Source organism: Gossypium arboreum, chromosome 7 (assembly GCF_025698485.1).
Source record: "Gossypium arboreum isolate Shixiya-1 chromosome 7, ASM2569848v2, whole genome shotgun sequence".
Classification (NCBI taxonomy): Eukaryota; Viridiplantae; Streptophyta; class Magnoliopsida; order Malvales; family Malvaceae; genus Gossypium; species Gossypium arboreum.
In genome coordinates this window covers 101,969,262-102,041,350 of record NC_069076.1, presented here as the reverse complement: position 1 = coordinate 102,041,350, position 72,089 = coordinate 101,969,262, and the positions used below count along the sequence as shown (strand labels likewise).

The 72,089-nt window shown below is 30.4% G+C and overlaps 7 protein-coding genes across 8 annotated transcripts in view; 4 read left to right on the top strand and 3 right to left on the bottom strand.

The window, feature by feature from the left end:
* The window catches only part of LOC108457115 (CBL-interacting serine/threonine-protein kinase 5-like), a 2,053-nt gene extending 67 nt beyond the window's left edge, over positions 1–1,986 (top strand). Inside the window, exon 1 of the mRNA XM_017755977.2 lies at positions 1–1,986. This exon is cut by the window's left edge and continues 67 nt beyond it. Coding sequence (XP_017611466.1) covers positions 457–1,797 — 1,341 coding nt within the window. The 5' untranslated portion in view covers positions 1–456 and the 3' untranslated portion in view covers positions 1,798–1,986.
* A 20,904-nt stretch (positions 1,987–22,890) lies between these two features.
* Positions 22,891–24,641, top strand: LOC108484720 (WRKY transcription factor 18-like). Of its 2 annotated transcripts, XM_053031259.1 has the most exons (6): positions 22,891–23,060; positions 23,166–23,255; positions 23,349–23,408; positions 23,503–23,826; positions 23,917–24,033; positions 24,112–24,641. In XM_053031259.1, exons 2-6 carry the CDS (start codon positions 23,181–23,183, stop codon positions 24,448–24,450), a joined length of 915 nt encoding a protein of 304 aa, XP_052887219.1. In that variant the 5' UTR covers positions 22,891–23,060; positions 23,166–23,180; the 3' UTR covers positions 24,451–24,641. The 2 variants fall into 2 exon arrangements, with proteins under 2 accessions (XP_052887219.1, XP_017644113.1); XM_017788624.2 differs by having other exon boundaries at positions 22,893–23,255.
* Positions 24,642–46,974: 22,333 nt separating this feature from the next.
* On the top strand, positions 46,975–48,762 carry LOC108487262 (WRKY transcription factor 18-like). The gene is made up of 4 exons (XM_017791563.2): positions 46,975–47,119; positions 47,263–47,535; positions 47,902–48,018; positions 48,244–48,762. Exons 1-4 carry the CDS (start codon positions 47,090–47,092, stop codon positions 48,607–48,609), a joined length of 786 nt encoding a protein of 261 aa, XP_017647052.1. The 5' UTR covers positions 46,975–47,089; the 3' UTR covers positions 48,610–48,762.
* A 2,963-nt stretch (positions 48,763–51,725) lies between these two features.
* On the top strand, positions 51,726–57,781 carry LOC108454175 (DNA-directed RNA polymerase D subunit 2b-like). Its single transcript, XM_017752536.2, has 8 exons — positions 51,726–52,041; positions 52,270–52,766; positions 52,974–53,186; positions 53,311–54,194; positions 54,652–54,955; positions 55,398–56,351; positions 56,442–56,713; positions 57,120–57,781. The coding sequence occupies exons 2-8, from the start codon at positions 52,281–52,283 to the stop codon at positions 57,619–57,621; spliced, it is 3,615 nt and encodes a 1,204-aa protein (XP_017608025.1). The 5' UTR covers positions 51,726–52,041; positions 52,270–52,280; the 3' UTR covers positions 57,622–57,781.
* Positions 57,782–59,036: 1,255 nt separating this feature from the next.
* Positions 59,037–63,340, bottom strand: LOC108468910 (3-hydroxyisobutyryl-CoA hydrolase-like protein 2, mitochondrial). The gene is made up of 14 exons (XM_017769779.2): positions 62,946–63,340; positions 62,644–62,724; positions 62,471–62,539; positions 62,204–62,267; positions 61,808–61,887; positions 61,621–61,704; positions 60,979–61,063; positions 60,779–60,864; positions 60,568–60,689; positions 60,417–60,477; positions 59,912–60,010; positions 59,730–59,831; positions 59,611–59,652; positions 59,037–59,459 (listed from the first exon to the last, which is right to left on the bottom strand). The coding sequence occupies exons 1-14, from the start codon at positions 63,066–63,068 to the stop codon at positions 59,340–59,342; spliced, it is 1,218 nt and encodes a 405-aa protein (XP_017625268.1). The 5' UTR covers positions 63,069–63,340; the 3' UTR covers positions 59,037–59,339.
* A 2,334-nt stretch (positions 63,341–65,674) lies between these two features.
* LOC108469332 (uncharacterized) lies at positions 65,675–68,766 on the bottom strand. Its single transcript, XM_017770223.2, has 7 exons — positions 67,994–68,766; positions 67,710–67,914; positions 67,250–67,451; positions 66,989–67,182; positions 66,726–66,879; positions 66,372–66,536; positions 65,675–66,284 (listed from the first exon to the last, which is right to left on the bottom strand). Exons 1-7 carry the CDS (start codon positions 68,157–68,159, stop codon positions 65,826–65,828), a joined length of 1,545 nt encoding a protein of 514 aa, XP_017625712.1. The 5' UTR covers positions 68,160–68,766; the 3' UTR covers positions 65,675–65,825.
* Positions 68,767–70,411: 1,645 nt separating this feature from the next.
* The window catches only part of LOC108488506 (BTB/POZ domain-containing protein NPY1-like), a 4,860-nt gene continuing 3,182 nt past the window's right edge, over positions 70,412–72,089 (bottom strand). The window contains exons 3-4 of the mRNA XM_017792818.2: positions 71,717–72,089; positions 70,412–71,223 (exon numbers count right to left, since the gene is read on the bottom strand). The exon at positions 71,717–72,089 is cut by the window's right edge and continues 791 nt beyond it. Of these exons, the coding sequence (XP_017648307.1) occupies positions 70,675–71,223; positions 71,717–72,089 (922 nt within the window). The 3' untranslated portion in view covers positions 70,412–70,674. The remainder of the gene's footprint in view (positions 71,224–71,716) is intronic.

Here is a 72,089-nt window from a genome sequence, read left to right as displayed (position 1 = left end):
ATCCTTTTAACACCAAATGCTAGCCACCATACAAAAACAGAGCATGCAATCCTCCTCCCAAAAAAGGAAATGAATTTACTTGATTAATAAAAAAGAAGAGAAAATTGATTAGACCAATGAAAGGTTTGTTGTAACCTCTCCGCAACATTAACGCCACTCCCTATTTAATCTCACAAAAATATTTTGGTCTATAGTCTTCATTCTGTGTGCCGCTCTGAGCAGTCCCAACTTCCTAAAATTCAATACCAGGTGCCCCTTCCAATATCTTGTTATACTGAATTCAACTCCTCTAATGGAGTCCTTCCAAATCACCATATACTCTGTTCTTTCTTGGATTCCCTTAAATTACCCTTCTTTCAAAACCTACACTAGCACCCTAGATTCCATTAGATTCCATTAAGCCACCAACACAACAACGTTACCAGAAAGTAGTATATAGGGGAAAGGAAAACAGCGATGGAGGAGAGGCATGTTTTGTTTGGGAAATATGAGATGGGGAGGCTGTTAGGGAAAGGGACTTTCGCCAAAGTCTACTACGGGAAAGAATTAGCCACCGGTGAAAGCGTGGCGGTGAAAGTCATCAGCAAAGATCAGGTGAAGAAGAAAGGGATGATGGAGCAAATCAAGAGAGAAATCTCAGTGATGCGCCTTGTTCGACATCCCAACATAGTGGAGCTCAAAGAAGTAATGGCGACCAAGAAAAAGATCTTCTTTGTCATGGAACATGTCCGTGGGGGTGAGCTCTTTGCCAAAGTTTACAAAGGCAAGCTCAAAGAACACGTCGCTCGTAAGTACTTTCAACAGCTGATCAGCGCCGTTGATTTCTGCCACAGCAGAGGTGTTTCCCACCGTGATTTGAAGCCTGAGAATCTCCTGTTGGACGAAAAAGAAGATCTGAAGATCTCTGATTTTGGGTTGTCGGCTTTGCCTGAGCAGCTTCTCAATGATGGTCTCCTTCACACTCAGTGTGGGACACCGGCTTACGTTGCTCCCGAGGTTTTGAGGAAAAAAGGGTACGATGGATCCAGAGCTGATATTTGGTCTTGTGGGGTTGTTTTATATGTTCTTCTCGCAGGTTTCTTGCCTTTTCAAGATGAGAATATGATGAAGATGTATAGGAAAGTTTTCAAAGCCGAATTCGAGTTCCCCACCTGGTTTTCAACAGAATCGAAGCGTTTGATCTCGAAACTACTTGTGGCAGATCCTGAAAAAAGGATCACAATCCCAGCTATAATGCGTGATCCTTGGTTCAGAAAAGAATTCACACGTCCCCTTGCGTTTTCGATCCAAGAACCGATAGACGATGATGAATCCGCACCCTCTAAGAGTACTAAACTATCGTCTCCCAAATTCTTCAACGCGTTCGAGTTCATTTCCTCTATGTCGTCGGGGTTCGATCTGTCGGGCTTGTTCGAGGACAAGAGAAAATCGGGGACGATGTTTACGTCAAGATGTTCAGCCAGTGCTATAATGTCTAAAGTCGAAGCTGTTGCGAAGGGGTTGAACTTCAGGGTGGGGAAAGCCAAAGACTTCAAGATGAGATTACAAGGGTCATCGGAAGGGAGGAAAGGGCGGTTGTTTGTGACCGCTGAGGTGTTCGAGGTGGCACCGGAGGTAGCGGTTGTCGAATTCTCCAAGTCAGCAGGGGATACCTTGGAGTATGCTAAGTTTTGCGAGGAAGATGTTAGGCCTGCATTGAAAGACATTGTTTGGACATGGCAAGGTGACAGTTTCAATGAGGCAGAAGAACATGAAAAACAAGTACAACAAGACACAGCCGAGCCTAACACATTGTAGAAAATAGGGAAAATTTTCTGTGTTTACCCTTTTTTTTTTTTTTTTTCTTGTGTGTGTTCTGTTTTGGTGGAGGATGAGAATCTGTAAATACGTATTCTGTGATTGGTACAATAATGCATAATATGGGTTTGGATATTGCGTACACATAATAAGCAAGTATATGGTGGCAATGGAGTTTTTGATGAGAAATTAATTCTTTTAACTTTTTGCCTTTTTTCTGTTGCTTTCTTGGTTTGGGAAAAGAAAACGAAAACAAAAAAGACAAAAGTGATGGATGGATGGCATGTTTGTGGAAGGCAAGCTACAGCCATTGTTTTGTTTTTAAACCAATCACTGTCTTGAGACGAGAAAGAAAAGGACTGTTGCAGCAGCATTCATGGAAATTAGTGTTAATTCAAACATTCTTTTCCGCTGCAAATCCAAATCATGGAGAGCAGTTTTGAAAGTTGGTTTTATATGCATAGCATAATGATAGCTACTCCACAAGCAGAACCGGTGACACTCTTGCAATTTTTATTGAGTTTAGTACCATTTCTTTCCTATAGCACATTGGACTCTTTTCTTTCTCTATAAAAATTTAACTCAAAAATTTGCTTAAAATGTATTGAATTATCCATTTTTGATGTAGTGCCAAGAAGCATTGCATTCTTGAGAGAATGTAAATTCAAACATTAAAAACAACATTGTTAGAAGAAGTAACCACAAAGTTTGGACATAAACTATAGAATGGATATGAAGAACCTTGAAAACAATTTCCCAAGTTCAATCCATATTTATATTTATATTTTTTTACAACTCACGTATCACCAATAAGAATAAGCTACTATTAGAAATCTTATCACACGCGTCCGTGAATTTAGAATACAAATGTGTGTTTAAAAATGACATAGAATAAATAATGAAATGTATGGTTTGAAATAAATTAATTATAATAACACATGAAATATGTACGATATTAAAATAAAATAAGATTAATTTATGAGTAAAATAGTATTTAAACATATAAATATATTTGATTAATAATACTAAATGCAGTACAATTGTGTATCATGGTTTTGTCATCAATCGATGGTTAGTGTCGAATTAACTTATGACACTAACTCTATTAATAACATTATTAATACATACAAACGATGGAGATAATAAATTATGTATATTAAAATATAAATGTATAACACATATTAGAATGAAACTTTTGTTAAGCAACAAATTTAAAGTTTTATTAATTTAATTGGTGTGGGTTCAAATCTTATTTTATACAACTTTTATTGGTTTTTATTAAAATAAAAGACTAAAATACCCTTATTTTAATTACGAAAAAATATTTTCATAATTTTTATCGAATTAGTGTCCGATTCTTATTTTTATATTTTTAAATATAACCTAATTACATATGCCATTTTTTCAATTTAGACTCCTGTGGTGCACTCAAATCAGTGATAGAATGGAATGAATAATTAAATTGTATTATATTAAACAAGTCTTAATCTAAGATTAAGACAAATGTCGCAGGTAAAGTAGTAGTAACAAATGAGAATGAGGCACCGAGTATAAAGCAAGAAGACTAAAATGAAACATGGAGAAATCAGGTTGTGACACATTAAAAAAAATAATTTAGTGGAAGGTCCTCCGAATTAGCTTTCATATGATATGAATTTGTAGTCTTCTTACATGGGATTTAAGTAGTACAAGTAGCTGAATTAAAAAGGTTCATGGGGATACGTCATTGCCTGCCTTGTCTTCCTTCCATTGCGGAAATCTTGACAGGTGTTTCAGTTTCTGCTCATCATCACATCATCTAAAAACCAAGTTACTTCAGCCTTTCAACTTAATCACCACCCTATTCAATTGAAATGATCAAAGACAAAGGTCTCCTCTAGGGATGTAATGCTTTGAAAATTCAAGTATCTTAGTTTAACTTCGTTTATACTTAAATTCAATAATATATATTAAGAAAATTAATATAATTTAATAATAAAAATATTTAAAATATATAAAGCTATTTAAGTTAAGTAGTATTAAACTTGAATTTAACTTAACCAATAGCTCGAGTTACTTAAGTTTACGATTTAATAATTATCGAATTGAACTTGAATTTTTTCAATCAAACTTGAAAAATTTATGAGTACCGGTCCAATAATTTTGATGAGTGGTATTTATTGTAAGTTTATAACTCAGTATTTGATATGTTGAATCTCATTCATTTCAGGAAGAAAACAAAAAGGAGGGGGGAGAGGAAGAAGGTATTTCCAGTCTGATCTGATTATATGATCAAATGATGATGATGATGATGATAAAAGATAAAGAAAAGCTGGTTAAAATAAAGTCTTCATCAAGTTTTAGATAATGTTAGAAATTTCAAAACATAATTTTCATATACTACTTTCATTAAATGTTGGATATAGAGTTAGATAATGTAATTAGATTTTGACTCTTAGAGTTTTGATTATCTAATTGGATAATTGTAATACTTAAATATTAAATAAAAATTTAAGTAAATTATAAAATTAATTACTTAATTATAAGCGATGTATTCTGTTTTGATCATTTAGGTTTACAATTTTTATTTTAATCATTAACATTATTGAAATTTAATATTTTCGTCACTCTTGTTAAATCACTAACGGTAATCCTTTTTCTATCGGCATAATAAAAATTTAGCTATATAATATTTACATATTTTGTTAATTTAATCTTAATTCTAAAAAATTAGCCTTCAACTTTACACATTTTGTCAATTTAATTTTACTTCTTAAAATTCAAAAATAAAATGTAAAAACATTAAAAATAAAAAAATATAAATAAATGAATACTCATTTTTCTTTCTTTTTATGACATGAAATTTATTAGGTCTAAATATCCTCAAATCCTTGTCAATTTTGAAATTGAAAAATTAATCCCTTTTAAAATGAGAAAAAGAGTTTCTATCAATTTTGAAATTAAATAAACAACAAAAACTAATAACAATGTTAATTATTTCTGTCTAATTAATCTAAGAATGCAATAAGAAAAAAATCAAAATCGAAATTAAATAAAAAACACATTTTTATCCGCATGTTGTAAGATTTTCAAAAAAATTCCCTTAGATAAAAAATAAACCCTTTAAATTATTTGATTATAAATTGTAAAATTTCGCAACGAGATGAGAAATATATTTTTGGACCGTATTTTATTGCAGTTTCTTTATAAAATATACGAAATTTTAAATTAAACTTGAATTTATTTTGACATAATCAATTATATGAACAACTTTAATTTGATAACTAAAGAAACTAAACAAATATCAGTTTAGGATTCTTGATGTCGTAATTCTTTTTAGCATTAATTCATTATAAATTCTTATAATATTTCTTCTTTTTATACAATATAAAACTATTTATAGTCACTTTTCAATTTTTAAATAAAATATAATACGATTTAGCATATTTAAATTCATATCCTCCTATACTGACAATAATGCTTACGTCAGTAAAAGAAATGTTGAATGTGTATGCAATTGTAATTAGCATCAAAATCATAGATTACCCTAAAACCCAATTTGTTGACAAATACGAGACTAGGAAGTAAATGGTATTGTTTTTCCATAAATTGTAGTTGGGAACTTAGTTTTGAGACCCAAACATTTAGCATATTCACCACTGGAAAGTTGAAACATTTTCAGAGACACAAATGACCCAATTAGCCCCATTATTCAAGTTGGGCTTGATTGGGCTAGAATTTCATATCCCCAAAGTAACCCCAATTCCAGCTTATGGTCCTTCTACTTTAAATATATAATTTTTAGACATGGCAGCAAGTGAGGTATTTATAAAATATATCTTAGATTCCGATTATATATATATTTTTTATATAATACTTAAAATTACTCATAGTCCTTTCTAAACTCGTAATGTGTTTCAGCATATTCGAATCCACATCCTCATTTATTAATAACAATGTTTATATCAATTGAGATAACTAAATTAACAACCATTAAGAATTAATAATTAATAGAACTATTGTAGTGGTTACAAATAATTTTTCTTTTGTTGTTAAGTATTTGTATAATATATAACATATATATATAAAGCTCTTAATATGAGTAAATATGGTCATTTTAGGTATTTAAAATTTAAATTATTTTCTTTTCTTTTTATTTCTCTTTAGTATACCGAATAACTCATTTACCTAATAAACCCCATTACAAAATGTATTTTAGAAATGTTAATTACTTAATTAAATTATTACGATACATTTATTTCTAATTAATTATATTTTACTTTCTTAATTTTTGCATTTAAGAATAATTTTGAGGTTGCAATTTATCTTTGTACATAGATACCAAGTCTTAGAATTTCTTATAATAGCTTCATTTTAATATTTTATAAATTAAAAAATATTCTTTTCTATATTGTTATCCTCTAAAATTAATTTGGGTTGGTAACTAAATATGGGTACTGTAATTATCTTTTTTTAAAAAAAAGCTTTGTTGTTTTTAATGAGATATCAATTTGTATGTTTATTAGATATTTCTCCATTTTATTTTATTACATATTTTTATTATTTATTTACCTTTTATATTTAAAATTTATTATTTATATTTCTTTTTATTTGTGCATTTTTTCCATTATTATTATTATTATTATTATTATTATTATTATTATTATTATTTATCTTTCTTTTATTATTCAATTGGTATTAGAGTAGTAACTATGACATAATTATTGCCACTGCTACTATGAATTGGTGCTCTATTATTATTATAGTTATATCCATGGGTGAAGCCAGAAATATTTTTTAGGGAGGGTTGGATGAAATTTTAATTTTTTATAGTTTATATTTTTATAATTTGTAAATGATTAAATCGAATTTTTATAATTTTTGGGGGGCCAAAGTGCAATTTTACATTTACTAAGTTAAAATTTTTAAAAAATTTGAAGGGCCTAAAATATAATTTTATATTTTAGGGGGGTCAGGGCCCATGCCAGCCCCCTGGCTACGCCCCTAGTTATATCATTATCATTTACTAACATGACTTTTTATTCTTTTCTAATATCATCGTCATTTTTTACACACTTCCATTTTATTTTACTTTACTACAACCATGCCACGAATCATGTTTAAATTTATTTATCCATTTTTATACTATGCCCAAATAAATCAAATGTACATTGCATTAGATGTTATATTAGTTTTACCCGATACGTAAAAAGATTTAAAAAAAAAAGAAACTAGCGCAATGTTCTGTTTTTGGAGATTCGAGAAGTTGTGCCCTAACTTACGGGGTTCGACTTTCTCTTTAAACCTGGATATTAAAACTAAGAACACATGAGATTTAAATAGTAATTAAATAATGATCGATCTTATTTTCGAGGATTCAAAATGTTGTGTCCTAACTTACGGGACATGACCTTTTCGTTTTGGTTACTTCGAGATAAGAAGGCCTTTCACATATATTTTAATTTATTTAAGTGATTTTAATTAAAAATAACATTACGCAAAAAGGGATCGTGTTTTAAATTCTCTTCTAATTTTCAATTCTCGAGTCTAAGACATCAACTAAATACTAATTTTGGACATTACGAGGGTGTTAATCCTTACTCGTGCGTAATCGACTCCCGAACCCATTTCTTGGATTTTGTAGACCAAAAATCATTGTTTTAGTAAGTCTAAACTTTTATCGAAATGATCAAATTACGAGGTGATCCGACCACACCTAATAAAAAGAATTGGTGGCGACTCCATTTTCGTTTTTAAATAAAAGTCGATTTCTAAAAAAGTTTCGACAATAACAACAGATCATGGGATGAGAATTATTTTACTCATTCAAGTGCTGGGATCAAAGAACTGAAGCATAATATGTTGGAACTAAACAAACTACTTGATTCTGCTGTAATATTAGAGGTTTAAAGAGAGGAAAATTTCATCAGATATATATAATAAAGGTAATTACATGTTATTATTTACTATCATGATAGGTTAGCTCAAATTAAAAGTGATCTAATTTGGTTAAGAATTTTTTTGGGGTTTAATTACTAAATAAAGTATGGGTCAAATATGTGTAGATACTCTAGTAATTGAATTCTAATTAATGATGGGCTAATTAAAATTTGATTAGAACTAATATGCTAAGGTTATAAATATTAGGGTTATAGTCCCAAATTATATACAAAATATCGTTTCTAATATCCCATCATTAAGAGAGAGAGAGAGATAGCAGATATTCTCTGAATTTATTGTGTGCTAAATTAAAAGATCAAATCCCCAAGATCTGGTAAAACTTTAAGAAATTCATGAAATCAGATACGCTTCCACATCTAGTTTTATTCTTAATTTATTCTTGATGACTTGACATGATAGATTCTAATTTACGATTCTAAATTTTATATTATATATTATTTAAAATTCTAACATTTTACTCATTCAAGTGTTCAAGTGCTGGGATCAAAGAGAATTATGTTGGAACTAAACAAACTACTTGATTCTGCTGTAATATTAGAGGTTTAAAGAGAGGAAAATGCCATCAGAGTTGTATATGGTTCTAAGAGAGTGCTGCTACTGCTTTTCTTAATGTTTGCTTCCATCACCTTTTGCATTTATGTATTTTTATTTATTGAGGTAACCTTATTAGAACAAAAAAATTAATGAGAAAATTATGGTTTTATTGGAATCATATGAAGATTTCCCAATGGTTGTCTCTGATTATGCTCAAAGCTTTGTTATCTCGTTAAAAAATTTATATTATTACCATGGCAATTTTTTTTAGCCATTTATTAACATAGAAAGTTGCAGGAATTGAAGAAATAAATTTGCTTGATTCCATCTAGTAGGCTACTTAGAATTTCAATGAGGGTTTGTCCATCACATATTATCAAGCTAACTTAGAATTTCTTTATTTAATTGCAATGTTCAATTGCATGGAAGAGGAACTAGGAAGACCAATTTAGATATTTCTTTTAATGTCATTAGAGATCAATAACACTTATATGGATTATTAAGATCTGTTGTAGATAAGCAACATTGGTCATGTTAGAGTTGTGTGACTTGAATCACGTCACTTGTTAAAGAAATAAAATGGAGAAGCAAAATAAAAATTGAATCCATATAGAACTATACTTTTTCCTATTTAACATTGATTATAACATGGTTGTTTAACCCTTAAATAGATATAGTCGAACTCCTATTGTATTGTGTGTTTTCAACATAGTGAATTTCTCCTCCCTTACCTGTGGTTTTTCCCTATAAAAGTTTTCTACCTAAAATCTGTATGTTCTTATTTTTTTTTCTTATTGTTTTGCAATCATTTATACTACTATTATCGACGTTGATTATAACAGGCCACGCAAATAAATAATATAAACCTTAAATATTTGTGTTATGTTAGTTATGTTGAGATCTAGTGCCTTTAGTATAGCAATTTTGTTTATATGTACTTGAATTTTTCGAGCAAATCGGTTTAATAAATTATTTATCGTAATCATTAATATCTTTGTATATTTGTCATCAACAATTTTGCACGCAAAAAAAAAAAAAAAAAAAACAAATATTAACGTTACTGATTATCTAACATTTAACTAATACTAAACAAAATTACGTAATCAGATCGTAATAGGAAAAGATAATTTATATTAATAAATTATCCAAATACCTCCTTAGTTTAATTGAAATTGATGAGTTATGCTTTGGGACTTAATTGGTTATTTGCCTTTATTATGATCTTAAGCTGATGTGGGCTAAATTGATATAAATTGACTGTGTCTAACATCCTTTTTAGTGGATTAGGTTTGTGCAATATCTACTATTCTTTGTAATGCATTGGCAAAGTAATCACTTTATATTTAAAAACAGGAAATGAAGTTTCCATAAAATGGGATTAAATTAAATTACTTTTTAAGCTGTTGCAGAAAAGTTAAATGATGGACTAAAAGACTTTCCTTTTGTTTTTGTCCTTTCAAATTCTAAGCACTACCCAACTTTCTTTTGTTTATTCTCTTCCTTTTTCCTTTTGTTTACTTTTCGTCATAATTGTTTAAAATTGACTTAAAATCTACACTTTAGTCTATAAATCATATCTTCTTCTTTTTTACTTTAATTTTTAAAATTTTTCTGACTCATTTCTAATCCTTAACGTTATCAAATATTCTCAATTCAGTCTCTAATGTTATTAAACAATTCAGATTCAATCCTTGAATGTTAAAAAAACTGAGTGGAATATTTAATTAATCATAAATTACCACATGGCACATGCTAACATCATAATGACATCATCACTAAAAAACCCTAAAAACTTTAAAAATATTAAAAGATTATATATTTTAAAATATATATAAATTATAAATATATAATTGTCTAAAAATTAAAAATATGTTAGAATTTTTAAACATTGTAAAAGAAATTACTAAAACTATAAAAATAATAAAAAATTGAAAAAATATAAAAATATTAGAAATCATAAAAGATTGTAAAAATTATAAAGAATTTATACAATAATAAAAATTATTATATCTTGGAATAAAGTATACATTCACTAATCACATTTAAAATAATAAAAGATTGATATAAAATTGTATATCATAATACAATCAATTTTTATAAAAAAAATTGTATTTTGAAAATATTTAAATTTTAATACTTTACCAAGGTTACTGTAGCATGTTTATTGGACTTAGCTCAGCAAGTTTCCTTCAACCATCATCGTGCACATGCTCTTTTTATTTTTATTAAAATTATTTAATATGGTTAAACACTCGACAATTATTCTTAAAATATTGATTTAGAGATAAATAATTTATCTTAAAATAGTAAAAAGTATTTGGAATAATTAAAAATATTATTTAATTAAAATAACATTCTTTTTATTATTTAAATAATTTGAAAAATATATCCAATTTTATCACCTAAAATATCTACCCATTATAAATTCTAATTGATTAAATTATAAAAAATTATCGTAGCGGTATTTTTCTAAGAGGCAATATCAATGTTCAAGCTTTTGTAAATGTGATTTATAAAGTTTTAAAATTATTGAAATTTCTAATTTCTTTTAAACTTCTAATAAATTTTAGTAATTTTATATTGTTTTTTTGTAATTTTATAGTTTTTAATTTTTTTATTTTTAATAAATTTGTCATTTTATAATTTTTTATTTTTAAAAATTCTATAAATTTTTTTGGATGATGGTGTCGTTATGATCCATTGTATGACTCATGGTAGCATATAATTGATTGAATATAACAGTTATTAATTTTTAACATCCAAATGACTAAACTGAAAATATTATAATATTAAGGATTGAATTGAGCTAAAACAACCTTTAAAAATCAACGTGAAGAAAGCGATATACTTCAAAAAATTAAAGTGTACATTATGCCTTGAACTTTTTCCTTGTTTATTTCAAAATTAAATTTATAATATAAAACTAATTTATTCTTCAACCTTTAATACAGGGATATAATTTAACCCCCAAAAGCATGAAACACATTGTGCAAGAAAAGGAGAGATACTAGGAAGGAAGTTCATTTATCATTCATATATTTTTATAGATTATTAATGTATAATTTTAACTTCTATCAATAAAAACAAGATTATTTTTTTTATTAATCTTTCTACTTCGTGAAAATTGTGGATTTAATTCATATATTTTTATTTGATCTAATTTAACTCTTCTACTTTTTGAAATTTAAAATTTCAGTCCTACACTAAATAGTAGCAATTAAATCCTTTTGGTTACACGTAATTATTAGTCTTGTACTATTCATACAATTGTAGATTTATTTTATATTCTCTAATTGAATCATTCTAAATCTCTATCCTTTTGAATTTTGAAATTTTAGTATTAACATAAAATGACTTTTGTTAATCCATTAACTGGATTTTAGTGAGTAATATATTGAAAAAAAATCTAACATGACATTACACATATAATAAAATGTTTGACGATTAGATTTTGGAAATAGTAAAACTTTGCTTAACGGTTTTAACAATTTATTATTTGACGAAGATTGGAAGTTAAAAATAAAAAAAACTAAAATTACCCATTACTAGTCTTGTACTATTCACGCAGTTGTAGATTTATTCCATATTCTTTATTTGAATCATTCTAAATCTTTATACTTTTCAATTTTAAAATTTTAGTCTTAACGTATAATAACTTTTGTTAATCCATTAACTGAATTTTAATAAAATATGAAAAAAATTAATCTAACATGACATTACATATATAATAAAATATATGATGCATTAAAATTTTAAAATAATAAAACTTTACTTACCGGTTTTAAAATTTATTATTTGGGGAGAATTAAAATTTTAAATTTTAAAAATTCAAAAGCTAAAATTCACCAAATAAATATACAGGAGTTAAATTCAGAGCTTTTGTTAAGTACAGTAGATTGATAACACATCTTCATGTAAGTTATTAATAATGCATATGACTATATCCTATGTCTTCACCAACTCCATAGATTAAATAATTTCATGGGTAATGATGTTTACGTAAGAGATGAGGCCATCAGCCTACGCATGTCATGTTGCTGATATCATGATGAGCAAGTTTAGGTTATGGAAAACGAACAATAATACGAAAAGCTTATTTTGGATTGACTTTTTGACTTTAAATTTCGTGGATATGAATTATTTGAGAACATTCATATTGATTTTGACATGGTTTGAAAAAGTTGGTGTCGTCAGGTATCTGTACCACTACTTGTTGAATCAAATTTTAGATGCACCAGAAAAGTAAAAATGAAAATGAAACATTTAAAATGTTTTGTCCTAAACCAACTGGATTTCCACTCCATGTTTTGGTTTATTAGAAATCATAAAAGATTGTAAAAATTATAAAGAATTTATATAATAGTAAAAATTATTATATCTTGGAATAAAGTATACATTCACTAATCACATTTAAAATAATAAAAGATTGATATAAAAATTGTATATCATAATACAATCAATTTTTATAAAAAAAATTGTATTTTGAAAATATTTAAATTTTAATACTTTACCAAGGTTACTGTAGCATGTTTATTGGACTTAGCTCAGCAAGTTTCCTTCAACCATCATCGTGCACGTGCTCTTTTCATTTTTATTAAAATTATTTAATATGGTTAAACACTCGACAATTATTCTTAAAATATTGATTTAGAGATAAATAATTTATCTTAAAATAGTAAAAAGTATTTGGAATAATTAAAATATTATTTAATTGAAATAACATTCTTTTTATTATTTAAATAATTTGAAAAATATATCCAATTTTATCACCTAAAATATCTACCCATTATAAATTCTAATTGATTAAATTATAAAAAATTATCGTAGCGGTATTTTTCTAAGAGGCAATATCAATGTTCAAGCTTTTGTAAATGTGATTTATAAAGTTTTAAAATTATTGAAATTTCTAATTTCTTTTAAACTTCTAATAAATTTTAGTAATTTTTATATTGTTTTTTTGTAATTTTATAGTTTTTTAATTTTTTATTTTTAATAAATTTGTCATTTTATAATTTTTTATTTTTAAAAATTTTATAAATTTTTTTGGATGATGGTGTAACAACTTAATTTTCAAGTGGTGTCGAACAGTGATTTGAGATCACTAAATCCGACAAATGAGTAGGAAATATTATTAATTTAGTGAGTATAAGTTAAATGTGAAGTTAGGAAAAAAATTTAAATAGTGAATAGCGTACTAAAATAAATATTAAAATAATTAAAATCGAAAAACAAGGTATTAAGACCTCGGGAATTTTAAATCGAGCCATAAATATTTTTATAAATATTTACGGAGCGTTAATAAGTTATATTAAAGTTTCGTCAAGAAATTTTAAAGTTCTGATAGTTAATTGAACAAAAAGGACTAAATTGTATCTAATGCAAAATTGAGAGAAATGATTAAATAGCTTAAATGATAAAAGAAAGAGGGTTTAAAAGGCAAATAGACCCAAGGTCTCTTTGGGCTGGACGGAAAGGCATGAAATCAGCAAGAAAATAAGGAGAATTAAGAGCAAAATTGGAAAATTGCAAAATTCACTTAATAAAGCTAGGACTAAAGTGGAATTATCTAGATTTCTCTTTATTTTTCTGCATGCTCATCAGAAAAAACACCATGGAAGAGTTCCTTCAAGCTGGTTTTTCATATTTTTACTTCAAGTAAGTTCAATTCTTGATTATTTCTTGAAATTTTTGTGTTTTTGTGACTTTTACAATTAGGTCCACTTGTTGAATTCATTAGTTTTTAATTCTATGAAAGAAATTGAAAGTTGCTATGAATTTGTGCTGGAACTATATGATGAGTTGGCATGGAATTAGAGCTGTAAATTGTTTATATGCTGATTTTATTGAAAGAATTGAATAGAAAGTGAATGTTTAGGACCTAATTGTAAAAGAGTTTGAAGTTAAAGTTTCATGTGGAAATTCTGAATTTCAATAGTTATGAAATAACTTCTAATGTCTAGGAAAAGTATTAATTGAGAAAATTATCTTAATTGAGGGGTTAATTGAGTAAGGACTGAATTGTATGAATTGTGAAATTTGGGGGAAAATGGAAATCAACACTTTGCACTAAAACTGTTTTGGACAGCAGCAGTAGTCTAACTTTGAAAAATCACCAAAAATTGTAGAAATGGAATTAGAGGATGAATAAAATATGAAATTAAAGCTTATTGAGTCTAGTTTCTTATAGAAGAAATTATGTAAGCAATGGAATTGTAAATCATGAGATATGATAAATTTTGTGAGACAAGGTCAGAATGATTTCGGGTTCCCCTGTTCTGAATTTGAAAAATCATCAAAAATTGGATAAAAACAATTAGGGGCTTAAATTTATATGTTTAGAATCCTGAATGAGTCTATTTTCAAGAGAAACAAACGAGGACATCATTCGAATTCTGTACGAGAAGATAATTAATTTTTAGTGAAGAAGGGTCGGAACTGTCAGACAGCAGAACAGGGGAGACTTCAATGAATAAACTGTATTAATTGGCCCAACCAAAAATTATGAAATTTTTATGGAAAGAAAACATATGAGTCTATTTTCTGGGAAAATTTATGGATCTTAATTTTAAGTTCTGTAGCTCAAGATAAAAATGGTTTAGTGACTATGACACGGATGGACAGTTTGAATATTCACATAAGTAAATAGTGAAAATTATGCATGATGTTACTTACAAGTATATTATTTATACTAAGGATGTGGATGGAGAGGAGGAGGAGGAAAAGTAAATATATATATATATATATGAATGACTTGATCACATGCCCGATTATAATCGATAAATGTTGAATTAGAAATGATATAATGTTTTATTTGGAATATTTATTATGAAATTATGAATATCGTTATAATACAAAATCGTACTTGTGAGTTTGTATAACTAAATTTTAGTGACCATTTGTTACTTTTATGAATTTCATGATGTGTTATTTTATATGTATTGATGATAAAATCGCGAATAATGTAAAAACATGAAAATTGAATAAATGATCAAATTGAGCATTACAATTCAGTGACAAGATAAATTGAAGGAAAAGACCATGGTTGGACCATGGCAACAAGTGATAAGTGATAGCTTCGGCTACACTTATCTGATCAATGACAAGTGAAAGTGATAAGTGATAGCTTCGGCTACACTTATCTGATCAAGGACAAATGAAAGTGATAAGTGATAGCTTCGGCTACACTTATCTGATCAAGGACAAATGAAAGTGATAAGTGATAGCTTCGGCTACACTTATTTGATTAAGGATAAGTGAAAGTGATAAGTGATAGCTTCTGCTACACTTATCTGATCAAGGACAAATGAAAGTGATAAGTGATGGCTTCACTACACTTATCGATCAAGACAAATGGCAAGTAAAAGTGGTAGCCCACTACGATCAATGAAAAGTGGTAGCTTGGCTGCACGATCATCGGCTACTTGATTAGTGAAAATGGTAGCTCGGCCACCGATCGATGAATAGTGATAGCTTCGACTACAAGTGACAAGTGATTTCTGTGTAAGACCATATCTGAGATAAGACATCGGTGTGATATGTGTATAAAATGTAAGACCATAGCTGAGCTATGGCATTCTAGTGAAAAGACTATAGCTATGCTATGGCATCAGTGATTGTCAGTGAAATTCAGTGCATACCGGTGCAGACCAATTCCGTAAGATGTTCACTAATTTAAAAAAAAGTTTGGTAAGTATTACATGGAATTATGTGACATAAGGAAATACGAGTTGATGAGACATGAGCATAAAACCCGATTGATGAATAAGTTCATTTGTGATTATATATTTCTACGCCTTGAGTGTATTATCCGTATGAATTGGTATTCCAAATGAGTTAATGAGAAAACTTCTAGTATGAAATAATCTGAGTTCGAAATGAAATATCATGAAAACGTACCTGAAATACATTGGTATGTCTTGTATATGCTATTTGAATTCATGAATGTGGAAAGTAAATGTATGTGGAAATAAGAGATGATGATATCTGTACATGGAATTTATTGATGAATACGTACATCCAAATTTATATGATAGATTTTAGTGTACATTGAAATTGGGCTCAATAAGTGATTTGGCAATTTAAATCGTGATTGGCAGGAAGAGTTAGTGAATTGCATATTTATGAATTGTTACACGTATTTGTGCGAAATACGAGGAAGTGATGGTAATTGATACATGTAAATTTGAGACTATGATATATATATAAAACATGGAATATGTTTGATAAATGTGTTCATTTATAACTACGGAATTATGTACCTCATGTGTGTTATTTGCATAAAGATGATATTTCAAAGACTTTAGTGAATAAAGCTTAAATACGAAATAGTATGAAATCGAGACAAGTTGTTATGAAAATGTATTTAAATTATCTATAAGTGTTTCGTGCTTCTCGATAATGCCTCGTACTCTATTCCAGCGACAGATACGGGTAGGGGTTGTTACAGATGGTGTCATTATGATCCATTGTATGATTCATGGTAACATATAATTGATTGAATATAACAGTTATTAATTTTTTAACATCCAAATGACTAAACTGAAAATATTATAATATTAGGGATTGAATTGAGCTAAAACAACCTTTAAAAATCAACGTGAAGAAAGCGATATACTTCAAAAAATTAAAGTGTACATTATGCCTTGAACTTTTTCCTTGTTTATTTCAAAATTAAATTTATAATATAAAACTAATTTATTCTTCAACCTTTAATACAGGGATATAATTTAACCCCCAAAAAGCATGAAACACATTGTGCAAGAAAAGGAGAGATACTAGGGAAGGAAGTTCATTTATCATTCATATATTTTTATAGATTATTAATGTATAATTTTAAATTCTATCAATAAAAACAAGATTAATTTTTTTATTAATCTTTCCACTTCGTGAAAATTGTGGATTTAGTTCATATATTTTTATTTGATCTAATTTAACTCTTCTACTTTTTGAAATTTAAAATTTCAGTCCTACACTAAATAGTAGCAATTAAATCCTTTTGGTTACACGCAATTACTAGTCTTGTACTATTTATACAATTGTAGATTTATTTTATATTCTCTAATTGGATCATTCTAAATCTCTATACTTTTTGAATTTTGAAATTTTAGTATTGACATAAAATGACTTTTGTTAATCCATTAACTGGATTTTAGTGAGTAATATATTGAAAAAAATCTAATATGACATTACACATATAATAAAATGTTTGACGATTAGATTTTGAAAATAGTAAAATTTTGCTTAACGGTTTTAACAATTTATTATTTGACGAAGATTGGAAGTTAAAAATAAAAAAAAACTAAAATTACCCATTACTAGTCTTGTACTATTCACGCAGTTATAGATTTATTCCATATTCTTTATTTGAATCATTCTAAATCTTTATACTTTTCGAATTTTAAAATTTTAGTCTTAACGTATAATAACTTTTGTTAATCCATTAACTGAATTTTAATAAAATATGAGAAAAATTAATCTAACATGACATTACATATATAATAAAATATATGATGCATTAAAATTTTAAAATAATAAAACTTTACTTACCGGTTTTAAAATTTATTATTTGGGAGAATTAAAATTTTAAATTTTAAAAATTCAAAAGCTAAAATTCACCAAATAAATATACAGGAGTTAAATTCAGAGCTTTTGTTAAGTACAGTAGATTGATAACACATCTTCATGTAAGTTATTAATAATGCATATGACTATATCCTATGTCTTCACCAACTCCATAGATTAAATAATTTCATGGGTAATGATGTTTACGTAAGAGATGAGGCCATCAGCCTACGCATGTCATGTTGCTGATATCATGATGAGCAAGTTTAGGTTATGGAAAACGAACAATAATACGAAAAGCTTATTTTGGATTGACTTTTTGACTTTAAGTTTCGTGGATATGAATTATTTGAGAACATTCATATTGATTTTGACATGGTTTGAAAAAGTTGGTGTCGTCAGGTATCTGAATCAAATTTTAGATGCACCAGAAAAGTAAAAATGAAAATGAAACATTTAAAATGTTTTGTCCTAAACCAACTGGATTTCCACTCCATGTTTTGGTTTATTGAAATGGTCAAATTATTTGGGATCTACTAGCTTCCTTTTTTTTTTTTTTAGGTATGTTATATAATATAAGTTGTGACAGTTCGCTTGACACGTAAGTTTATTTGTTACTAATTTGGAGAGTTATTAGTTATAAGTTTCCACCGCTTGCTTAGTTTCATCCTACTCGTCCATAATTTTTTTTTAAGAGTATTTAAGAAATATGTAACTCTTAAGGGAATAACGTGTCACCACGTATGGCGCCTAATTACTTCTAGCACGTCATATCAACGGACCGTGCCTTATATATATATATGTGTGTGTGTGTGTGCGTGTGTGTGTGAATGAACCATTATGAGGGGCACAATAGAACAATTACTCAACAAAGTAAAAATATATAATATTACTAAAAAGCATATTTAGAATGAATCTGGATAATGTTGTCTAGGCTCATTTAAATTGGGACATTCACTTTTATAGGTTTGTCTAGATTAATTCGGAATGAAATAATCTTTTACAATTTTTAAAAATACTTTTTAGATTTTATATATTATGGATATTTATTTCAAAATAATAATATAAAAATATTATATTTTATAAAAATTTAAAAATATATAAAATTATCAAAAGAAGGATGCTTTGGATAAACTTGGACAAATAGATGTTTAGGTTCATTTGAATTTGGACATCTATTTGCTCATATTCATTCTGGATGTAAAATAATTTTTATAGTTTTTTATAATTTTTTATATTTTAAAAGATCTTTTAGAATTTATATATTTCATATTTTTTAATTTTAAAAATAATATAAAATATAAAATATTTTACAAAAATAAAACTAATAAAAAAGCGCATTTGGAATGAATCTAGACAAATAGACATCTAGATTTATCTAAATTTGGACATTTATCTATATAGGTTTTTTGGATTTGAAATAGTATTTATAATGTTTTCTTTTATAAAATTATATATTTTTAGAGGTTTTTTAATTAATGCTTCACGCATGTCATAATGTGAGGCTATCATGTATTATCATATTATTTATTGTCAATGTTACATCATCACATTCTAACGACATAACAAAAATGTAAGAAATTTAAGTTTAAGTGCCAATTAAGCCCTCAAAAAATTGTAAATATCAACTGAATACAAGTCATCAAATTCAAGACACAAAATATATGTTAATTCTTAATCAAATAAAGACATTTTTATATATAATTAATTTTAAAAAATACTTGCAAGGCCTTCTTATTTTGTAATTATACAATATCTATTTGTTTCATTTTTGTATAACCACAGTGTCCTCAATAGTTTTACAATGAGAGTTTAGTTATGTTTTGGGTTAAGGTGATATAAGTTCACTCTCACTTCTTCCAACGGTATATAATATTTATATATTGATATGTACTTAATGTTTTAAATCTTGAATCCGTTTGTTAGACGATTCAACTAGAAATCGAAAAATATGATAATTAAATTATAACAATAAAATCAGTAAACAAACAAATTGGGGGTTGAATGTGGAGACATGGGAAATGAATAAAAACATCCTAATGTGAAAGTGCAATTAATGCTAGGAGGGTTTGATATTGTTTCTACTTTTCCTCATCAAATTTACTACTTTCCAGTCTCAAAAAGTTGAAAGGTTCAGTTCATACACATGGGTCGTGTTTAACATGTTCAATAGCGGCCAGAGATTGACTGGTTAGAAAAAAAAATTATAAATTGTATTCTTATTAAAGATTTAAAATTATAAAATGTATTTTTATTAGGGATTTGTTAATGCAATTCTATTCAACGACCTATTTTTCGGAAAGTTATGCTTAAAGAAAGAGATTATTATATAAATTTTTACAGTACAAACTTTGCTAACCAGCTCAATCTATCTAAAGCCACAAAGGATAATTGTAGCTCATCGACTTGCTAGCTGACGAGGGTTTTAAGTTGGAGGATTTAACTTACTGGATGGAAGAAGTGTCGGATACAGTGGCTAATGTGGTGGAAAGGGATCAGCAAAGGTGCAGTGTTGGGTGAGCTTCAACGTTGGTGCCAGTAACGATGTTTGGAGTTTGTAGACTAGGTTTTGGCCTTGGGTTCACTATTATTTTTTCTTAAGGGTTTCTCCTCTTCAGACACTTCTTGTTCTTCAATGTCGACTTTCATTTACAAGGATTGAAACCTAAGAGGTCTCGGTTGATCCTTTTGCTAGTTGGAGAAAAAGGAGAACACTGACATGTGTTTTTCTCAAGGTAGTCAGTATGGTACCGGTAGACATACTATTTTTCTATTAGTATTGATATGTATCAGTATTATTTTAGTGTATTGTTTCGGAGTTATCGCTATTTTTGAAAAACATTTAATATAAGTATATTAAAATTATTTACAAATATCAAATAATGAGATTAAATAAATCTCAAATATAAAATACTATTAAAAATAAAACTTTAGTTGAGACAGTAAAAAAGATTTTAAAATGCTAGTAGCATGGGTTTCAAACCTGACCATAAGTAAATTTTAAAATATCAAAAAATATATTCATCAATTATATAAAACATTCTTTACTAAACTTCACAAATACAATCTACCATTAAACAAACTAAAAGAAGAAACAAGCAAAAAAAAAAAAAACCATGAATTAAACAACAGATTATCTTATACTATGCATAACAACTCATAACAAGGTAGTTAGTACTGCACTAATAGATGCATCATTTTTCTATTGGTACTAATACATATTGGTATCGGTCTATTTCAGTGTACCGTTTTGGAGTTGTCGTTACTTTTTAAAAACATTTGATATATGTATATAAAAGTATTTATAAATATCAAATATTGAGATTAAATAAATCTCAAATATAAAATAATCATAAGAAAAATAAAACTTTGATTGAGGTTGTAATTTAAAAAGAAATTGGTGGCATGGGTTTCAAAGCTGACCATATGTAAATTTAAAGATACAAAAATAAACTCATCAATTATATAAAATATTATTTAATAAGATTCACAAATACAATCCATCGTTAAATAAATTTAAAATAACTAATAAAAATTAAAATTAAAATATATTTTAAAATTATTTTATTGTACAAATTAATTATAAAAATAAACTTAAATTTAAAATATATTATTTTTTGTACAAATAAAAATAAAAATTAAATTTAAAATATATTTAAAATTGATTTTTTGGGTACCAGCCGATACACCATACTCTGGTTGATATGGCGAAATCATCTGGTACGTACCAATACAAGCGATACCAATAGAAATTTGCACCAGAATGGAACCTAAAGTTTGTGTTTTGATTTGCTACTAAAACAACGCGTTCCGACTGAGATGGGCGATTCTGGGACAGTATCTACTACCATGATTCATAATTCAACAAATTCAAAATAAAAATAAAAATAAAAAATTTAAATTTATAATATATTTAAAATTATTTTTTGTACAAATAAATTATAAAAATAAAAATAAATTTAAAATATATTAATTTTTATTACAAATAAATAATAAAAAATTAAAATACATTTTAAAATTAAAATTTTAAGTACTGACCGATAGACCATATTTTAATAGGTACAAATGAAATCAACCGATACGCATTGATACAAGTAATACCGGTCAAAATTTATACTGAAACATAACTTAAAATTTACGATTTATTGCTAGAACGAAGCGTATCATTGTACCAAAAGGGTACCAACTACCATGGTTTTTTCAGTTTCCCTTTTGATGTTTTGATTTTTTTTCTTGCTTTTATTGTATAAAACGTTTTGTTTGAACAACTAGTTTCCAATCGCTGCATTTGCCTTGTAGTCCCAATGTTCTCTTTTTAATAAAGGCTAGCAAGCATTTATTCTAAAAAATATTGACTATCTGCCATATATATTTTTACTTTTTATCATTAAAATGGAAATTGAATCCCCATAATTATTATTATTATTATTATTTTATTACATACTTCATTATTTTACTTATAAATTATTGTTTAACATTTATTAATTACACATAAATTATGAGAAATAAATAATACAACTTATAATTTTATTTTACGATTTATTTTATGGTTATTTCTTTTAATAATATTTAAATACATTTTCTATTTGAGAATGCGATGTAGTTTACCATTAATTCCAACCTGATTAGTAAAAGAAAGTAAACTTTTAATATTATCATTTACATTTTTTTCACATGTAAAATTATTAGACTAGTATACAAACATTTGAGAGAATGATAAAATAAATTCGACTTAGAAAAAGATAAAAAGGAGAAAACCACGTGTGTTGTGATCTGAAGAAACGTGGAAAGAGGGGCATGCCAGAAAGTGCGCTGATAGAGAAAAAATTAAGGTCAACACGATGAGTCGACGACCAACCCTTGTTTTAGCCATATGTATGTATGTCGCCATAAACTATCATTCATTGCCGGTGATGGATGGAGGCTTGACGTTGACGCCGACTGACATCATACCCTAAACGTCATGTTTGAATACGAAATAAATTCCATTAAAATATATGTCATAAATTCAAGTTTTATCAATATTTTGCACGACTTTGTGATTTATTCTGCGACCCCCTTTTCGTGTCATTAATCTCTAACTGTATATAACGTGGACTGCTCTATCAAATTAGGATTCTAAGTGGGATATGCCTCTCAGAGAAGGCTCTTTCAACCTCATTTCCCTCTTTAAACTTCCCTGAATAACTCGAACCACATTCGAGCATCTTCTATATATATGTTTCTGGGTATTAATCTTTCATAGGCGTTCCCTTTTTTACTACCTTAAGAGGGATCCTCATAATTTGTTTAGCTTCAGCTTGCTTGGTTCCCTGTTTGTTTGTTTGTTTTAGAGTAAAATTTGAGTGATGGGATCATCAGCTTGGGTGGATACTACGCTGGACCTCAACATCAATCCTTTCCATCACCGGAACAAAGCTCTGGTGAGTTTAGATATTATCAAATGAGGGGCTAATTTTCTTGTCTTTTTGGATTAGTTGGTCCTCACAAAACATCCCTCGACTTTTTTGAAACAGAGGACCGAATCTGAGGGAGAAATGGCTGACTCTGATGTGAAGCTACCCTTCAAACAAGAGGTATGTCATGGAGTACTTGTTAATTCTCTTCAACAAGAACTTGAATATATAAAGTATTTTTCTTATGAGCAAAAGCTTCGTTTTCACTTAGCAGAATGCAGTTTTGGTGGAGGAATTGAATCGGATTAAAGCTGAGAACAAGAAGCTAACTGAGATGTTAACAGTTTTGGGTCACTGCTACAACGATTTGCAGAACAAGTTCATGGAATTAGTGACCATTAACTCTGAAAATGAAGTTTCGACATCGAAAAAGAGAAAAGCCGAGTGTGAAGATTATAGTCCCAACATGATTGGATTCAGTAATGGAAACACAGAGACCAGCTGTAGTGATGAAGATTCATGTAAAATGCCTAGGGAATGCATTAAGACCACCATTTCAAGGACTTATGTTCGCACAAATCCTTCTGATAACAGTCTGGTAATGTTCCTAAACTAGTTTTCGTCTGACTTTTTTAGTCTCTCAACTGCTGAAAATTCTGAATATTAGTGGTTTTCATATGTGTTGCAGATTGTAAGGGATGGATATCAATGGAGAAAATATGGTCAAAAGGTCACCAAAGACAACCCTTCTCCCAGAGCATACTTCAAATGCTCTTTTGCCCCAAGCTGTCCAGTCAAGAAAAAGGTGAGTCCAGCATTGATATATGATCATGTATGTATATGTATTTGATTGTTGTTTCTGATAGTGGTTGTCCATTTTTAGGTGCAAAGAAGTGCTGAAGATCCATCATTCTTGGTGGCCACTTACGAAGGAAAGCACAACCATGCACACCCTTCTCCAAGTGAAGTAGCAATATTAAGCCCCAAGTGTAGTGCCAAGCCTGTTTCTTGTGCCTCGACCAGGCCTTCAGCTCCCACCGCAACTCTTGAATTGATGCAACCAGGGGGGTATGGGGATGGTGCCGAAAAGAAAACCCAAGAGGTTGATGATGCACCAGCAGCAATTCAACAGGTTTTAGTCCAACATATGGCGGCTTCTTTGACTCGAAACCCAAATTTTACAGCAGCCCTGGCTGCAGCCATTTCAGGGAGAGTTATATAGATGAGATGAGAATAGGATAGAAAAGTGGTGAAACGTAACATCCTTAATTAGGCAGAAATTTATAGAGAATGGATTTAAATGCAGTCTTCACTGTTGATATTCACTGCATGTTGGACTGCATTTTAAATCCCTGATTCATAGTTATGTATTTGTTGTTGTTTATGTTGAAAAAAAAAAAGATAGGTACTCAATTGCTCCCCTTGACGAAGTCCTCTCGAGGGACGAAAGTCCTCCCCTCGTAAAATCGAATACACCATTGTCGACCTATTAAAACCCATTCAGATTATCATAGCATTCACGAAATACCACTCCATACGGTGATATATTTTGTTTATATCCAACTTTAAAAAGCAAAAGAATCCAAATTACCCACCCTCCTTTTCTTGAACAAATGCAACATCTCATATGTTGTCGTAACCATTTAAAAAACAAAAAGGGAATCCGACTTAGATTTTTGGAAATGAAAACGAATAGAGGAGTCGCCACCAATCTTTTTTGATGAGGTATGATCGAATCACCTTCAATTAATCATTTTAATAAAAGTTAAGATTTACTAAAACGATAATTTTTTGTCTACGAAAATCAGAAAATGAGTTCGGAAGTCAGTTACGCACGAGGAAGGATTAGCACCCTCGATACGCCTAAAATTGGTACCTAGTTGATTAATTAGTGTCTTAGTGTCGAAAATTTGAAAACTTGAAAGAATTTAAAATACGATCCCTCTTTGTAAAGAAAATGCTCAAATGTTAAAGATCTTCTCGTCTCACAATATAAAATGTCACATCCAGTAAGTTAAGACACGACATCTTGAATTTTCGAGAGCGAGCTTGCCTTTTATATAAAAATTCGTGTATTTCAAAAGGTTATTCAGTTAGTTAAGGTGAACGAGGAAAATCGAAACCCAAGAAGTTAGGCACGCTTTCTCAATTTCGAACACCGAATATTGCCTTTACTTGCAAAAATCTTATTTCGAGGTAACAAAATGCCATACCCGGTAAGTTAGGGCACAACACCTCGTATCTTCGAGAATAAGCATTTTTCAAAACTCATGTCGTGATTTAAAAGAGTATTCCGTTATTTAGGTTAAAGGAGAAAAATCGAAACCCGTAAGTTAAGGCACGATTGTCTCAATTACCAAATACGGAATATTACTTTATGAAAGAATTATTCTTGGGTTGGATATAATGATAATAATAATAATATTAAAGTAAAGTAAATAATAATACTATATATAAAAATATATATATGTATATAATAGAAATACACACTACTATATAATAATAATAATAATAAATATAGAAATACAAAAAGCAAATATAATAAAAATATTAAATTAAAGTAATAAAAACAATACTATATATAAATATATATATATACATAAAATATACACTAATATATAATAATAATAGTAATAGCAAAAATAATGAAAATATGAGTAATATTAATAATATATTAGAATACAAAAGTAAAGTAATAACAATAGGGTGATAATAATAATAATAATAATAATAATACAAACAATAATACATATATATATATAATAATAGTAGTCGAAATAAAAAAATAGAAGTAACAATAATGATAGTAATAATATCAATAAATATGGAGAGGGTATATATAATATAATAATAATATAAATAATAATATATACATGAGAAATAATAATAATAATATAAATAATAGTAAAAATAAAAAAATTAAAAAATAAAACAAAGCTCTCAACTCTCTCCCTCTTTCCTCATTCCGGCCATGGTCCGGTTAGACTCAGCGCCGGATTACGCCATCCGTCGCCTTTTTGTTGTTGTCACGGCCACCGTCTTGTGATGGCGAATTTAAAAATGTATTATTTTTTATTTTCTTTTTTAATTTTATATCTAAATATATGTATACTATTTTTGAAAGAAAAGAAAAAAAAATGTTTATATGTACAAAAAAAGTGAAAATAAAAAGGAAAAAAGAAATAAAAACCTTAACGCGTTTGAATCTTTTCTTCTTCAATACTCGCCTTTTTTATTTCAGATTTGCTTGCAAACCTTTTGCTTTTACATTCTTCTCCTTTTTTTGTATCAAAAAAACCTTTCAAAAATACAATTCTTTCCTCCTCTTTTTTTTTTACAATGGACTTTTGGTTTTGCTTTTATAGCCATCTTACATGCATTTCTTATCATTCTATGTCTCTTCTCCATTTGATGGTGTAGGTGCAAGTGGGAGACAAGGTGGTAGAGTAGGTGCAAGTGGGAGGCAATGTGGCTAGGGTTTTGTCTTTTTTTTTTTTTAAAGTTTAGATTGTATTGGGCTAGGGTTTTTATTATTTGGGCTTAGTTTTGGGTCTGATTTTGTAATTGGGTTTGTGAATTGGGTAGGATTTAGGTTTGATTTTAATTTGTTGGGTCGGGCAAATTTGGGCCTCTACAGCTGCCCCTCTTTGCTCATTGTCGTGTAACGAGAATGGAGCAAAGACTTAAAAAGGGCCAAATTTGCCTAGTCTCACCCGGTATCGACTTCTTCTGTGCTCCACTTCTTTATGTAGCCTCACTTCAGTCTATTACATCTTGATGCTCCGATCCATTCCACTGTAACTTCAAAAAAATAAGACTTGTGACTTCAATCTTCTCTGCCGAAACTTCAAGGAGATCTACTGTGGCTTTTAACCGCTCCAAGCCATTTCAAGGAGAAGAGATCCGCTGAATCTTCAATGAGGTACGAATAGTGGCTTCGAGCCTCTCCAATGCCATTTCAGGGAGAAAAAAGTTGTAATTTTCAGCTTGGTACCCTACTGCTTAGGGGTTTAAGGCCCATCGTCTTCGATCTGTTTCCCTACTGCTTAGGGTGTTAAGATCTATAAATTTAGCCTGTTACCCTACTATTTAGGGGTTAAGGCTTGTCACATTCGATCTGTTTCCCTACTGCTTAGGGGGTTTAAGATCTGTAAATCTTCAGCCTGTTACCCTCATCGCTAGGGGTTTAAGGCTTGTCACCTTCAACTGCTTTTCTTCTTGTTTAGGGTCTCAGAATTTAACTGTTACCCTACCGCTTAGGGGTTTAAGGCTTATCGTCTTTGATCTATTTCCTCTCGCTTAGGGTGTTAAGATCAGAATTCAGCCTGTTACCCTCATCGCTTAGGGGTTTAAGGCCCATTGCCTTCGATCTGCTTCCCTCTCGCTTGGGGTTTAAGGCCCATCGCCTTGATCTATTTCCTCCCGCTAGGGGTTAAGATCTCAGAATTCACTGTTACCCTACTACTTAGGGGTTAAGGTCCATCGCCTTCAATCTGCTTCCCTACCGCTTAGGGGTTAAGATCAGAATTTAACTGTTACCCTATCGCTTAGGGGTTTAAGGCCCATCATCTTCGATCTGCTTCCCTACCGCTAGGGGTTAAGATCTCAGAATTTAGCCTGCTACCCTATTGCTTAGGGGGTTAAGGCCATCGCCTTCTATCTGTTTCCCTACTGCTTAGGGGGTTAAAATGTAACACCCCGAACCCGAGACCGTCGCCGGAGTCGGACACGAGGTGTTAACAGACTGCAAACCACTTATTAGAAATTTCCCAGACAAGCTGCCAATCTGCATACGAGTCGTAATAAAAATCATATCTTGGGTTATGAAACTCGAAATCCAGTTCCGTAAATTTTCCCTGAAACTAGACTCATATATGCATCTACAAATTTTTTTCTAGAATTTTTGGTCGGGCCAATTAGTACAGTTTATTAGTTAAAGTCCCCCATGTTACAGGGATTGACTACACTGACCTTTTCGCATTACGACTTATATATCTCCCTGTACAGGGCTTCAATACTGATGCCGTTTGTTTCTACAGAAACTAGACTCAAAGAGGAATCTATACATGTATGGCATGACTCCTAATTATCTCTGGTTAATTTACAATGAATTTTCAAAATAGGAACAGGGAATCCAGAAACCGTTCTGGCCCTGTTTTACGAAAACCTAAATATCTCTAACCCCAAATTTCTTTCATCTCTTGGAGATTATTCTGAGTTACGCTGATCCGAGTAAAATTCCATAACTCTGACACGTGCCCCTCGGTAAGACTGTCACCTTTCTCTTGTTATGTTATCTCAGCCTATATCCGGACAGCCGCGTTGTCTTCTACTTTATCAAAAAACCCCTTTTCCATGATAAGCTATTTATTTAGGAACCGAATGCAAATCAACACATTTTATAATGAAAATGCAATGCAAATACAATCAAAGTAAAACAAAGCAAGTCAGTAATTTATACACAGTTCAAAGCAAACAAAGAATAATAAATATAGCACTTGCTCGGGTGACCACTAGGGTTTCGGAGTGGCTCTACCTAGGGTGGGCTCTTAGGTCTCTCTATATATGGTTTGGTTCTAGAACCTGAACTAGCAGATTCCTCGATCCTCACCCATTATAGGTTCTTATGGACCAAGTTCAGTTCAGGGGAATACATTTCCCTATGGCTGCACGAAGATGAAAATCTCACTAAGACATAGGTACGGATGTATCCCGAAAGCGATCCGCTATCCTGCACGGAGGTGAAAACCTCACGAAGGAATAGTTTCTCACTCCCATTTAAAAGGTGTGACCACAACGGTCATGCAATGCAATGTGCGAGGATATATGCATAAAAACTTGAAGCGATTAAAGAAAATAGGAATAAAATGATGAAAACCATACGAAAAACGGGTGAAATACAATGAAGGGATCATATATCAAAACCAAATTCTCAATTTTCGACATAAAGACAAAAGTTAATCAACTTGTGGCTTGACTCTCTTATTTGGTGTCCCCAGTAGAGTCGCCAAGCTGTCGTAACCATTTTAAAAAAAAAAAAGGGGAATCGACTTAGATTTTTGGAAATGAAAACGAATAGAGGAGTCGCCACCAATCTTTTTTGATGAGGTGTGATCGGATCACCTTAAATTAATCATTTTAATAAAAGTTAAGATTTACTAAAACGATAATTTTTGGTCTACGAAAATCAGAAAATGAGTTCGGGAGTCGGTTACGCATGAGGAAGGATTAGCACCCTCGATACGCCCAAAATTGGTACCTAGTTGATTAATTAGTGTCTTAGTGTCGAAAATTTGAAAACTTGAAAGAATTTAAAATACGATCCCTCTTTGTAAAGAAAATGCTCAAATGTTAAAGACTTTCTCGTCTCACAATATAAAATGTCACATCCAGTAAGTTAGGACACGACATATTGAATTTTCGAGAGCGAGCTTGCCTTTTATATAAAAATTCGTGTATTTCAAAAGGTTATTCAGTTAGTTAAGGTGAACGAGGAAAATCGAAACCCAGTAAGTTAGGGCACGTTTCCTCGAATTTTCGAACACCGAATATTATCTTTACTTGCAAAAATCTTATTTCGAGGTAACAAAATGCCATACCCGGTAAGTTAGGGCACAACACCTTGTATCTCCGAGAATAAGCATTTTTCAAAACTCATGTCGCGATTTAAAAGAGTATTCCGTTATTTAGGTTAAAGGAGAAAAATCAAACCCAAAGTTAGTTAGGCACGATTGTCTCGAATTACCAAATACGAATATTACTTTTATGAAAGAATTATTATTGAGTTGGATATAATGATAATAATAATAATATTAAAGTAAAGTAAATAATAATACTATATATAAAAATATATATATGTATATAATAGAAATACACACTACTATATAATAATAATAATAATAATAATAATAAATATAGAAATACAAAAGCAAATATAATAAAAATATTAAATTAAAGTAATAAAAACAATACTATATATAAATATATATATACATAAAATATACACTAATATATAATAATAATAGTAATAGCAAAAATAATAAAAATATGAGTAATATTAATAATATATTAGAATACAAAAGTAAAGTAATAACAATAGGGTGATAATAATAATAATAATAATAATAATACAAACAATAATACATATATTTATATAATAATAGTAGTCGAAATAAAAATAATAAAAGTAACAATAATGATAGTAATAATATAAATAAATATGGAGAGGTATATATAATATAATAATAATATAAATAATAATATATACATGAGAAATAATAATAATAATATAAATAATAGTAAAATAATAATAATAAAAAAATAAAGCTCTCAACTCTCTCCTTTTTCCCCATTCCGCCATGGTCCCACAAGACCAGAGCTTTGACCTGCCACTCTCTAACCTACGAATTTAAAAATGTATTATTTTTTGTTTTCTTTTTTATTTTTATATCTAAATATATGTATACTATTTTTGAAAGAAAAGAAAAAAAGAAAAAATGTTTATATGTACAAAAAAAAGTGAAAATAAAAAGGAAAAAAGAAATAAAAACCTTAACGCGTTTGAATCTCTTCTTCTTCAATACTCGCCTTTTTTATTTCAGATTTGCTTGCAAACCTTTTGCTTTTACATTCTTCTCCTTTTTTTGTATCAAAAAAACCTTTCAAAAATACAATTCTTTCCTCCTCTTTTTTTTTACAATGGACTTTTGGTTTTGCTTTTATAGCCATCTTACATGCATTTCTTATCATTCTATGTCTCTTTTCCATTTGATGGAGTAGGTGCAAGTGGGAGGCAAGGTGGCTAGGGTTTTGTCTTTTTTTTTTTAAAAAAGTTTAGGTTGTATTGGGTTAGGGTTTTTATTATTTGGGCTTAGTTTTGGGTCTGATTTTGTAATTGGGTTTGTGAATTGGGTAGGATTTAGGTTTGATTTTAATTTGTTGGGTCGGGCAAATTTGGGCCTCTACATATGTAATTAATATGTTTTCTGAAATCAATCTTCTTGAAACAAAAACGCTCTGAACTTTATTGATGCAAATATCCATAATTGTTTGTAATCTATTAGTTATCACCTTGAATACTATCTTATAAATCACATTACATAAGCTAATCAGACGAAAATGAATCGTATTACGAGTCATAGGAATCTTAAGAATTAAAGCAACGTTTTTTTCATAAATCGCTTCCATAGAATCGCTTCCATAGAACTTTCTCTTCTTAAAACCGATAAACAATATCAACTCACATCATGCCCAACGACATATACCAATACTTCTGAAAACAAAAAAGGGAAAAAAAGATAACCATCCATACCTGATACTTTGGTAGGGTGCATATTTTCAGCGCGGAAACAACTTCCTCTATATATTGTATCGTTAGCTTCTCATTCATGACATTCGTAATACAACTTCCAATCCAACCCAATAAATGGCTTTTAACAAAAGGTCAAATTTTAAAAACACTTTTTCTCTCAAAAGCATCCTGTTTAGGAATGTTTTTATTTTAAAAACGTTTGTTATTGCTAAATTAACTTTGGAAAAATGACTTGCCACTTCCTCCGACTCCTCTTTATGCCGAAGTCGGATTCCATGAGAATCTTCCAACATTTTAATTCTATTAATACGCCTCCTATAAGATGCAAAATTGTGAAAAAAAAACTCATATTTCTATCACCCTGCTTAAGCCAAGTCACACGATCCCGTTGTTCCGAATATCGCTCTTCCTTGTCAGTTTCAATATTTAGAGCCAATCTGGCATCCACAATCTTCGCCAAAATGTCTTCATCAGGTTCCAACTCGGTTTGAAGCTCCAAACGTCGGTGCAATTCTTTAACCCTATTAATTTCGAAGCTCCAATTCACCAAACCCTGCCCTAATAACCGAAGACAATACTACACATCCCCGATCCCAATCGTCAAAAGCCCAACCAGTCGCAATGTAATGCCCCATACCCGAGACCATTGCCGGAGTCGAGCACAAGGCACTACTAAACTTATTTGAGCACTTAACCAAATTTAGATAATTTATATAATACTTTTCAGACAAGCTGTCCAACTGCGTCATAGTTGCTAAATAATTCATATCTCGAGTTATAAAACTCGAAATCCAAATCTGTAAATTTTCTCTGAATTTATACTCATATATCTACTTACCAATTTTTTTCTAGAATTTTTGGTCAAGCCAATTAGTACAGTTTATTATTTAAAATCTCCCCTGTTTTAGGGTTTGACTACTCTGACCTTTGTGTATTACGAATCAGATATCTCTCTGTACAGAGCTTCAATGACTATTCCGTTTGTCTCTAATAAAACTAGACTCAATAAGGAATCTGTACATATAAAGTATGACTTCTAATTATCTTGGTAAAATTTATGGTGAATTTCCAAAGTCAGAACAGGGGATCCAGAAATCGCTCTGGCCCTGTTTCACAAAAATTTAAACATCTCATAAAATATAGCTCATATACCTGTTTTGCTTCTTCTATATGAAAATAGACTCATCAAGATTCGATTCCATAATTTATTCATTATTTAATTCCATTTCTACTATTTTTAGTGATTTTTCAAAGTCAAAATACTGCTACTTACCAAAAACTGTTTTAGTACAAATATTGTTAACTAGTTTATAACATCTTTACTTCAATTCATTCAAACTCTATACATGCCATATAAATCTTTAAACATAAAACAAAACTACCGGAATTGATCTGAATAGTGTGCCTGTTGTGTTGATCCGATCTACCCACTTCACTTCAAGTCAATCTACATAAAAATATTAAACACACACAAGTAAGCTTATTGAAGCTTAGTAAGCTCATAGGCATATAAACACAAATCATATCAAATATCGTACACAATCATATATCTATTAGTTTAACTATTTCATCCTCCAAATCACAATTTCATTAATAACTCATTGGAATAATTTCCATATGGCAACTCACAATTTAACTCCCTTAAGCCCATTTCTCATTTACTTCATTGTCAAATTAGGGAACAATAAGGGAATTGGGTGCTTCATTATCACATTGCCATAGTAAACTATGGACTTTCACATTGATACGCATCACACATCGAAGCCATAGCCTTGCCATGGTCTTACACGGTTCACATATCATACCAAGCCATATCCTGCATATGGTCTTATACGGAATCACATTATCACATTATACCAATGCCATAGCCCAGCTATGGTCTTATACGGAGTCACATTATCACATTGCACCGATGCCATAGCCCAGCTATGGTCTTAAACGGGCACACTTGTCACATATGTTTCATCAACTCATCGTGGTCATGAATAGAAGCACTCAAATCCATTGTTCCTACTAATTTGTACTTTTAGTTACACATTATTCATTAGTTAATGCAAATTGATAGTATTCATCAACAATAAAATACTTTAACAATCATAATATTTTCATATCAAAACATTGAACTTTGCCATATGAACTTACCTGGACTAATTTGTAAAAGTCGAGAAATTGTGGACTATTCTTGAATTTTCTCCTTTCCACGATTCGATTCGTTTTCTTGATCTATAATTATAAAATCATTCCTTCATTAGCATCCATTTCAATTCTATTTCACTTCACAATTTATGCTGTTCAAATTTTGAAATTGCACTTTTACCCCAAAATTTACAATTTTCACAATTTAGTCCCTTCTCAATTCACCCATCAATTGAACTAATTTTTCTCAATTAACACTTTATTTTATCATTATAAACTATTTCAAAACCTTTTATATTCTTAATTTCAACAGAAACCTTCAATTCACAACTTTTTCACAATTAGGTCCTAAATATCATTTCCTATCAAAATCACTTAATAAAACCACCTTAATATAAAATTAGAACTTAAATTTCATAATAATTCATCATAAAATTCCCTTATCCATCCAGGGTAACTTCCAATTTCACCCATAAAATCAAAAACTAATGAATTCTACAAGTGGACCTAATTGTAAAAGTCATAAGAACATAAAATTATCAAGAAAAGTAAGAATTAAACTCACATGATGTAAAATATGAAAACCAGATTTCTCCAGACCTTCTATGGCGTTTTAGCTGAGAAAATATGAAGAAATGTCTAGATTTTTCAATTACATCATTATTTAACTATTAACTTTTATGCTATTTCCAATTTTGCCCCTTGTTCACATTGTTTTCTTGCTTATTTCATACCCAAACCGTCCAGCCATTAACCTTTGGGTCTAATTGCTCTTTAAATCCATCTTTTTAAAATACTTAAGCTATTTACTCACAATTTAACAAATTTTGCGCTATTTTCAATTTAGTCCTTTTTAATTAATTAGCAATCCAAACGTTAAAATTTTCTAACGAAACTTTAACACTAACTCAATGACACTCCATAAATATTTATAAAAATATTTATAGCTCGATTTTCAACTTTGAGGTCTCGATACCTCATTTTTGACCCGTTTGACCTAATAAATTCTTTTAATTCACTAATTTCACCATTTCACAAATTCTTCTAAATTCTTACTTGACTCATAAATATTAAATTACTATCTTGTTCAATCTTATTTGTCGAATTTAGTGATCTCAAATCACCATTTCCGACACCACTGAAAATTAGGCCGTTACACGCAAAGCGAAATTGCATCACCCCTCCTAAAGTTTTCCGTCCAGATAAGTTCTCAGCAGTATTAGTTAGAATTGAACAATGATAAAATATTTAAATAAATTTTTATAAGAAGATTGATGATGTTTATAATTAAGAATTATAATTCTATTAAAAAACTTTTATTATATGAACTTGTATAATAACAAATAAAATTTTAAATTTTATATTGAATTACTTTATATTTAAATCATTTTATTTTCATCAACCAAAAAGAAAAGGAAAAGAATTATATTATATTATTTTAGTTTTGAATAGTAAATCTTAAATATTTATACAATAAGTAACTTTATATTTTTATATATAATTTAATCTAGTATATTTTATTTATATTAATTATATATTATCTACAAATTATTATGGTCAATTTATTGATAGTTAAAGATCTTTTTATTTGCATTATATTTGAATTATCAAAATAATTTATATATTTTAATTACATTTATTAGTTTTAATTTTAAATAATTTTACTTTACATTAATTACATGAAGCAAAACTATATTATGTATCGAATATGGTACAAATACTTTAATTGTTAAATAAATTAGGCTTAATTAACAAATCGTTACTTAAATTATACTTTTTTCCATCTTGGTGCCTAAATCTTTTTTTATCACAAGTATTACCCCCAAGTTAGTATCTCCATTAGTCAAACTGCTTGTAAAACCATTAAGTCTATTTTAAAAAAAACTTAACACACAAATTAGTACCAAAACTACATTTTTTTCCTATGTTGGTATCTAAACTTTCTTTTTTTGTCACAAGCGGTACATAAACTATTCTTCCGTTACTCATTTTACACAAAAGTATTATATCTATTAAAAAATTTCTAACCAAATAACAAATTGCCACGTAATATAAACTTTTAAAAAACTAATTCTTTTATTTTTTTTCTCTTTATTTCTTTTTTCTTTTCATTTTTTGTTCTTTTTTCGTCTTTTATAATGTCTTGCAATACCAGTAATGCTCAAAATTTCTCTTCTTGAAGTCAATAAGCTAGCAATTAAGTCTATTTTCAAATTTCAGCACCAATTTAATCAACCTAACGAGATCGAAAAAGTTATTTCATCAATCAAAACCAATGTATTCAGAACTGGACTAGACCAAAAATCTATTGGGGTACTAATCCGGAGATAAGGGTTGAACCGATTAACTACAGACTGATACAAACTTGTTGCACTGTTTTTCTCGAAATTTTAAATAAATTTTATAATCTTTTAAAAATTTATTTGATTGAACTAGACAAACTAATCAAACCGGGAATTGGGGCCTGACCGATTCGGCCATCGGTCCAATTCCGAAGAAAGAAAAAAGAACAAGATATATATATAAGAGAAAATAATAACTTTTGTCTCTTTTTTTTTTTGCCATCTATCAATTTTTAATTGGTTATTTGTTAAAAAAATAGACTTGACAGGTTAATTAACAATTTAACTAACTGAGGTTTTCTTGGGAAAAAAAGTAGTTTAGATACTGTTTGTGACAAAAAAAATGTTTAGGTGCCAAAATGGGAGAAAATGCATAGTTTAGATGTCAATTTGTGGGTTAAACTTTTTTTTTAAATAAACTTGATGATTTGACTAATAAAATTACCAGCTTGGGAATTTAGTTATTCATTGAATTAATTACGGATGAAAATTTAAACATTTTTTATTAATCTTAATTTCTATTTCTGAACTTTTGGTTTTTTTTTATAATTATAATATGAATCAAGTTATTATTGGAGAAAATAAACACTCAACTAATAGACCATAATTTGAAATTTTAAACTTTTAATTTTTATGTAACACTAACAATATAATTACTAAATCAATTTTAGATCATATTCATCTTAACAAAAAAAACATTATTTATAACAAAAATTTAAAGTATAAACAATTAAACTAAAAGATAAAACATGATATCAATATGAAATATAGCATCAAAATTATATTTTAAATTCTTAAAAGACTCAAAAGTCGTACAAATAATATATATATTCCATTCTTAATACATGTATTCTAACATTAAGCTATCCCAAGTTGAACTCCCAATGAACAGTAATATTCGGATTTTAAAACAAAATAAAATTAAACTAAATTTGGATTATTTATCTAATATTTAGTATATAATTTGGGTTTTAAATCATGAATATTATATTTATATGGGTTTTGACTTTAAAGAGTTGATTTGAAATTTGGCATAAATTCAAATTAAATATATTAGAAATACAAATTTACTAGACTAGTCATTATCCACCAAATTTATGTATGAGTAATGCTGCCACAACTCACAATAATACATAATCTTTTACTAAAATTGAAGAACTAAAAATAAGCCAAAATCATAAACAACAATATCTTAGAAACAAAGTTATATATCAAGAAATTTTGGACCAACATTACATTACATTCCTAAATTTAATCTGAGATTCTAACATAAATATAAGATTTTCGTGTTCTGATTTCAAACATTACATTTAGTTAATAATTTTATATTCTATTAAATTCTTTGATTTTTGATATATTGTTGAAATAACATTTTACCTATAATTTTTAGGAAGATTAATATTAATTTTATTATACTACATTTTGTATATTATATTCTACCCAAAATATTACATTTATAATAATTTACAATTCTATTTATCTTTTAGTTAATTTTCCTTTAAATCATAAAATATAACATGTTTTAATAAATAAATAAATAAATAAATAATTCTTCTATTTTCCCAGTCACTTTGATCAAAATGGAGGAATCCTTAAGCTCTGAGTTTTCTGATTCCAGTTTATTTATTAGAGAAATGCATTCATTTATTAGTAAAATAAAATATTATCAATTTTAACATTTGTGTAATAACCAGTAAAATGGTAAATTTTATAAAGATAATTCGGTAAAATATAATTTTAGATAATCTTTTATTTTATTTACCAAACAACATATGATATTCCATATTAACTGAACCAAATATCTCATAATACTCATTTTTTAACATATTTCAAAATATTTTATATTCAACACAAATATTTTAGAGAAAAATAACAAGAGCATAATACATGGGTATAAATTATTTTGGGATAATATATAATTTGGCACTTAAACTTATCCACTCGTATCTACTTGGTTTTTAAACTTGTATTTCGTCAACCAGGTTAATCATTTCACACTAACATTGTTAGTTTGTAATGACGTGACATTTTTAGTCAATTTGGTGGTACCATACGGTGGCCTCTCAGAATACCACGTGGCAAATATGACTTATATTTTTATATATTTTATTTTTTAATTTATGTTTACCACGTGGCATTATTAGATTGACTAATAGTATTACGTCATGTGATGGCCTAAATTCAAGGTTATCGAAACAGTAGTTTCGTAACCACAAATCCGATTTAAAGAGAAATTTATTTTAATATTTTTGCATGAAAATTGATATGATAGGAAAATCTTATGAAAATATTAATAGAAAAATTTTACCGATTTAGTGGTTAGTTAGAAAAGAAATTATTGAAGAAATTGGGTAAAAACAAAGTATCGAGACCTCTATCTCGTAAAACAGAGTCGAAAATAATTTTATAAATATTTATGAAATGTTAGTAATGTGGTATTAAAATTTCGTTAGGAAATTTTAATGTTTAGGTAGTTAATTAAATGAAAAGGACTAAATTGTAAAAGGTGTAAAAATGGATGGGATGATTAAATAGCTTAAGTGTCTAATGAGAGAGGATTTAAAAGGAATTAGACCCAAAATTTATTTGGGCTGGACGGCGAAAGCATGAAATCAGCAGGAAAATTGATAAATTAAGGGAAAAATTGGAATATTGCAAAATTAACTAAATAAAGCTAGGCTAAATAGAAAATATCTATATTTCTCTTCATTTCTCTTCAATTCCAGCAGCTAAAAACGCCATAGGAGGGCTCTTTAAGCTGGTATTCCATAATTTTTGCACCAAGTGAGTCAATCCTTGCCTTTTTCTTGTAATTTTTGTGTTTCTAAGACTTTTACAACTAGGTCCTACTATTAAATTCATTAGTTTTTGATTTCATGGATGAAATTGAAAGTCACCATGGTTGATTACTATAATTTTATGATGAAATAATATGATATTTAAGCTTTAATTTGTTTATAAGATGATTTTATTAGGTAATTTCAATGGAAATTGATTTTTAGGACCTAATTGTGAAAATGTTTGGAACTAAAGTCTAGTGCTGAAATTATGATTTCCAAAGGTTGTAAACTAGTTTAAGGTGATATAATAAAGTGTTAATTGAGAAAAATCAGCTCAATTGAGAGGCTAATTGAGTAGGGACAAAATTATTATTTATTAAAAGTTTAGGGGAAAATGGTAATAAACAGCTTGCACTAAAACAGTTTGGATAGCAGCAGTAGACTAACTTTGAAAAATCACCATAAATTTTAGGAATCGAATTATAATATGAAAAAATATGAAATTAAAGCTTATTACGTCTAGTTTCTCATAGAAGAAACGGTGTAAGCAATGGATTTGTAAATTTTGAGATATAATAAATTTTGTGAGACAAGGTCAGAATGAATTCGAGTTCCCCTATTTTGACTTTGAAAAATCATAAAAAAAATTGAATAAAAATAATTAGGGGCTTAAATTTATATGTCTAGAATTCTGAATGAGTCTATTTTTAAGAGAAACAAACAAGAACATCATTTTAATTCTGTATGAAGAGATAATTAATTTTTAGTGAAGAAGGGTCAGAATTGTCAGACAGCAGAACAGGGGTGACTTTAAAGAATAAACTGTACTTATTGGCTACACCAAAAATCCTGAAAATTTTATGGTAAGAAGATATTTGAGTCTAGTTTTAGGGAAAATTAGCGGATCCTAATTTGGAGTTCTATAGCTCAAGAACAAAATAATTTAGTGACTATGACTCAAGTAGATAGCTTTGAATGAACTATAAATAATAATGAAATTATAGAGAATGTTGCATATGAACATGAAATGTATTAAATTGATAATTAAATTTATTTATTTAGATCCAGAATATTCAAATACGAAGCTAGATCGAGGAAAGGAAAAAGTTCGGGATTAATAGATTTTTGTACAAGAACAAGTATCAAGGTAAGTTCGTGTAACTTGAATTATATTCTTAAATGCTTGAAATGTATGTTATTGATGTGAATATGATTTGAATGTTCATTGTATGAAAATTAATGAAACATTGATATATTTGATAAAATGGGAAGAAATCCCGGTTGAATGAAAGGAAAATTTGATGGATCTCTGAAAAGGAATTGAGGTAAAAAGGATCTAGCCCGGACGGGTGATCCTATCCTGATATAGCCCTCCTGAAAAATATGTGTAAAATGGATTTACCCCGGATGGGTAATCCGAATTAGGGTCTGAATTTAGCCTAGACTGCTAATTCAGATCCAAGCTTATTAGAGTAATTGTCGTTGCAGGGGATTTAGCCTGGACTGGTAATCCCGACAATACTCTATGAGTTTATATTACAGGGGATTTAGCCTGGACTGGTAATCCCGCTGTAAGGATGAGGTTCGTGGGAGTGTGCTCTCTGAAATGGAAATGTGCGCACATGAATATGAATTGACGGACCCAAAAATGTACACTAAAAGTGTACCTCTGAAAATCCATTGAAAATTCCAAGAAATTCAACGGGATAAATATGAAAAAAAATATATAAGGAAATGGAAATCATGGTATTGATGAGCTCATCAATCATAGTATATATTATTGGTACATGGAAATTATTGTACTAACTTGAATGTTGAGTTTATGCATGTTAGAGTAATAATCCATTGAATGGATATAGGAATGTTTATTGTATTGTATTGAAAATATTAGGTAAGTATAATTCTTGTTACATGAGCTTACTAAGTACAAAGTGCTTACCCTGTTTCATTTTCCCCTGTTTTGTAGTGTTAAGAGCTTGGAGGTCGAATTCGGTCGGAGACACATCACACTATCAACCTCAGGATTTCGGTATATAAAGAAACTTTATTTTGGAAATCAATGGCATGTATAAGCTAATAAAGTAAATGATTCTGTAAAATGAATGTAAGGTCAACCATTAGTATGGCTAACAAATCTTGGTTTTAGTATGTGATAAGGTTATCTTATAAATATGCATTAATCTATCTTGAAAATATGTTGAATTGGATTGGTTAATGTGGATTGGTCTCGGTTTAAAATTGCAGGGAATGTTAGATATCTGTAAAGGGATTATATTCAGTTTTCAAAATAAAAAAAAGGTTAAAATTAATTCGTAAACTCTGAAAATGCCTCGTACCCTGTTCCAATAACGAATACCGGTAAGGGGTGTTACACGTCAACTATCAACACAACTAACGGTGTTAGTATAAAAATACCAACCTAATTGATGGAATATAAATTCAAGAACTAAGAGGGATCCACAAAATGGGTCTCTTCCCCACCCCACCCCAAGACTGGTATTAATAGATAAGCAATATTCATTTAATTCATATTATTTGTACAATTTTATAAAAAAAAAAATATTTTAATTATGCATTTAATTTTTTGTCTTTTCTAATAATTAAATTCATATTATTTGTCAAATTATTTTAAAATGAATAAAAATTAATGTATGTTAACTTTATTGACGTGGCATGTATGTCACATTAAAATTATTTAACTTTTACAAATTAAAAAATATTAAAATATTTTTATAATTTTTATAATTTTATAATTTTAAATATTTTAATAAATTTTAATTTAAAAAATACTTTTTATACTTTTTTGAATTTTAAAATTTTAAAAATAATTAATTATAAACAACGTAAATTAATTGAACGGCTAAAATTACTTTTTCGTAAAGCTAGAGACCAAATAATATGCTTATTTTTATTTTTTTTTAAAGTTGTAATGTGATATGGAACCAAAAGATTTTCTTTTTCTTTCAAACTGGGATTTATTAATGGATTATCATATGGTACATTAATAGTAGGATATTTTAATTAGTTTTCTATCTCATGTGAGGCACAAGTTATTATTGTATTTTATAAAATTATTATTTAAGTAACAGCATATTAATTAGAAATATTAATTATGTAATATTTAAGAGATATAAAAATTAAAAAATATATATACTTAACTTTAAAGTATAAAATAATATTTAAAAGATAAAATGTATGCAATAAATTTTAGTTGAGAATTTTAGTAAAATATAGTCAAGAATCTTTGTTTCGTGAAACTGGCCTGACAATTAAAATTCAAAAATATTGTTACAGCATTAATATAAAGTAGCATTCTAAAACAATTTATTTTGAATGTTTTAACTTAAATCTGAATTTATATTGTAAGAGGTAAATAATTTTCAAATAGTCATGAAAAGATTACTATGTATTACATAGATTTCCCATGCACGCATTTACTATATGTATAAATTATTTGAAATATAATATATAGCTTTTTACTTATGCGATGCACGAATAGTTTATAATTTTAAAATTTGTGAGTTTTTTGTAAATATTAATATTTATTTTAAAATAATATTTTTTTGAAAAAGAAATATAATTAATAGTTGTATTTAATTTGAAATGTGATTACATGTTTCCATTAGTTCTAACTAACAGTTGAGCGAACATTACAAATAAAATGAGCAAATAAGTATGTTAAAAATGAATATTTAAATCTGGTAAAATGAATAATGTTTTAATTAAATAATGTTTATTTAAAGTGAAAAAATATTCATAACATTAAAAATAATATTAATATATTAGAAAAAAACTAATTGTTAAAAACATTATATAGGAATAGATAACATAATATTACTAAAACTATTTAAATATTAAATTAGATTCAGTTATATATATTTATTAATAATTAAATTTATATTTATGAATTTTTTAAAATAATTTTAAAAATATATAAACAGAATAAAATATTTATATCATTAAAATTGAACTATGTGTCGTCATAATAGGTATGCCAAATGATAAAATATTAGGCTGTTCACATTAGTTGAGAGTCTAAGACCTTATCATATAATATATGTATGATATAATATAAAAGACTTTTATTTTGAAGTTATAATCGCTAAATAAAATTATCATATGGTATAATTTAGACCGTATATAAGAGTATATTAAATGTGTAAAATTTAGTTGTAAGTTTAATATATATATATATATATATATAAATAAAAGAGTCTTAATCAAGGGATATGTTTGAAAGAATTATTGACTAATGTTAGAGAATATCATAATTATGCCGACTAAATTTAGTTCAAAGATTCAAATTGATCAAAAGAACAAGTCACCATAAAGGCTTAGTATGAAACTAATTAATAGCTTATGTTATACTTTTCTTAAACATAAAGTCTCTCTTTTTGCGCTTTTTGTAAAGAGACTGGAAAAATATGAACACGAGATCTGATAGGACATAAGCAACACTATATCCATATCTGATTAAATTCAATACAAAGCTTAATTTCATTATTTCATGAAGTTGCCTTTAATATTTATAATTTTATTTTGGTAACTTTTATATTCGTGTTATGATTTATGTTCAGAGTTTGTGATTGTTTCTTGTAATAAAGTCGTCTGTAAGATTTAAATATGCATTCTCTCTTTAAGAGTGCAATATATTTAACTATTTGCACTCAGTACTTGTTAAGATTTATGTTTAATTTGTGTTGAGGTTTACAAATATCTTCCTTTGTTTCTAGGATGTGGAAAAAAATTTCGTACTTAATTTACAGCCTGATTTTCCGTCAATTAGATGAATGATGATTAGCATATATATAAAATATATCATTAATTTTCATAAATTTATATTAATTATTATAAAATATTTTATTGAATTAGTGTTCGAGTTAACTGGATACCAATATAATTAGAGAAATGATAAAATAAAAAAATAAAGTCATAAGAGTCTTTTAAGTTTTTTATTTATCATTTTAATAAAAAATTAAATAAATTTATTTGAAAAACAAACCATAAATTGTTAAACCTATTTTTCTTTGTATTTATTTATAACCAGATAAAAATGGAAATTAAGAAATATAAGAAGAAAAATGAAACATAAATATATTTCGAGATTTTTATGGGCTAGTAAAATTTATTGTGCTTAATTGCTGTTAAAAAGAAGGAAAAATAAAAATACAAAGAAAGGAAAAATTGTTATTAAAATATAAAACATAAAATTATTAATAGAAGTTATTTTTATTTTATGTAGTTAATTATATAAAAGAGGTAAGGAAAATTACTTTTAAAATCTATAAAATAATATAATTAATTATAAATAAAATTATTTATGACAAAACAAAAGAGCAAACACTAATATAAAAGGGGAAAAGAGAAATATGAAAACATAAACATTAATGGAATGATTGGTAATACTCGGCTAGAATGGTATTAATAATTTGAGGATGTAATTGAAATATTTGTAAAATATTTTATTACTGTCAATTTTTTTTTTGAAAATCGACTTTTATTTAAAAACGAAAATGGAGTCGTCACTAATATTTTTTAATTAGGTGCGATTGGACTACCTCAAGGCTTTGTCATTTTAATAAAATGTTAGACTTATTAAAATTATTTTTGGTTTACAAAAATCCAAAAATGGGTTCGGGAGTTGGTTACGTATGAAGAAGGATTAGTACCGTCATAACGCCCAAAGTTGGTACCAACTTGATTACTTGATGTCTTAGTGTCGAAAGTTAAAAATTCAAAGAGAAATTAAAATGTGATCCATCTTTGCATGATGTTCTTTTTAATTAAAATCACTTAGTTAAATTAAAACTTATGTACAAGGCCTTCTTATCTCAAGATAACCAAAACAAAAAAGTCATGTCCCGTAAATTAGGGTATGACATTTTGAATCCTTGAAAATAAAATTGCTCATTATTTAATTATTATTTAAATATCATGTGTTTTTAGTTTTAAAAAAGGATGTTTAGTTATTTAGGTTCAAAGAGAAAATCGAACCCCACAAGTTAAGGTACAACTTTTCGAATCTCTAAATAAATAAGGTTGCATCGGTTTTAAAATTTCTCTTTTTATGCATTAAGTAAAAATGAATGTAACATTTGAGCGAAGTGCATTTAACTTATTTGGGCATAGTATGAAAATGAACAAATATATTTAAACGCGATACATTATGGAGATAGCAAAATAATATAAAATAGCCATGTGGGTAAAACATCTATATTAGAATGAGAAATAGTAAATAAATGAGAAATAGTAAATAAATACCATAATAATAATGTAACTATAATAATAAAAATATTAATATTAATAGCAATAGTCATATCATTATCATAATACCAAAATAAATAAATCAATAAAATATGAAATAACCACCTAAAAATGCACAAAAGGAATATAAACAACATAAATTTTAAGTGCTAAAATAAAATAAAAAAAGTAGAGGGTAAAATTAAATAAATGAATGATTAAATTGAAATTTAAATGGAATTTAAAGTATGAATTATATAAAATAAATAAATAAAGCAAAATAAGGGACTAAAATAGAACATGCGAAAAGGAATAGAGACCAAATGGGTAATTATTTCAAATCCAGTACACGTGCTGTTTCCAGGAGTGACTAATGGTCAGAGGACCAAAATGAAAATAAAATTAAATTAAATGGTAAATTTAAAAGAGAAAAGAAAAATCAAATCAGTATTATATCAAAATATGCTCAAAAGTGGGAGGACCTGGGCAACAATTATCCCACCCCTTTAAAAATAGGCATTTCTAAAGGAGTTCGGGTCGGGCATTCGGGTCATGTCTTAAAACAGCACCGTTTTGGGGCTTCTGGAACCTGGCCAAAATGATGTTGTATCATGGTCCCTATATATACCAAAAAAAAAATTTAAAAATCATTTCTAAGCTCACTTTTTTTTTTAAATAAAAAAACTTTAGGACCCCATTTTTTTTCTCCCGTCCTTTCCTTTATCTGGCATTGGTGCCGGCGAATCTCCGCCATGGCCACTAGTCATCGACAATGGAGACTACTGCCTCCGGTGGCCGAAGACCCCAAAAAGCTTCATTTTATCCCTATTTTTTTGGGAAAATCGAATCTGGGGTCAAAATCCCTAAGATTCAGTCAACGCTCAATAACAAAAAAGAAGACTTTTCGGTTTTTATGCCTTTTTGGTGCGGCCGTAAGCGAATCCCAAGAGATTTGACAACCTTCAAGGTCAAAAGGACCACCGACAACGATGGCACAAGTGAAAGCTTGAGTCTTTTGTATTTATATATATATGCTTTGAAAGAAAATGAGAATACCTTATTTCTTTTTTTTTAAGCATTTGTAGTTCTTTGCTTTCTTGTATTCTATTTTTTGATTCACTGTATCCAAAAAATTACATGGCTGTTGTGGCTTTTATAGCTGAATGTGTTACTATTTTTCATTTTTATTTTTTGTCGTTCTTTACTTGTTGCGATTCTGTCCTTTTGTTTTGTCTTTTTTTATAGGTGTCATGACAAGGTCAAAGGTGTTGGGGAGCCTCACCTTGCTATTTCAATGAAAGAGGCAAATGAGGCATCAGATCTTGGAGCGCGAGCATGCCAACGTAGTAGGAGAGTGGCGCTGGAGGCCTTAGGGAATCGAAGGTTTCTATTATTTTTTTATATTTTGGGCCTTTTAGGGTTTGATATTGGTTTGGGCTTGTAATTTGAATTAAGATAAATTAGGCGGGTAAACTTTGACTACTACATTTACAATTAATTAATTTATAGAAAGGTAAACAAAACAAATTAAATTGATGGATAGATGAGTGTAAATTGCTAGGTTGCTTCTAGATTGACGTTTCCGTTTGACTATGTCATAATCATTCACTGGGTAGGCCATTCTTATGTAAGCACAACATGTTCCTATATTCGTCATATTGATGCAATTATTATATATATACGATTAATCTATATCAGTATTTCTTTTTCTTTTTTTTTTTCGGAAAACAAACACCGGCGAAGACCCAAGTCCACGAATTTGTCTGAATCCACTGACACGTGACTCGTCACAGTAAACAGAATGGTGGCTGTGAAGACAATGAATGTTGAACAAAAAGGGCTATTTTTAAAGACTCTTGCTGACCTCGTTTTGATGATGTCATCCGGATTACGAAACCCAGAGTTCGTGAGTCTCAATTCCAAATTCCACGGTATTAAATATCCATGACCATCATCATCATCATCATCATACATTACTTTGCTTTCTAAATTTGCCTGACTGAGAAAACTAAAAGGAAAGACCAAATACCCTTCCGCCAGCCTACATTCATGGATGTTCCCAGTTCCGTTAAAGATAAGGTTAATATAAACAGTTTTCTAATTTGCATCTTCATTGTTTTTCATAGTGTTAGAGTATTCTATGGCCAAAACCAGCATGATGTTATAACATGTAGTGTTCCAAAAAGACAGAATTTGAGACATTGAAAACTGAAATATTTCAGGCGGAAGGTGTTGAGGCGGAGCTGGAACAGTTGCAGAAAGAGAACGCAGCTCTTAGGTTAATGCTTCAAGTAATGAGAAACAAATACAAAATGCTTAGTGAAGCCTATTTCAGGGAATCAAACTCTCAGGTACCAACAATCTGCCGAGGCTTAACGCGATTTGATTTGTGCGAAGATCAGCACTCCCACAAAAATATCCTAATACCTCAACTTCAGTTAGCAGCAAATTCCTCACAAGTTTTTGTGGAAACTGACCCTAGGGACGAAAGCCATGTAAGCTACTGATCTTCTCTTTGCCCTACCTAAATTTCTTTGCGTTTTTTAGTCATCGATTAATTGGCGTTGTTTAGGAATTGAGTCTACTCTCTTGTGAACCTTATTTAAGTTTGATCATGCCTTGTTAGCAAGGTTGAAGCTTTAGGTTACTAAGCATCTAGTTTCAGTACCACCGTGCGTGATTGCCATGTGGATTTTCTCTCATATTTACTCCGGGTTTTAAGTCCACCATGTGTGGACCTTATTTAGATGTATTCCAAATTTCAGTTTAATTGTACTTTGTAATGATTTCATTCTAGCTATAATTGTTACAATATTCATGTATATATAGTAACTAACTTGTAATGTAAATGGTGATTTCAGATAGTTAAAGATGGATTTCAATGGAGGAAATATGGCCAGAAAGTTACTAAACATAATCCTTTTCCCCGAGCTTATTTTAGGTGTTCAATGGCTCCCGGATGCCCTGTCAAAAAGAAGGTATACATACATACATACATACATATAAACCTATATATACATATATAAAGAGAGAGAGGATAATATTTTATGCTCAATCGCGTTTAGAAGATCTCATCTGAGTGTTAATTAGTGCGGCAAAGTAGAGGGGAAATTCATCTATATGTAAATTGGTGAATTGGATTTTCAAGACATGGAAAAATGAATAAGAAGGAACCTCCGGATCTTTGTTTTTTTAATTTCCAGGTTCAGCGATGCATGGAAGACAAGAATTTCTTGATGGTAACATACGAAGGACAACACAACCATGAAGTTAATCCTTCAATAGGACAATCTTTGTCTTCCCCCAGCAGCTCCGCCACGACATCCATCTCCGGTTTTCCCAATTCAGTTCTTGATAACCCGTTACGATCCGCCATCGATCTTGATCTCAATCTTTCAAGCGAAAACAGCAGCGGCAACGGCAACGGCAACGATGACGATTATAACAACAAGAGATCAATGGAAGACCATATTGCAGCATCCTTAGCAAAAGATCCTAGCTTCACTCTAGCTTTAGCCGCAGCTGTTGCTCGCTCTTTTACTGAGCACCCTAAACCACCAACAAACTAAAATAACATTTCTTTAAAGCATTAGGTTAAGGTGTGTATGTGTACTTAATTCAAGTTGGTCTTTGTTGTCATTCATATTCTTGAAGCAATTGAGGGAGCAAATATAAAATAACTCCAGAAATAAAAGGGAGGGACTTAATTGAAGAAAACAAAACTTGCTTAAATGTCCAAAGGAGCAATAATACCAAGCATATACAATGAGAAGAACCATAGCCTAGCTTCTCTTATTTGGTTAAGGCTACATATTTATACATACATTTTTACTCGTATTTTAATATATAAATTAGCAATAAATTAAGTGAATTGGAAATAAAAATATATTAAATAAAAATAATTTATTAATAAAATATATATTAAAATGATTTGACATTAAATAAAAACTAATAATTAATATTATATTTATTTTAAAAATAATATAATTAAAATAAAAATTAAATTAGAAAATAAGTAGCAGTACTGAAAGGGGTGAAAAAGAAATTACTCCCTTCCACTGGAGATTTGTAATTTTGTATGTCTACAACAAATAGAGGTTATCTTATCCAAGCATTCATTGTGTCATATATAGTCTATATCAAATAAAATATCTTACTTTACAAGTATGATTATAACAAGTGATTGATAATTAAATTTAGCTCAAATGATGAGTATCAAATTTACCTTAATATTTGCTAAGAGTTTCACCATTTCTCCTCAACATTGAAAACTTAACAAAATTAAACAACTCAAACTTATATAAAAGGACATATTAGATATAAGAAATTTGAGATTTTACAATGATAAAACTACAAAGAAATACTAACAAGAAAATGATCTTGATCTCAACTTCAAGATGCCTCCTATTCGGAAATGAAAAGCTACTTATAGAGGTTTGTGAAGAGAAAAATGACAATGCAAATAACTTGCTAATAATAAATTTCTAGGCCTATTTCTTTATCATTTTTTGAGTAATTTTTCACATGTTAAATGATGACTTATTTGTCCAGTTTAACATCTCTCAATCGAAAAAGTCTAAGAAAGTTCATTGATGGTCTTCATCTTATCTATTTACTGTAGAAATTTTAACTCCAAACTCCATGTATGATAGGAGATATGATTCAAACATGAAAATGTGTCAAAATTGTCCATCAATGTGAAACATGTAACTTTATCTTTAATTTTGGATTTCTTCCTGATGCATTTTGGTGTTGGTGTTCCAATATTTGAAAAGATTTTCAAATTCTCTTTCCGACAATATAAAGTACACCGAAATGGAGTCTTGAAGTTCGAGACATGATTGAAACACTAAGAAGTGTTCCAACTGGAAGTTTTGAATGTGTACAAGCTATAAATTTTGAATCTTTGAGCATTGAACTTTCACTCATCATATTGGATCAACTTTAGGCTTAATTAGTGCATTTAATCTCATGGTTCCATGTATTGACATCTTCTTAACTTCCACATAAAATATTTTACTCAAACTAAATGCGTGAAAAACATTAAAAACGCACAATATTTATAAACGAAAATGAATTTAAAAATATAATAATATCAAGAAACTAAGTAAATGTGAGTAAAATATAATTCAAGATAATCATATGATAAGAACTCATCAAAGATTGAAAGAGAAATATGGAAATCTAATATAATTACAAAGATTACAAATAATGTCAAGCTAATTTCCTAATTTCTTAACTAATCTTTATTCCTCTCCTCTTTCAAATAATGTGTCCCAATTAATTCTAAAATAATGTAGCCCAATTTAAAGGGATAAAGTTTTAGTTTTAAGAGAAGTTAAATTTTATCTATTCATCTGGTTAATAGATGTACTAGATTAAAAGTTAATCATTATAAATTGATTCTCTCTCTACTTATTAGGGTTACACACATAAAATTTTATGGCCACAATCACTTATGGTTTGTGTGATTAAGGGAAAAAGATTAAGAAGGGAAATCAAATTTATCTGGCATTCTTCTTCGTGTTCTTCGTCAAATCTAGTGGCCAACTTCAATTCCACCTAAGGTATGTCTTAAGTTTGTGAAAGTCATATTATTTTAAAGATCCTAAAATAATTATTTATACAATATTAAAGATTTGATAATTTGCATAATATCTATATCTAAAGATATCACATCGAAATCTTATTAAAAAAGTGGTATTTTTGCAAGTGCAATGGTTGTTGTGGCATAATGATGGCGAACAAATTTTTACCAAGTAAGATTTTTAGAATCGGACAAATGGTCGAAATGATTAGACCATCGATTTTCAGTCTGATTGGTTTATCCGAATCAATTAAATAAATTATTAAAAAAATAAAAGAAAATAGAGAAAACTGATTGAATTGATTTTTTTAACTTGATTCAAGGTTTGTGGGTTAATTGGTTTAACCATTTATTTCAAACAAATATCTCAACCTATCCGGTCAAATTCTAAAAACAATGCTTGAAAATGCTTAGACATTGTGATGTTAAGTCTTTTAAAATTATTTTTAATTTTTACAAACAAACTTAAATTTAAAAACTAATTACTGCAACTTAATTAGATCTAATCATGAGTCGAGTTACCTAGCTCAACTCGAAGACCTATTTATTAAAAGGGATAAGCATTGAATAAGCTTTTTTTTGGCCTGGGCATGGTTCAACCTGAATTTGCAAAAAATTTTGCCTATTATATTGCTAAACATTTATTTTAATGTTTTTAGTTTATTTGATGTATTATATTTTTAAAATTTTTTATATAAAAATAAGAATATAAAAAAACTAATATAAGCAGGCTGAGCTGTGCTCAAATTTTAACATTTTTATCCTAATCAAGCTTGAACAAAATTTTAAATCTATTTTTTAAACTGGATCTAAAAAATAAGCCTAAAATTTTATTGAAACCCGATATAACCTCACCTATAACCCGAACTATAATAAACTCTAAACATTACCCAACAAACTCAAATTTACAAAATTTTACTTCAAAATGATTTTTTAAATTCATTATCACTCAAATCAAAGCCTGAAGGACCCATGCGTCTTTTACTACACCCGTCAAACAGTACAGAATTACTTTTTTATGGTAACAAAATTCCTAGTTTTACAATAACACCCCTGAGTCTGACCAAAATAGAACAAAGAAAGAGAAGTCAAGGCTATTTACGTCATTTCGGTTCGTCTCCAAAGCTAAACCCACATGTCAATTTTCATTGCTGTTTGTTCTTCGTCTGATCGTCTCCGCTCAAATTTTTTTTTTTAAAAAACCCATCATTTTTATTCACTCCCCCTTAAAACTCTAGACTTCACTCCTTTGAGACTGAAATACTAGGAAAACCCACTGAAATTTGATGCACATTGCTTTGCAGAGGCTGTAAAACCCATAGAAATCACTGAATTTTCACGTCTAAGCACGGAGAAGATTAGGGTTTAGGGGGGTTTTGTTCTTAATTTCTCCTTCCTCTCCCAAACTTTCAATGTAAGTCTTTCTCAGTTCATCCATTGCTTATGTACGTGTTGCTAATATATAAATATATATTATTCCACTGTTTATCGTCGCTGTTCTAATCTTTCTTTTTGATGAAGCCTTATAAAGTCTGTTTTCCTGTTTTCTTTGTGATTTTTTTTTTGGGGGGGGGGATTGTTTATGTTTGTGTAAACCTTATTTTAACGGGGTTTTACTTTTTTTTTTTTATTCTTGTTTTAGATTTTGGTGCAATGGGGGCTTCGCCAGATGGTAAGGGAAACGTGGGAATGGGCAGTACTAGTGGTGAAAAGTTTGCAAATGGAACTGATTTGAATATGGATATAGATGAAGATGATGATGTGTTTGATGAGTTGGTCAGTGTGCAAGAGCTGGGAGAAGAGTTTTTGAGGAATTTCTGTAGGAAAGCTGCCGTGTCTTTCTTCAATCAGTATGGTCTAATAAGTCATCAAATAAACTCTTACAATGATTTCATAAAATACGGTCTCCAGAACACCTTCGACTCCTTTGGGGAGTTTGTTATTCATTCTGGTTATGATCCATCGAAGAAGGGAGAAGGTGACTGGCGTCATGCCAGAGTGAAGTTTGGGAAAGTCACCGTTGAGAGGCCAACCTTTTGGGCTGTCACCGGAGGCAATGAGCTCAACATGCTTCCTAGACATGCCCGCCTTCAGAACATGACTTACTCATCCAGGATGAAGGTTACTGTTGAGCTTCAGGTGAGTAAATATCACCAATAGTTTAAACTTCTAGTGATTTCAATGTCAAGTGTTCTTGTTGATGTTTGACGTGTTAGCTTTCTGGTAATTTTAGTAATCTGGAATCTAAATGTGCTGTATCTTAGTATCTTCATTGCTTAACTGATGGTTTTGGCTAAAAATAAGTTCCTTAAAGTATGATATTTTTGTGCCCTGGTAATTTATCAGGTATATACAGCAAAAAGTGTAAAGAGTGACAAGTTTAAAACTGGAAGAGAAGAAATTGTTGAAGAGGAGATCGTGCATCAAGATAACAGGGAGATTATAATTGGAAGGATCCCTGTGATGGTTAAGTCTGAGCTGTGCTGGATGAATGAGGTTGAAAAGTCTGATTGTGATTTTGATCACGGAGGTTATTTTCTCATCAAGGGTGCAGAGAAGGTCCGTCTGGCATTTTTTTTATTCTGTCAGTTGACTTGTTATTCAGTGTCCATACACCATTATTGCTGAACAGACTTGAATTTGCTAACCATATTTAATAATTTTTTGCCATATTTAATTGTAGATATTCATTGCACAAGAGCAAATCTCTCTGAAGAGGCTCTGGATTTCAAACATACAGGGCTGGACTGTTGCCTACAGGTCGGAGGTGAAGAGAAATAGGCTAATTATCAGACTAGTGGAGAATTCCAAAGTAGAATATATCAAAGGGGGGGAGAAAATCCTGACTGTTTTCTTCTTGTCGATTGAGATCCCCGTTTGGATTTTGTTTTTTGCCCTTGGTGTACGATCAGACAAGGAAGTTGTAAGTCTGATTGATTATGGAAGCAGTGATTCAAGTATATCAAACATACTGTTCGCCTCAATTCGTGATGCTGATTGGAAATGCCGCAATTTTCGTGAAGAAAGTGCTGCTCTCAACCATTTGGATAGGTTACGCAAAGAAACTAGATTTCCCCCTGAAGAAAGTGTTGAAGAGTGCCTTGGAAAGTATCTGTTTCCCTCTCTCAAAGGATTCAAGCAGAAGGCTCGGTTCTTGGGGTACATGGTCAAGTGTCTTTTGCAAGCATTCACTGGTCATCGAAAATGTGACAATAGAGATGATTTTAGGAACAAGAGGTTGGAGTTGGCGGGTGAGCTGCTTGAGCGTGAGATGAAAGTTCATATTGCCCATGCAAGGAGACGCATGGCAAAGACTCTGCAGAGGGATCTTTATGCGGATCGTACTGTTCGTCCAATTGAGCATTATCTCGATGCTTCCATAGTTACAAATGGGCTCTCTAGAGCATTTTCTACTGGAGCTTGGTCGCATCCTTACAAAAAGATGGAAAGGATATCAGGTGTAGTGGCAAATCTCGGACGAGCAAATCCATTGCAGACAATGGTTGATTTGAGAAAAACACGACAGCAGGTTCAGTACACTGGAAAGGTCGGAGATGCGAGATACCCGTAAGTTTTGTTAGACTCGTATCTTGTAAATTGTAACCCATTGCTGCAAAAGATGCAATATTTGTTTCACTTCATAGCAATCTATTTTTACATTCAGAACTTTGTGATATCAACAATATGAGTTTCATATCTTTTGTTGGTTTGGTAACTTTGATAGTTTGATTATGCAATTGCATGGACATGAATCTTTGCAAACTGTGTATCTCTTATACTTTATCTGAAAGTCATTATTTTCACATCAGAACAGTTGGATTAGAAGTTAGTTAAATGTTTCTATGATTCTATCTTTAGTTTTCTGCTTTCCTGTGGTAATTTTCCTCTAGAATCTGTTATTAGTAGTGTTTGTATTTTAGGGTTTGAAATATGGAGTTGATGATTTATTTTTTGAGCATTTGGGTCTGTTGAGATGTCTGTCAGCAATAATTTTGTTCAGTTCTGATATAATTTTCTAATGCAGACATCCTTCTCATTGGGGAAAAGTTTGCTTCCTCTCTACTCCTGATGGTGAAAATTGTGGGCTTGTTAAGAATCTGGCTACCACAGCTCTTGTGAGTACGAACATAGTGAAATCTGTAGTGGAGTCAATAGTTGACACGTTGTTTGATTCTGGAATGGAGAAAGTGGTTAATGATACGTCAAGCTCACTTGATGGGAAAGATAAGGTCTTTCTGAATGGGGAATGGGTTGGTGTTTGTGAAGATTCTCTTTTCTTTGCTGCTGAACTTAGAAGAAAACGACGCAGGAGAGAATTGCCGTATCAGGTGATCGCCATCCCATTTCATAGACCTTATAGCTTTTGAATTTCTCCACTTCGAAATTTTTATATGCATACCTTGTTCACTGATCAAGGTAATGGGCTTGAACCATGAAACAAAAATTGTGTCTGTTAAGGTTGTATGTGTCAGGAGGGCTTTGGACAATTTTGATCAGCTGTACTCGAAAACTCAGCTTTTCTTGATGTTTTCATCTTTTTCTTATTGGTAGTTGGCATGTTAACTTCAGCAATTAGAAATGAGAAGTGAAGCCCTAGGCTGAGCATCTTTTCCTTTTACTTAAAATGTAAGACAGAGAGTAAAATTGCTTAGAAGTCCCCCAGCTTCGATTCTTGTACAATATAGTTTTGTGAAATTTAAATTGCTTTTATTCTGTTGTTCATTATTATTGGTCTCCTCATCTTTTCTCTAAATGATTTTCATCTTGTAGGTGGAAATTAAAAGAGATGAGCATAAAGGAGAGGTGCGGATCTTTACTGATGCTGGGAGGATTCTACGCCCGCTTTTAGTTGTTGAAAATCTGTTCAAACTAAAAGCATTCAAGGGCAAGGAAAATTATGCTTTCCAGCCCCTTTTAGACAAGGGGATTGTTGAACTCATTGGAGCTGAAGAGGAAGAAGATTGTCGCACGGCATGGGGTATCAGGTACCTCTTAACAGAAGTTGAGGGGAAGCAACCTGTCAAGTACACGCATTGTGAGCTGGACATGTCATTTCTTTTGGGTTTAAGCTGTGGAATCATTCCATTTGCCAATCATGATCATGCGCGGAGGGTTCTCTACCAAGCCCAGAAGCATTCTCAGCAGGCAATTGGGTTCTCTACAACGAACCCAAACATCAGGGTGGACACTTTGTCGCACCAGATGTATTATCCCCAAAGGCCACTCTTCCATACGATGACTTCTGATTGTCTTGGTAAATCTGGATTTCCTCTTGGTCAGAATAGATTGGAACCGAAGCCAGAACTCTACAATGGCCAGAATGCTATTGTAGCTGTAAATGTTCATCTTGGTTACAACCAAGAGGATTCCTTGGTAATGAACCGGGCCTCGATAGAGCGTGGGATGTTCCGCACCGAACATGTAAGAAGTTACAAAGCTGAAGTAGATAACAAGGAAATCCAGGAGAAGAGGCGGAAGGCTGAAGATATTGTAAACTTTGGAAAAACGGAAAGTAAGATTGGACGGGTGGACAGTCTTGATGATGATGGTTTTCCTTATATTGGTGCTTCCCTGCAGTCTGGTGACATTGTCATTGGGAGGTTTGCAGAATCTGGAGCTGATCATGGTGTAAAACTGAAGCACACCGAAAGAGGCATGGTTCAGAAAGTTGTGTTATCTTCAAATGATGATGGGAAAAATTTTGCTGTGGTATCTCTGAGACAGGTAGTGTTAGCATGTTTTGTTCTGCAAAATAGCGTCTACTACTTTTAAGTTTTAGATGTTCATCAGTTGTCTTTCTGATATATTTTTCAGGTTCGTTCTCCCTGTCTTGGAGACAAGTTCTCAAGCATGCATGGGCAAAAGGGGGTCCTTGGTTTTCTGGAGTCTCATGAGAACTTTCCTTTCACAACTCAAGGAATAGTTCCTGATATCGTGATTAACCCACATGCATTTCCTTCACGACAAACGCCTGGTCAACTCTTGGAGGCTGCCTTGGGAAAGGGGATTGCCTGTGGTGGGTCAAAGAAACATGCCACCCCTTTCTCCACTCTCTCCATAGATGCCATTACAGAACAGCTTCACAGGTAATGAATTGCCCTGGAACAAGTTGACCTGCATGCTTACTGTGCATTCATCATGGATTTTTTCATTATAGAAATCTTAGGCGGGCCGTTTCTGAGTTGTTTTGGTGTATCAATGCCTTTAAGGAATACTATTGGATTTTCACGCTTTGTTGCTTTGTTGATCTGCATGCTTACTGTCCTGGAACGATTAGCGAGCATACATGCTGGTTTTCAGACTTTGATCACACATAAGCTATAGCTTTGTTTTTTGTCTCTATGCTATTTGATATGTTCTTGAAGCTTGACTCACTGTTTGTAGTGGTTATATATTTAAGTTGTCCATTTCGTTGTCTAATACCATAATTGGTTTTTCTTATAGTTACTGTTATTTATAATGATGGCTACTTTGTCTAATTATCTCCCACAGGGTTGGGTTTTCAAGATGGGGAAATGAGAGAGTTTACAATGGTCGGACTGGTGAGATGGTTCGGTCACTCATATTTATGGGTCCAACATTTTACCAGCGTCTTGTCCACATGGCTGAAGACAAAGTGAAATTTCGTAACACTGGACCTGTGCATCCACTTACAAGGCAGCCAGTTGCAGACCGGAAACGTTATGGCGGGATCAAATTTGGTGAGATGGAGCGGGACTGCCTTATTGCTCATGGTGCATCAGCCAACTTGCATGAGCGCCTCTTCACGCTTAGCGATTGCTCACAGATGCATGTATGTCAGAATTGCAAAAATGCTGCAAATGTTATTGAACGGACCGTAGCAGCTGGTCGGAAGATTAGGGGACCCTATTGCCGGGTTTGCCAGTCAGGGGATGAGATTGTGAAGGTTAGTGTGCCGTATGGTGCCAAGTTACTGTGCCAGGAACTATTCAGCATGGGGATTAGTCTGAAATTTGAGACACAGCTTTGTTGAGTTAGCTGCTAAACTCTTTATCAACTGTTATAACTTCTAATCGCAAATACTTGGGTTCTTTTGGTTGAATGATGATGTAAATATCAGCTATCGAAGTTATTGCAGGATTTAACTTGTCAATTGCCTTGCCTTTAATACATATTATGCCTCTTTAACACAATCCCTTGGTCTGATTTTAAAAATCAATTTAATTTCTTATTACACCGTAGGATTCGCGAGGAAGTGTTAATAATATTTAAATAGTTTAATATCATTATATATAATATAAATTAACTTAAATAAGATTGGACCAGTTAGACCGAAATTGGCGAAAGATATCATTTGACGAACTGACAAACTGATGGCATGATCTGTTTGACTATTGATTCAATTTTAAAAACTTTAGTCAGAATATTTTATTCTAAGATATGTTAATAGTTAGATAATAAAATTTTGGTTTGATAGTATTTAATTATACCAAAAATATTTTATATCATAGAATGTTTAGTAACTAATTTTCAACTTTTTAAGGTCTAAACTATTATACTATACTGAAGTTAAAATATTGGATATAAAAATTTTAAAAATAAAATAATTTATCAAAAAAAGGAAAGGGTCCTACAATTATTGTTTTATTCAGTAGAATATTGAGAGAATTTTATTCAACATTAAAATGATCCTAACCATCTTATGACTATTCCCATTATTCAACGGTTGGTGTGATCTTGTGTTCATCATGATTTTAAGAGTTCAAATGACTTTTATATATTTGATTTTTAAATTTTTATAAATTTTAAAAATTATTAAAATTTATATATTATTTATATATTTTATAAAAATTTTAAATATATTTTATTGATTTGATAAATTTTAATAATTTATTAGATTTTTATAATTTTATAAGTTTTTAAGATTTTTTTATAAAATTTTAAATATGCTTAGTTAATTTTATTATTTTTAATATATATTTTAAATTTTTATAATACTTATAAGTTATTATTATTTTTATAATTTTATAAGTTTATTCAATTTTAATACATTTATAAATTTTTTATTTTAAATAATTTTTATGACTCTTATGAGAAAATATTTTATTAAACCAGAAATTTTTATGTGTCATCATTTGATTAGTCCATCAATTTATTTTAACGGTTAACATGGTCAATGACGAAAATCGTTAACAAAAAAACTTAATTGATTTTTTTATTAACAGCAAGAACTTAATTGAGTGTGAATTTAATACAAAAACTTAGATTGATTTTTTTTTTTGCAATTTTTAAGGACTTTTTTTGACATATAAACCTTTTAAAATCAAGTTTTCTCTTTTCCCTTTCTCTTCCTCAAAAGACAAAAATTACATTTTAAAACAAAATATTTCAATTTTACTTGTTTTTCTTTTTTGGCCAAAACAATAGTACTTATTTAATAAACATTGATTATTTTGTCCACCCAAACATTTTTGTCTCCAAGTTGTATTCATAAACAAACACTAGGAAATAAACTTTTCCCTATGTGATTACACTACCCAACCAAACTAGACATTAAGCTATGGAGACTCAAATAGCATGAGATAATTAGTACCAAAACAGAAATACAGTGTGATGACCTTACATGACCAACAAAACATCTCTCTATAACCTCTGTTCCTTACAACAGAGTGTAGTTTGTACAAAGAAACTGATGAACCAAAAATTTATGGGATGTTACACCAAAATTTTGTGTGACAAAAGAGATCCTTGTCATATATAAGGTTCTCTCAATGCTGTTGGCAGCAGCAATTCCGGCTCTAATTCCCCAAGTGGGGTGAAATAGTACTCTACCATGTCTTTGCTCACCTCTTCCACCCTTGGAGGATCCCACTGCAATTTTGGTGAAACACAACCATACGAGTAAGATTATATATGCGTGCGTGCAGGTAAATGAATGGATTGTGGGATTACAACCCCACTACTGCTCTTACGTAGGCTTTTCCATGAAATAGTATAGTAAACATGTGTAACAACAGAATACCTTGGGAGCAAAATCCTTGTCCACTAACCGGGCCCGGACACCCTGTTGAAACAGCTTGATTTAAATTCACAGGAAGAGTTATTCTGGAAATGCTTTCTATGTAAAAGAAAAGACCATACCTCGGAGAAATCATTAGAGACCTGTTTGGAGATTGCAGCAAGAGACATACGATATTCACGTGCCAGACACTGATCAAGAGATTGAAATCTACCTTCTCGTATCTAATGCAACAAAGAAACTGAAGTAAGCGACAACCGGTCAAAAATGGAATTTAAAGCAATTGTAAACATTAGTCACTCACAGATCGTAGAGTAACTTTCAAGCTCAATGGTGAGGCTTCTTTCATTTTTCTGAGCACTGTCCTGCACCAATCATCATAAGCACCAGCGGCCTCATTTTCCTGAGTGAATCAATTTCGAAACCAAGTGAATCGGAAGCTCAATTGAACATCAGAGTGACAGGGTAATTCAGTAAAGTAAGACTACAGAAATACATCTCCTAATGCTACATAAAGGGTCACTGCCAAGATGGGCTGAGGAAATTAGGGTATTGGAACCATAACACAAACTCTACTCTTAGCATCTCTACATCAACTGTTCATGGCTAAAGACTGAACTTCTATCCTCATGCATCTGCTGGGCTAAGAGATTACCATTGAGCTAGAAGCCCCTAATGCTAAATTTAATGAGGTATCAGAATCTTAACTGACAGAGCAGATACACCACATATAATGGCACACATAGCCGTGTGTATATATGCACGGTGTACAAACAAATTACATCACATCTATGCAGAATTAAGCGTACCAGAGAATCAATAATTTCCTCAATAGTGTCATGGCAGAAACATTTATCAATTGTCTCAATCCTGAAACAAGATAAGGAAAAACAAATCAATCAGACAAAAAACCACATAGAAACTGTTTCTAAGTGCCACAGTCCATGAACCAAAAGTTACCTGTGAAGAATGCTGCTCCTATCTGGATAAACAAGGTCACCATATTGTGCAAGAGAAGATTCTATGACAGTGGGATCATCATTCATCATGTTACCAAGGCATTCTTTGACCCAAGAAAGTCGCTGTCATGGACAGTTCATTCAAATAAGAATATAAAAGAGGTGCTGGAGAAAATGCACAAAATACATATGAAGGAGAAGAAATAACAAACAGCATTTAAGCAATAATGGGTAGCCAGGCCACAGGCAATCATTTCGACACCATTCAACTTTTCTCCCGTTAGAGCTAAGCATTCCCCTAATGAAAACAACACACATCTTGTTAAGAAAAATGGACAGTGCAAATCCAGACGCGAGCAAATAATCAAGGAATTTAGCTATGCATTAGAAAAGTTGTTAGAATGGTTATTACCTAAGTAACCAGGTAGGCGAGAAAGATAAAATGAAGCCCCTGAATCAGGATGGAACCCCAATTGAGCCTCTGGATGAGCAAAAACCTAAAAATGTTACAACAGTAAGTTAGAGTTATTTAAGTCCAGACACTAGAAAGGAAAAAAGATGGGGGCGGTGCGATAGGGGAAGATTAGTTGTTGAATTAATATTCCTGATTTTGAGCTCTGATTCATCGAAATGAACTTCAATTCTCTTTATCAAAGACAACGGTAATATCATAGTAAATATCTCAAAGAACAAATACATGAAGAAAAGAATGGTTTCATAAAATTCTAATTGAACACACAACAAAGTTTCGTGCAAATGATATCACCCTTCCTTCTTCAGGCAACTCATTCGGGAGCATGAAGTGGAATTTATAATGCATAGAGAGTATACTGCCTTGCCTTTAACAGATAAAGTTCAATCTTCATACAAGAACAAAGAAAAACAAAACCTTTTTCTTATATTTGGGCATAAAAGTTCAATCCTCGCATGACAAAAATGAACTAAATTAAAGTGTATGCCATTCACAAGAAACAAGGTGGATTCATTAACTCAAATGCGGATTATTTCACAAATCCTAATACAAGAAAAATTGGTGAAGGTATGGCACACATACAGTTTTATCGGTTACTAAATGAAACATCCCAGGGAGAGATATTCCACCTCCACATCCCATTGTTATACCGTCCAAGATTGCAACCTGCACGTATGGCCAGTGCATTATAGTCACAGGTTCATTTGAACCAAAAGAAACTCAGAAGTAATTCACATGGGTATCAATCACTCAAAGGTTCAATACTTACATGTGGCTTCAAATACGTTCCTTGTAAGTATACAAACTTATATAGTGTCTCGAAAAATCTTTTACAATCTTCAACTTTCCCTGCAAAAATTTAAGTAGTTGAACCATGAATTAGAAAGCTAGTATGGAATCATGATTATAAAAAAAACTATAAAGTAACTTAACTAGAAGAAAATTCCATTGAGAAGTTCGATGTGATAGTTTAAGGTATTAACAAAACATAACTTGGAACACTAAACACACGTGTTTATGGAAAGTCTAGCGCAACCAAGTTGCTCTTATTTGAATTTGGTCATAATGGGCACATAGTTAACATATCATTCTTGAATTGCTTTCTGAAACTAAAGAGCTCTAAACTGACAAATCAAATGAAAAATAACATTGATAGGAGACTAACCTTCATTAAGTAAGTGATAAAGAGCAACAGCATCAACACCAGAACAGAAAGCCCTGCCATTACCCTTCAATAAAGTTCAAAACAAAAGCTTAAGACACAAATGAATATCAAATCCGAAATGTCAATGGGGTGAAGCTCCTTTATCAAAAAGTCTTGACAAAAAAGAATATTCAGAGATTTTCCTATTGGTACACAATTCATTTCAAATATAAAATGTTTGTGTAAGTATGGTGTGTTGCAACTTCCATATGCAATAAAATGTTATACCTTCAGTATGACAAATCCAATGTCAGGGTTCTCTTCCCATGATTCATACAATTTCTTCAACCGAGATGCCTATAAATTGTAAGAACACCTTCAATTTATTCAAGGTTACCACATGGGGTCAAGATTAGAAGTTCAAAAGCATCGACTTCAAAATTAAAAGTAAAAAGTTTTACCATTGAAGTGGTAAGTGAATTGAGAGCAAAAGGTCTATTGAGAATGGCGGCTCTTGATTTTGCTCTCCCTTCCACTAAAACCTGAAATGTTTCAAGCACAAATAAGCAATCTGTGACAAAAATATGCACTTGGGTCTTCCATTTCTCTCAGAAAATGAACAAATTTAAGCACAAAAACCATACTTGACACTGAATATTTGAAATTCCCTCTCTCTCTCAAAAGAAAAAATGAATAAAAAGTTAATACTATACAAAAGATAAATAGAAACCCAGAAGACATATAATAATAAATTTAAAAATACCTGGTCCTGGAAATCATGATATGGGGCATAGTTAGGCTGAGCAGAGAAGCATCTCTGATGGGAGAGGAACCTAAGTGTTTGAAAGGAATGCCTTACTTTTATTAAAGCTTTCACTCTCTGCATCTTTGATTTCCTCTGCTTGTCTCTTTCAATGTTACTCTGCCTTTGGGCTTTGTGGACTCTGCTACTTTAGCTTTGCCTTCCTCTCAGTCAGTGTTACCCCCTTCACTGTGAGTTTTTGCAGTTTATGTATCAGGGATTGATCCTAGCCGTTCAATATGTTGACTCCTTTAGTCTATACAAAATCTCGGCTCGGTTGGGTTCAGAGCGTTTCTCTCTCCTATGTAGGAGAGGTAGGGGTGAACCACGGACTAAATTCGAGTATTTTGTTAACTTGAATTAAAAATTAAACCACTAATTTCATTAACAGTATAAGTAAATTTCGAATAAAATAATATAAATACAATATATATTTGAACACTTAAAAATAAAGATAATTATTATCATAAATTTGATTTCATAATTAACTTATTTAATGCACATATTTATATACATTTTTAAATTATAATTCAACATTTTATATATTTTTCAAGATTTTTATAATAATTCTTAATTTTTGAATTTATATATATTTATAAAATTTTGAGAAAAAAGTGTTGTATAAATATTTTGAATTTTAAAATATTATTTTGTTTTTTCTTTTCTAAATTTTTTCGAGTGTTTACATATTTTAAACCATCAAATAAGTATTTACATTAATTTATTATTTATTATTAAAATTATTTGAATTATAAAATTGAATTATGCTCGAAAACCAAATTACTTATTTGAGTTTATTTGAAAAATCAACAATTCAATTTAATTAACTTGAAATTTAAAGATAAAATTGACTTTTTCAAATCGAGCTTTCCTTAGAAAAGGTTAACATATGCCATAGGTCCCTTTAATATTCACAAATTTGGAATTTGATCCTTATACTTTTATTACCAATAACATAATCCTATTTTTCAAAATTCAAAACTCAAATCTAATTATTAACATTATTAATTTTGTAATATAATATTTTGAAATAAAAGAAATATTTACTCGATAACAATATTACTAAATAATTAGCATTATAATAAAATTATTTAACATTGCTAACAATTGGAATTTCAAATTTATGAAAATCCCAACCATCTAAAAAGAAATATATACATTGAGGAATAGGCGTATTAACCATTGAAATTGTAAAGGACTAAAAAAAGTTGAATGCGTTGAGGAATTAGGCCAGACAAAAGCCCGGCCCCAAAGCGAAAAAAATTGGGTTTCCGTTGCCGGTACTTGAACATGGGTCTCTCGGGTGAGAGCCGAGTATCCTGACCACCTAGACTACAACGGATTTGAGAAATGGTTCCCAGGTTTATTTAATTGATTAAACTTAAACAAAAAGGTTTTCCACTAAACCATTCGGCTATAACTAAATTACAAAATAAATAAAACTGTAAAACATTGAACTTAGACAAAACCAAACGAAATGAAGTAATTGCATTTTTTAAAAATAACATATATATAAAAAGAGAAAATATTAATAAAAGATGGACTTATTTCTTCTTCCCTTTTTCATTGTGTTTTTCAATATTTTTAATATTACCGGTGATTTTAGGTTTTCTAGACTTGGGCCCTTTTGGATTCAGATCCATTTGGGTTAGGCAAGTCTTGGCGGTTTCAAATAATTTGAAAATTTTCAAGTTATAAATATTTTAATTTTGAATATAATAATTTATTTTATATTTTGAATTTAATAATACAATTTAAATTTGTCTTATAAAAGACATAATCTATATATATTTAATAGAGATCATTGTAGTTGGAATGGTACCGGTCGAAATGTACAAAGTCATTCCTCAACCGGTACCAAGTAATTTAGGTTCCGTTATGGTCAAGATTTTAGTGTGTTTCGACCGTTCCAATGTGTTTAGGCTTGTTTTAATCAATACTAGCTTGTATCTGTACATTCTCGCCCAAATCGATTGTTAGAAAATTTTGATATTTTAAACTTTTTTTTATCTTAAACATTTTAAAGCTATCGAACTTAATTAATAATTTTATATTTTATATTTGCATATAAATGTATTTACATTAATGTAATTCATTAAAAATTAAAATAATAATAATTGAAATATGTTTGCATATATATTATATATAATTTATGAAAAATCTAAAATTAGACAATAAATATATGCATATATATGTTAAAATAAAAATATCGATAAAATCAAGTTAATCCATCAAATTGAGTCAATTCAATCAAATCGAATCGATTAAGTTGATTTTGATTTTGAATTGATTAATAGTCATATGTGTGTGTTTTATTAGTTATAAAATATATTATATTATGTAATACTATATAATATGGTAGACTATATAATATATTAATTATTATAAATGTATTTTTATACAATATAGGATTAGGGATAGGATTCATATAATTTGAACTCTGTGTTAAATGAGTGTCGACAAAATCCTTAATCATACTCCATACAAATATATCATTATATCAATTTTTTAAAGGAACCAATTTACATATTTTCAAAACTATCAGAAATTCAAAGGATATTTACATCGATTTGTTATTCAAATCTTAAAACATAAAATCGGCTAATACCACCATTAATCAGTTTTTCTTTTATGGAAACAAATTGCTTTCATTGTTGACCTTGAAAGGGAAACGAAGAAAGAAATGAAGATCATTGGAAAATGGATTCCATTTTTCATACAAAATTATGGGGTAAAAATGTTTCCAAGGTTAGAGATTATCAACTTGGAAGCAAATGGATTATGACTGATAAAAACTTGGTATTACAAAGCCATTGATTTCAGTGTTTTGAGGGAACTAGATCAACTAGAACAAGCATGACCATCACTCAACCCCTCAACTGGAACAGCATATGGAGAATTCCAATCTGCATCGAAGATTTCTTGAAGCTGAGCAACAATGGCCGGATTATACGTCCCGAAGCTAACACCGGCTGTTGTGTAGAAATAATCCCATATAAGATTGCTGGTGCTAATGTGACCACGTATGTCACTCACCGCATATTTACCATGGTTGACTCTGGTGAAAGCCGGATAGAGATTTCCAGTTTTCTTTCCGTTCACGATAGCCGGTCCGGTCATGTTGTAACCTGGCACCTTGTAATACTTGATCTCAACTTTGCCGGAACATTCGTTGTTCTTTGAAGAAGTGCAAAGGACATTGGAGTAGAGAAGTGATTTCAAGTAGAGATCAGTGTTGTTTATAAAATGTGCCCAGTATGCTACAAGTATCTTCACTTTTGCATGCTTGGAGAACACAACCTGCCATTGTTATAACATCATTAAAAGACTTGTAGTGTTTATGAAGTTACAAGAATTTAAAGTAGCAACAATGGTGTCAGGATGTACCTCTGAGATAGCAGTTGAAAGAGATGACCAATAAACCGTTCGGTCCATGTATTGGGATTGACCAAGCCAGTCCATTGTACTAATCCTAACGGTCCCTCCGTCAGAGACGGATTTAATCGTATCCAGCCATCCTTGTTCATCAGGTTGGAACCTGCCAAATGATAGCTGCAGACAACAATTGGTATCAAATTGGATGATGCATACAAAACTAATCACTCAACACCACAAGGCTAAAATGAAACATGAAAGCTGATTAGCATATGGGATCAATCATTCAATAGTTGTATGCAATCCAAAGTCTCTAATGCTGGCTCGATCGAGCGATGCGATCTGGTATGAGAGTTGGCCATTTACCTCTGGCGGAGAGAAAGATAGATAGCTTGATTGAGGAACAGAACTGGTATAACCATATCCAGGAGCATCAATAATCAACTTCAATATTTTAGGGTCCGATAATGTAGGATAGCCGGCAACGTAAGGAATCTCCTCGAAACGAGGAAGTTGTGGCCTGAGATTAATAAGCAAGGTCGTTAGCCCGGAAGTACAATTGTGACTCCGGCACCATACAACTTCTTAAAACAAGAACAAAGTTTAAAAAAACAAGACTGCTAACATACGTGCATCTCATGTCAGATTCAATGAAATGTGACCAACATGGAACTTTTCTTTGAATCTGCCATTGTTGGTCTAAGATTGTTGTTGTGTAAGCTGAATCATCAAGATGTGCAAGTCTCCATAGGTTGTGAAAATAGACCCCAACTTTCCTTGCTACTTTAGGACAACCAACAAGATAAATTCCAACTTCCTTCACCTGTAACCATCAACACAACATGTTATTCAAACAGGAACATGATATAATCTTTGCATATATATAGTACCTGAGTAAGAGATTTCCAGTCATTGTTTGCAGATCCTATATATACATCTCTATTATCTGATATCCAAACTTTGGCATGAACAATGCCTGAACCCCACCATTTATCAAGTAATAAAGTCACACTCTTGACATTTGGTCTTCTTGCAGCTAGGCTGGATGGTTCTTTGGTATAGTCAGGATATACTCCAGAGTGCTGTACTAGCCTGTGAAAAAGGTAACTTATTTCTCTGTATATCTATGGATTTTGCAGATACAAACCAGCTTCAAATTATAGACATTGATCAATGGAACAGTTAATTTCACAATGGGTTTCGTATTAAAAACAATTATTTCTCTGTATATCTATGGATTTTGCAGATACAAACCAGCTTCAAATTATAGACATTGATCAATGGAACAGTTAATTTCACAATGGGTTTCGTATTAGAAACAATTATAACATATGTATATATGTGTAAAACCTGATATCAACATCACGATCAGCAGCATTTTCCAGGGCAGTATAAACAGAAAAACCTTGATGGGCACCAAAACGATGCATATCAGCCTTTGAGTATCCATAATCCCCCGAACGAGAATCCTCTGGATGAGCTTTCAATTGCCAATATTGAGCTATTATATCAAGCTTATCGGTTGAATTGTAAGCCAGCCACTTAAAAACATCACCTATTAATAAACCCAGAGAAAAGAAATCAGTTTTCGTCTGCACTTTGGGGCAGAGTTTCTTGTAGAAGATTAGGTTTACCAGTGGAAAGAACACCAGGAACTGGAGGGAGATGGGGCATGTCAGTTGGGATGGATTGGACCAACCAAGCTTTGCATCGTGGCAGTGACTCAGTGAAACGTGGGTGAGTCAAGTTGACCACCAAAAACAACAAGAATGATACGATGATACTGTACCTGAGCACCATGTTGATGTTCCCCCACTTTCTTTTCTCTTGATTGGATCGTTTTCCTCACTTTCTGGGTTACTTTCTGGGCTTTTGATTTTTTGGGTGATTGAATTATCCAGAATGGAAAGTGAAAGGCTCCAGTCCAGCCGTCCAGCGGCAATTATAGAAAAGTCAAACAAAATAGGAAAGGAATCATATTGCCTTAATATCCGTTTTAATAGATTCTTTCCATCTAACCAAACAGAACCCCAAGAAGAAAAAATATATAATAATAATACAGGTGGCTTGATCCTTTCTTTAAGGAATTCATTTATCAGATTTTTCACATGGGCATCGTACTGGTTTTCCAACGCGAAGGAGTGAAGTGAACTCTTTTAGATAGTCAGCTTGAAGAACACGAGTATGTTAAACAAAGTTGAAAGACAAAACTAAACCGATGTCACAGAAGGGATAGTTCCAAATTGCATGCGAAATTGTAGAACCATATCCATTGTTAATGGAACTATTCAACAAGACGAAAGAAATATGCGTATACATATGTGTGTATATATATGTCAATTTTTTGAGAAATTTCAGGAAGCTTCATGGAGGGGTGATATACATGGAATTAAAATTGTTGCATATTGTGTGGTGATAGTTATATTCCATGTATACATGTATATGATGGGATGTAAGAGGAGGGAAATTTCCAATGGAATATGTAGTCACCATTTCCAGCATATTGTGATGAACAAGAATTTCGTGGCCATGGGTTTTTGCTTCTTTTAACAAGAGAGACCAATAGTTAGTGTTCATGCATAGGTTGCCTAACCATATTCATTCTAAGTAATCTTTACTTTAGAAATGAAAACGGTCCTTATAATATCATTTTTTAAATAATTTTTTTAATTTTTTTAATTATAATCAACATTAACATTACAAGTCTTAGTTCAATTGTATTGACATTATTATCAGTGTAGAAAGTCGTGAGTTTAAATGCGTTGAAGCATATTATTTTCTTATTTAAGAGTTGAAAAGTGAATGACTTTATCTATCCTATCATTATGTATGTATTTTTTTTATTTTATAGAAAAATACCTTTAAAATAGCATAACTTATATTGTAAAGCAATGGTATTTTAATATTATTTAATTATTTTGATATTTGATTAACTCGTACCACTAATTTAATTAAAGGCTTAACATAATAAGATTAAATAGATAGAATTTTTTTAGAGTTGATTGAACATAACTCAATTGGATATTGGATTTTTTTTTTTTTTTACAAAGTTCAATTTCTTTAACTATCAATAGTACGAGCTTTAGGGCCTAAAAGCCCAGAGAAGACAGTAAGAACAAGGGCACCAGGCCTAACCCTAACCACCAACCGCAAGCAACAAGGGAAAGAGGGAGCGTGGCTTGGAAGGCTCGAACAAGAAGGGTTGCCATAATCACAACCAGCAGATCCACCACTAAGGGGAAGCCAAAGCCACAGCAAAGGGTTGGAGAAAGATCATTGCCACCATCGTGGACATTGTTAGAAATCATCTACTTAAGGAGATTCGAAGCCTTTGGAGCGGCATCGATAGCCAGCCTATTAGGGACTGAAGCAGCTAGATCGACATCACCATGTGCGAGCTGACGAGGCTTATCGGCAAGTGTAAAACACATTTACTTTTGAAAAATACTTGTTTATCTCTTTGAGGAATGAGATAAATCCATAAACATCTTTTAAATAAGAATATAATTATACCATTGTTATTATTTATTCACTCTCTCTATTTTTATTACAAAATAATAATAAAAATCATTGAAGCACTGTAAAATTAAATTTTAATTTAATTCTATTCGACTTTAAATAAAATTAAGTATTTAAAATATTTAATTCAACTAGGTTAATCTCCGAAATGAATTTATTAATTATTTTTATTTAAAATTAATTAATTATCATTTTTAACACATTTTAATAAAAATGATTAAATGTAAAAATAAATTTATCTCAAAGTTAAAATATATAATGGAATTAAAATAAATTAAAATATTTAATATGTATTTGCAAACAAAATATTAATTTTACTCCTGTCATTTTTTTAAATAAACTCACATATTGATTAAAATAATAATTAAAATAAATTATAACTATTTAAAATTTTAAATTATTGCATAAAAGATTCTAAAATGGCAAATTCGATTTTTATTAAAAATTCATTCAATAAATTGTGTCATTTTCATTAAACCGAGTATTCTTTTCCTTTTATTATTATTCCTAGACCAGGCAGGTGAGAAAGTAAATTAAAAAAAAAAAAAAAACAGGGAGGTCATGTAATCCATGAATTATTACAGGTAAAAGGAATAGAAAGTTTGAAGAAAATGTAATCCTCCAACTAACAACTACAATAACCAAGAGAAGCACTCATAAAACTGATTACAATCATCAACTACAACAATATTCCTATTCCTACCACTTCTTTTTTACACTTACACAACAGTTAGCATCTTCTTTTACCTGTTGTAAGCTACTTCATTTAACACATTCCATTCCTCACCTGCCTTCTCTATGAAACTGAATGTCTCCTGTGTCTTGAAGGAATCCCCGAAGACTTGTTAGTGTTATCTCGAACCCCAACCGCTGAGCTTTGAGAACTTCCTGACGTCTCTGAACTTCTGTTCTCCACATGCCCCTTTCCCACTCCCACTACCCACAGCTTGTCAAATATTCTTCTAGATCGTGATGGCAGCAGCTGCACCCCATTCTTACTGTTTCTGCTCTTCTTCTTGCCCATTTTACTGTTTTTCTCGCCTCCATCCTCATTTGTCTCGACTTCACTCATCTTTTTTTTGAGGGACCGACAATCTTCGCCCATGGTCTTGTCCCATTCTTCATCGGGGCTCATCTTGGAAACGCAAGTAGTGCGGGCATCGGAGTTACGTGATTGAGCTCTAGTTGCAGCCTTAACCTGTTCGAAGAAGAGAACTTGAACTACAACTCGTAGCGGAAGTCTATCGTTCTGTGCAGCATGCATAGATGCTTCCATTGTCAATTTCTTCACATCCATCAGCCCACAAATTTTCTTTCTTTCAGCCTTAGTCAAGTTTGGATGCTCCTGCAAACAAAAATAACCCATCTTTACAGGTTCGAGAAAAGGTTTCCTGATTTCATTACATAATATAAGCAGGCATGATGAAAAAACCAATAAACCACTACTTTGCACCATCTAAGAGTGATGTATTTCGCACTTGACACTGTGTCACATTAAAGACCGTAAAAACCAAGATCCAAACATTGTTTAACTTGATTGCAAGGTCTTAGTTGAACTAACAACAATTTGGTGCTCTACCAATAACTAAACCTGCACACTAGTAAAGCAATTGGGATTACATATTTGTAAAGTTACACATCTCACAAAGATCTCCGAAATCAAGGTTGTCACAGGCTCATAAAAGGTGGTCAAACCTATCCAATGGGTACAAGGAAGTCACCTAGATATATAACTTTAAAGCTTTCACAACACAAACTTAATTGAGCATCAGAAAATGTTATCTAATTCTAGAATTTGAGAAGATCAATGAAATTGGCACAATAGTGTAAAAGCTTACCTTCAGGTAGATGTCAATGGCTTTATAGAGTCCATCATGAACTGGTCTAGCAAGCTCGGAGACAGAACAAGACAAGTCAATGAAACTGGTAAGAGAAAGATTCGGGTCGTGTGCAATTTCTCCAAGATACCCGTCAATCAGTTTACCAACACTCAACAAGGATCCATGCCCTAGTACAAAACCAGCACTCTTTCCAGGTTCTACATCTTGACTACGTTGTTCATGCATCATATACTGGTTAACTATAGACTGCACCATTCCAACATCATATAAGGTAGTTTGGGGAGACCGTGCCGGGATTAATAAATCTTTAACCGAAGCTTCATGCAACTTTAAACTTATCCTCTTCACTAAATCTTCCTTGGATGAATCA

Bases quoted from the DNA above. Each gene is read 5' to 3' on its own strand.
- LOC108468910 (XM_017769779.2), bottom strand. From the start codon at position 63,068: ATGCAGAGAGTGAAAGCTTTAATAAAAGTAAGGCATTCCTTTCAAACA. The intron at 62,268-62,470 runs GTATAACATTTT...ACTTTATTGAAG, and splicing joins TTGGATTTGTCATACTGAAG to GGTAATGGCAGGGCTTTCTG. The intron at 61,064-61,620 runs GTATGTGTGCCA...TAACATTTTTAG, and splicing joins ATTTAGTAACCGATAAAACT to GTTTTTGCTCATCCAGAGGC.
- LOC108454175 (XM_017752536.2), top strand. From the start codon at position 52,281: ATGGGGGCTTCGCCAGATGGTAAGGGAAACGTGGGAATGGGCAGTACT. The intron at 54,956-55,397 runs GTGATCGCCATC...TTCATCTTGTAG, and splicing joins GGAGAGAATTGCCGTATCAG to GTGGAAATTAAAAGAGATGA. The intron at 56,714-57,119 runs GTAATGAATTGC...TATCTCCCACAG, and splicing joins ATTACAGAACAGCTTCACAG to GGTTGGGTTTTCAAGATGGG.
- LOC108487262 (XM_017791563.2), top strand. From the start codon at position 47,090: ATGGATGTTCCCAGTTCCGTTAAAGATAAG. The intron at 47,120-47,262 runs GTTAATATAAAC...GAAATATTTCAG, and splicing joins CCAGTTCCGTTAAAGATAAG to GCGGAAGGTGTTGAGGCGGA. The intron at 48,019-48,243 runs GTATACATACAT...TTTAATTTCCAG, and splicing joins GATGCCCTGTCAAAAAGAAG to GTTCAGCGATGCATGGAAGA.
- LOC108484720 (XM_053031259.1), top strand. From the start codon at position 23,181: ATGGGATCATCAGCTTGGGTGGATACTACGCTGGACCTCAACATCAAT. The intron at 23,827-23,916 runs GTAATGTTCCTA...TATGTGTTGCAG, and splicing joins ATCCTTCTGATAACAGTCTG to ATTGTAAGGGATGGATATCA. The intron at 24,034-24,111 runs GTGAGTCCAGCA...GTCCATTTTTAG, and splicing joins GCTGTCCAGTCAAGAAAAAG to GTGCAAAGAAGTGCTGAAGA.
- LOC108469332 (XM_017770223.2), bottom strand. From the start codon at position 68,159: ATGGTGCTCAGGTACAGTATCATCGTATCATTCTTGTTGTTTTTGGTG. The intron at 66,537-66,725 runs GTAAATGGCCAA...TGTTGTCTGCAG, and splicing joins TATCTTTCTCTCCGCCAGAG to CTATCATTTGGCAGGTTCCA. The intron at 66,285-66,371 runs GTACATCCTGAC...TAACAATGGCAG, and splicing joins TTTCAACTGCTATCTCAGAG to GTTGTGTTCTCCAAGCATGC.